This window comes from Rhinoderma darwinii, unplaced genomic scaffold (assembly GCF_050947455.1).
Source record: "Rhinoderma darwinii isolate aRhiDar2 unplaced genomic scaffold, aRhiDar2.hap1 Scaffold_130, whole genome shotgun sequence".
NCBI classification, from domain to species: domain Eukaryota; kingdom Metazoa; phylum Chordata; class Amphibia; order Anura; family Rhinodermatidae; genus Rhinoderma; species Rhinoderma darwinii.
In genome coordinates, this window is record NW_027461962.1 from 864,624 (window position 1) to 936,712 (window position 72,089).

Sequence of the window (72,089 nt, forward strand, 5' to 3'; positions counted from 1 at the left end):
GTCGGCCAACATCTGCCCATTCATTTGAATGGGTTTGCCGACGTACTGTGCAGACGACCTGTTATTTACGCGTCGTCGTTTGACAGCTGTCAAACGACGACGCGTAAAAATACAGCCTCGTCAAAAGAAATGCAGGACACTTCTTTGGACGTTTTTGGAGCTGTTTTCTCATAGACTCCAATGAAAACAGCTCCAAAAATGGACGTAAAAAACGCCGCGAAAAATGCGAGTTGGTCAAAAAACGTCTGAAAAGCAGGGTCTGTTTTCCCTTGAAAACAGCTCTGGATTTTCAGACGTTTTTGGTCACTACGTGTGCACATACCCTTAGTGTCTATAACATGTATCAGGAACATATTATCACACCTTTGATTCTTTACAGATGACTGATCCCAGTGAGAAGAAGGAACGTGACATATAATCCTGTCAGCAGCAAGAAAGGAATCACAAGACAGGTAATTAATATTTATATTAATTACTGATAACACTCAGGCTAGATATGAGTTCTAGACCCGCAGAGGTGTGATAGTATCTTCCTGATACATCAGAATATATGTGTTTTTAACCGCTTCCCGACCGCCCACTGTATATTCACGTTGGCATTTGCTGGGCTCTGTGCAGTGCCGACGTGAATTCACGGTGGGTGTTAAAAGCGCGATCCGGGTGTCTCAGAGTAGCGCTGACACCCGGATCGCGCTGTTAACCCCTGCCTCTGGTCCTGGAGTCATGACCGGGACCTAATTGGTTCAGGTCCCAGTCATGTGATCGCAGGGAAAGCTTGTTGTAGCAACGAACTGGAAAGTTTGTTACTACAACAAACTGGAAAGTTTGTTGCTACAACAAACTTTCCCGGGGACCGATTGCGGGTGCTTCAGTCGGTTATAAGGCAGAACCGGAGGCCATACAACGGCCCCCGGGTCTGCCATGCACAGCAGCCTATGAGAACCAGCCGGAGGCCGGTCCTCCTAAGCTTCCTGTCAGTGTGACTCTCAGCGTCACACTGACAGTTTATAATACGTTACACTACCTAGGTGTAATGTATTAAAGCAGCGATCAGTGCTGCCAGTCTTCAAGTAAAAAGTAAAAGTAATAAAAAAAATTATAAAAGTGTAAAAACAAGTTATAAAAGTTACAAAAACAAAAAATGCTTTTTTTCCCTATAATAATTATTATAGGGAAAAAATTAAAATGTTAAAAAAGTACACATATTTGCTATCACCGCGTTCATAACGACCAAAACTATAAAACGATAATATTATTTTTCCCGAACGGTGAACAGCGCAAAAAAAATAATTAAAAAACTATGTCAGAATCGCAATTTTTTTTGGTCATCAACCCTCCAAAAATATAGAATAAAAAGTGATCAAAAAGTCGCATGTACCCTAAAATAGTACCAATAAAAACGACAACCCGTCCCGCAAAAAACAAGCCCTTACACAGCTTTTTTGACTGAAAAATAAAAAAGTTATGCCTCTCAGAATATGGTGACACAAAAAATAAATAATTTAATCGAAGAGTAATTTTATTGCGCAAATGCCACAAAACATAAAAAAACTATATACATCTAGTATCGCCGTAATCGTATCGACCCGCAGAATAAAGTAAAATTTCATTTATAGCGCACGGTGAAAAGTGTAAAAAAAAAAGACAAAAAATATTGTCAGAATTGTTTTTTTGTCACTTTGCTTGCCAAAAAAAATCTAATTTAAAGTGATAAAAAAATCACATGTACCCTAAAATGGTACCAATGAAAACTACAGATTGTCCCGCAACAAATAAGTCCTCGCACGGCTCCGGTGAAGAAAAAATAAAAAAAAGTTCTGGCTCTCAGAATATAGCGACAGAAATTATGCAGTGTCCAAAAGCTGATAAGATCAGGCGCCATTTATCAATGCGACATTGGCCACATATCTGCGGATTATTATTTATTTACCGAATTATTATACCCTCTTATTATGTCCTGATGTACTCTGCCCAATTCACACATACCCCCACTTCATAAACTGAAATAAAAGCAAAACCCCAAACAGAACAGTTACCAAGCAAACTCTGCGCTCCAAAAACCAAATGGCGCTCCCTCCCTTCTAAGCCCCACAGCGTGCCCAAACACCAGCTTACGTCCACATATATGATATTTTATATCTGGGAGAACCTGCTCAACATTGTATGAGGTACTTGTCTTCAGTGGCACAAACTGGGCACAACATATTGTGCGTTAAAATGGCATATCAGTGGAAAATTTAAATTTTCACTTTGCACCATCCGCTGTGCATTAACGCCTTCGCGCACCACGACTTAATAGCATGTCGTGGTGCGGGGGGTTATATATGGAGCGGGCTCATGCGCTGCGCCCGCGCCATATTCTGCAGGTGTCCGCTGTGTATTACAGCTGACACCCGGGACTAATGGACAGGAACAGCGATCGCGCTGTTACAGGAGATTGTAAAAATGATATTATACTGCAATACATTAGTACTGCAGTGTATTGTACCAGCGACCTAATGATCGCTCGTTCCAGTCCCCTAAAGGGACTTTTGGGAGGTTTCCACTGTTTTGGTACCTCAGAGGCTTTGCAAATGCGACATGACACCCGAAAACCATTCCAGCTAAATTTGAGCTCCAAAAGCCAAATATTGTTCCTTCCCTTCTGAGTCTTGCCGTGGGTCCAAACAGCAGTTTATTACCACATATGGCATATTGCTGTAATCAGGACAAATTGCTTTACAAATTTTGGGGTGATTTTTCTCCTTTATTCATTGTAAAAATTAAAAATTTCTATGTTTTTTCAGAAAAAAGTAGATTTTCATTTTCACGGCCTAATTCCACTAAATTCAGCAAAAAAACTGTGGGGTCAAAATGCTAACTATACCCCTAGAAACATTCCTTGAGGGGTGTAGTCTACAAAATGGGGTCACTTTTGGGGGGTTTACACCGTTTTGCTCCCTCAAACGCGACATGGCACTGAAAACCAATCCAGCAAAATCTGCGCTTCAAAATCCAAATGGCGCTCCCTCCCTTCTGAGCTCTGCCGTGGGTCCAAACAGCAGTTTAGTACCACATATGGGGTATTGCTGTAATCGGGAGAAGTAGCTTTACAAGTTTTGGAGTGCTTTTTATTCTTTATTGCTTGCAAATATCTTTTTTTTAAATATTTTTTCAGAAAAAAAGCAGATTTTCACTTTCACAGGCAAACTCCAATAAATATAGCAGAAGACATGTGTCAAGATGCTAACTATACCCCTAGATAAATTCCTTGAGGGGTGCAGTTTCCACTGTTCCACTGTTTTGGCACTACAAGACCTCTTCAAACCCGACATGGTGCCTAAAATATATTCTAATAAAAGGAGGCCACAAAATCCACTAGGTGCTCCTTTGCTTCTGAGGCCTGTATTTCAGTCCATTTTCACACTAGGGCCACATGTGGGATATTTCTAAAAACTGCAGAATCTGGGCAATAAATATTGTGTTGTGTTTCTCTGGTAAAACCTTCTGTGTTACAGAAAAAAATGTATTACAAATAATTTGCAGCAAAAAAAAAAATAATTTGTCAATTTCCCCTCTACATTGCTTTAATTCCTGTGAAAAGCCTAAAGGGTTAAGAAACTTTCTGAATGCTGTTTTGAATACTTTGAGGGGTGCAGTTTTTAATATGGGTTATGGGGTCTATCTAGTACATAAAAACACAAACAGAAAAAATGGGACATAGATATCATCAAAAACCACAAAAAAGGCCATACTTACTAGGTAGGTAGGTGGGTGGGTGAAAACCCGTTCCCATCAGGACGCAGACGGGTCAAAGAATGCTGCAGAAGGTGTGTGCATTAAATAGTGATAGCCCCTCCCACTGGTCTTGAGGGGAGTGGCGAACTAAGTGCTCAAAGGTGTGCGATAAATGAGTGTCAGTGTAGTGCTAGGGTGTGAATGGATGGTAAAAAATAAATATGTATGTATGAAAGTGTCATAACTGTGTAATATTGTAATAAAAAAATATAAATAAATAAATAAATGTGATGAATAGGGGTCAGTGCTGTGAATAGTACATGGGGTGTCAGTACTATGTGTAATACGTGGAGGGATAATGTGCTGGTCGTCAGGCATGGCGTATCTTGCCGAATAACAGCCTATTTGTAACGCCGCTAGTGTTAGCTAAAGCGGGCTGCTCTGCATTCCAAACCAAACGCCAGCACATCATGCCCTCCCAGCATATAAGACCCGGCTGCGTCCTGAAAAAAAGTGTAGTGTACATAGTAAGAAATATCCATGAAACATGGGGTATTAGTTGTTATTTTGGCCAAAATACGCAAAGCTCGCAACCCAACGTCAAGGGTCCCCAGTGCCTTGCGAGTCCCTAACCAGAACTTTTCGTTCCTAATTTAAAAACACAAACAGAAAAAATGGGACATAGATATCATCAAAAACCACAAAAAAGGCCATACTTACTAGGTAGGTAGGTGGGTGGGTGAAAACCCGTTCCCATCAGGACGCAGACGGGTCAAAGAATGCTGCAGAAGGTGTGTGCATTAAATAGTGATAGCCCCTCCCACTGGTCTTGAGGGGAGTGGCGAACTAAGTGCTCAAAGGTGTGCAATAAATGAGTGTCAGTGTAGTGCTAGGGTGTGAATGGATGGTAAAAAATAAATATGTATGTATGAAAGTGTCATAACTGTGTAATATTGTAATAAAAAAATATAAATAAATAAATAAATGTGATGAATAGGGGTCAGTGCTGTGAATAGTACATGGGGTGTCAGTACTATGTGTAATACGTGGAGGGATAATGTGCTGGTCGTCAGGCATGGCGTATCTTGCCGAATAACAGCCTATTTGTAACGCCGCTAGTGTTAGCTAAAGCGGGCTGCTCTGCATTCCAAACCAAACGCCAGCACATCATGCCCTCCCAGCATATTATCCCTCCACGTATTACACATAGTACTGACACCCCATGTACTATTCACAGCACTGACCCCTATTCATCACATTTATTTATTTATTTATATTTTTTTATTACAATATTACACAGTTATGACACTTTCATACATACATATTTATTTTTTACCATCCATTCACACCCTAGCACTACACTGACACTCATTTATTGCACACCTTTGAGCACTTAGTTCGCCACTCCCCTCAAGACTAGTGGGAGGGGCTATCACTATTTAATGCACACACCTTCTGCAGCATTCTTTGACCCGTCTGCGTCCTGATGGGAACGGGTTTTCACCCACCCACCTACCTACCTAGTAAGTATTTCCTTATCTAGTACATAAGGCCCTCAAAGCCGTTTTAGAACGGAACTGGACCCTGTAAAAATCGCCTTTTGAAATTTTGTTGAAAATGTGAGAAATTGCTGGTAAAGTACTAAGCCTTGTAACGTCCTATAAAAATAAAATAATGTTCAAAAAACTATGCAAATATAAAGTAGACATATGGAATATGTGAAATAGTAACTATTTTGTGTGGTATTACTATCTGTTTTACAAGCAGATACATTTAAAATTAGAAAAATCATAATTTTTGCAAATTTTCTCTACATTTTGATGTTTTTCACAAATAAGCAATGAATTTATTGACCAAATTTTTCCTCTAATATAAAGTACGATATATCACGAGAAAACAATCTCAGAATCGCTTGGATAGGCAAAAGCATTCCGGAGTTATTACCACATAAAGTAACACATGTCAGATTTGAAAAATTGGGGCTGGTCCTGAAGGCCAAAATGAGCTCGGTCTTGAAAGGGTTAACATGTATATCTTCTATAGACAATATCTAGTATAACACAACCATATCTCAGGTACAGAGGTGAGGAACATCTCTGTTCCAAAAGCTGATAAGATCAGGCGCCATTTATCAGTGCGACATTGGCCACATATCTGCGGATTATTATTTATTTACCGAATTATTATACCCTCTTATTATGTCCTGATGTACTCTGCCCTATTCACACATACCCCCACTTCATGAACTGAAATAAAAGCAAAACCCCAAACAGAACAGTTACCAAGCAAACTCTGCGCTCCAAAAGCCAAATGGCGCTCCCTCCCTTCTAAGCCCCACAGCGTGCCCAAACACCAGCTTACGTCCACATATATGATATTTTATATCTGGGAGAACCTGCTCAACATTGTATGAGGTACTTGTCTTCAGTGGCACAAACTGGGCACAACATATTGTGTGTTAAAATGGCATATCAGTGGAAAATTTTAATTTTCACTTTGCACCATCCGCTGCGCATTAACGCCTTCGCGCACCACGACTTAATAGCATGTCGTGGTGCGGGGGGTTATATATGGAGCGGGCTCATGCGCTGTGCCCGCGCCATATTCTGCAGGTGTCCGCTGTGTATTACAGCTGACACCCGGGACTAATGGACAGGAACAGCGATCGCGCTGTTACAGGAGATTGTAAAAATTATATTATACTGCAATACATTAGTACTGCAGTGTATTGTACCAGCGACCTAATGATCGCTCGTTCCAGTCCCCTAAAGGGACTTTTGGGAGGTTTCCACTGTTTTGGTACCTCAGAGGCTTTGCAAATGCGACATGACACCCGAAAACCATTCCAGCTAAATTTGAGCTCCAAAAGCCAAATATTGTTCCTTCCCTTCTGAGTCTTGCCGTGGGTCCAAACAGCAGTTTATTACCACATATGGCATATTGCTGTAATCAGGACAAATTGCTTTACAAATTTTGGGGTGATTTTTCTCCTTTATTCATTGTAAAAATTAAAAATTTCTATGTTTTTTCAGAAAAAAGTAGATTTTCATTTTCACGGCCTAATTCCACTAAATTCAGCAAAAAAACTGTGGGGTCAAAATGCTAACTATACCCCTAGAAACATTCCTTGAGGTGTGTAGTCTACAAAATGGGGTCACTTTTGGGGGGTTTACACCGTTTTGCTCCCTCAAACGCGACATGGCACTGAAAACCAATCCAGCAAAATCTGCGCTTCAAAATCCAAATGGCGCTCCCTCCCTTCTGAGCTCTGCCGTGGGTCCAAACAGCAGTTTAGTACCACATATGGGGTATTGCTGTAATCGGGAGAAGTAGCTTTACAAGTTTTGGAGTGCTTTTTATTCTTTATTCCTTGCAAATATCTTTTTTTTAAATATTTTTTCTGAAAAAAAGCAGATTTTCACTTTCACAGGCAAACTCCAATAAATATAGCAGAAGACATGTGTCAAGATGCTAACTATACCCCTAGATAAATTCCTTGAGGGGTGCAGTTTCCAAAACCGTGTCACTTTTGGGGGATTTCCACTGTTTTGGTACTACAAGACCTCTTCAAACCCGACATGGTGCCTAAAATATATTCTAAAAAAAGGAGGCCCCAAAATCCACTAGGTGCTCCTTTGCTTCTGAGGCCGGTATTTCAGTCCCTTTTCACACTAGGGCCACATGTGGGATATTTCTAAAAACTGCAGAATCTGGGCAATAAATATTGTGTTGCGTTTCTCTGGTAAAACCTTCTGTGTTACAGAAAAAAATGTATTACAAATAATTTGCAGCAAAAAAAAAACAATTTGTCAATTTCCCCTCTACATTGCTTTAATTCCTGTGAAATGCCTAAAGGGTTAAGAAACTTTCTGAATGCTGTTTTGAATACTTTGAGGGGTGTAGTTTTTAATATGGGTTATGGGGTCTATCTAGTACATAAGGCCCTCAAAGCCGTTTTAGAACGGAACTGGTCCCTGTAAAAATCGCCTTTTGAAATTTTGTTGAAAATGTGAGAAATTGCTGGTAAAGTACTAAGCCTTGTAACGTCCTAGAAAAATAAAATAATGTTCAAAAAACTATGCAAGTATAAAGTAGACATATGGAATATGTGAAATAGTAACTATTTTGTGTGGTATTACTATCTGTTTTACAAGCAGATACATTTAAAATGAGAAAAATCATAATTTTTGCAAATTTTCTCAAAATTTTGATGTTTTTCACAAATAAGCAATGAATTTATTGACCAAATTTTCCACTAATATAAAGTACAATATATTACAAGAAAACAATCTCAGAATCACTTGGATAGGCAAAAGCATTCCGGAGTTATTACCACATAAAGTAACACATGTCAGATTTGAAAAAATGGGGCTGGTCCTGAAGGCCAAAATGAGCTCGGTCTTGAAAGGGTTAACATGTATATCTTCTATAGACAATATCTAGTATAACACAACCATATCTCAGGTACAGAGGGGAGGAACATCTCTGTTCTTTACCCGCTGTTTTGTAGTCAGGACTCCTCTTTTATTTTTAATATCATTTTTAATAGCTATTCAGTCTTCGATTAACCCTTTCAGGACCAGGCTAAGTTTAATTTTTATGCTTTTGTTTTTTTACTTCCCGCCTTCCAAAAGTCATAACTCTTTTATTTTTTCGTTGACACAGCCATATGAGGGCTTAATTTTTAAAGGACAAATTTTACCATATCTCAGGTACAGAGGTGAGGAACATGTCTATTATTTTACCCTCTGTTCTCTAAAGTCAGAAATCCACCTTTTATTTCCAATAGAATATAATTGTTATGGTCCTTTTGACCATAAAATTTGGCATGAGGGGAGTCTAGTGAGGGCGAGTAACGTATTTGACCTTGCATTGTTACTGGCAGTATGATGACAAGAAACCCAGGTTTGATGCAGGTTTCTTTTAGTAGGCCGGTAATGTTTGCAAAACGACCAAAAGGAAATACAAAAAACTGTTCTTAGCAGAGAGGCACAGTCACTTAAAATATTACACAAAATGGCGGCAATTTCAGGCAATGCAGGAAATGGGGTTTTACCAGCTTGGTTTCCTTGGGACAGAGCTCGGACTCTTCCCTGATACAGGGGTAACCCATCGTCTCAGCAACTAAATAACAGGGAGGCTTCACGCAACTTCCACTTGTTACATCCAATGCTGCCTCTTTCACAGCAATCATCTATGTGGAGGTTCTTATCTTATCCCTGGTTCTATGAAGCAGTGTCGAGCCCAAAACGAAAAGCCTCAGTAGAAGCTCCAATACTAAAAGAATGAGAGCTGTAATCCAGATGTGAAAGGCCCAACCCTTGTACGCATTTCTTAAAGACAGCCTGAGGACGCACAGCAATGAAACGCAGAAAACACCCCACTGGGCACGATTCCCCCTCATGAATTTTAGTCAAACAAATCTCAAAACCTTTTCCCTTCCTGTCAGTTTTTGAATGATACAACATTATTCTCAACACACTATCCTGAAAAAAACACATCGGCTACTTGATTACCGCCCTGCACCTGTTTTGAGGGACTAACCAATTCGCCAACCCTAAAAGCCCCATAGAAAGCCCAAGAGAAAGCCAATTGAAACAACAACCTCTCATAATCTGAATGGGATATCCTGTGCAACTGAGAAAATGTCCCTCCAACATTGCAAAAGACACCAGCCCACGCTTATCCTGCCCGACATGCCCTTTTTGAAAATTCTGCAGAGCCCGCCGTATCAAAAAATGCTTAGTAACATCCGTACAACCAATTAACTTAAAGAAAAAGAAAAGTGCCGCTACCGACTTAACAACAGAGGAAGCTGAACATCCACTCTCCATAAGAGATAACAAAAAACAGAACATCCCCTCTAAGGCACTAAAATGACTCCTTTGACTACACCACGAATCCTCCAGCTGGAACCATCTCACCCAGATCTTGGTATAAGCATCCCACCATATCAGACGAGCCACACCACCCTCCAATGGTGCTCGGGGCAAGAAACTGGATCCCTCTCTGCCTCTGGAGCTAGCCAACGGAAACGATCCCACTGCAATCGAGATAAAGCATTTGTAATGTCATTGGAAACTCCAGGAACATGATGAGCCCTAAATAGAATGTTCCATCTCAAACACAGCAGGACCAACTGGCGTAGCACTGTGATCACCGGGGGGGAATTGGCGGACAAACTATTAATAGCGCACACGACCGCCATGTTATCATAGTGAAAAACCACTGACCGATTGGACTAAAGCTGTCCCCAAATTTCCACCGCAACAAGAATGGGAAACAACTCCAGAAAACAAAGATTACCCGTCAAACCACACTCCCTCCACTCTACTGGCCAAGTACCAACACACCATTTTCCCTGAAAATACGTCCCGAAACCGATATAACTGGAAGCATCAGTAGACAATTGCATCTCCACATTCGAAACTCCCTCTGCAATCCATAATGACCTGCCGTTATATTCTACCAAAAAGGAATCCCAAACCCTCAAATCCGCCTTATGCACCTTACCAAGGCGAATAAAATGGTGGGGACATCTAACTCCAGCAGTTGCTTGTGCTAAGCGCCTACAAAAAACACGGCCCATGGGCATAATTCTACAGGCAAAATTGAGTTTCCCCAATAATGATTGCAGGAGCCGCAGGGTGATTTTTATTCTCACCAGAGCCTCCTGCACCGTTGCCCGCAGATCAATAAGTTTTGCCTCTGGCAACCTACATTCCATTGCCTGGGAATCAATTTCAATTCCCTAAAAACAGATCGTTGTGGTTGGTCCTTCTGTTTTTTCAAACGCCAACGGAACCCCAAAGTGAACAAAAACATCTATCACTGCCCATAACAATATTGCACACGACGGCCGAGCCGCAGGGCCCACACAAAATAAGTCATCCAAATAATGAATAACTGCTTTAGAGCCGGCTCGTTCACGGACCACCCACTCCAAAAACGTGCTGAAGGCTTCGAAATAGTCACAAGAAATAGAGCACCCCATAGGAAGGCACCTATGAATATAAAAAAGGCCATCAAACGAGGACCCCAGCAAGTGCATGGATTCTGGGTGCACCGGCAAAAGGAGAAATGCAGACTCCACATCCACCTTAGCCATAAGCGCCCCTTGCCCCGCTGTCCTAACCAAACTAACCGCCTCATCAAATGACGTATAGGAAAGCCGCGTCAAAGACTCATCAATATCATCATCTACCGAAGAACCCTTCGGATAGGATAAATGATGTATAAGCCGAAATTTGCCCGCCTCCTTCTTGGGGACAACCCCCAGCGGGGAGACACGCAATCTGGAAATAGGAACATCAGAAAAGGGGCCTAACATTCTACCCAACAAAACTTCCTTCCACAACTTGTCTTGTACCACTTCTGGATGATCCCGCACCGAACACAGATTATTAGCCATCAAAACACCCATCCCCGGGGAGAACAGAATCCTAAATCCATCCCCAAAACTGTTCACAGGTAACCCTTTATAACGACTCAGAAAAAATAATTGTGTTAACAATTTAAGATTACATTGATAATAACCATTAATTTAAACTATATAAACAATATACCCATAAGCTCCATAATTCCATGCACCCAAGGGGCCTTACAATAGAATACACTTGTTATGCTACTTTTGACCATAAAATGGGGTTTTGCCATACAGCACAGGAAAGGGGGGGCATGTTATTTTGTTTCATTTTTGAGGAGTTAACCCGACGGAAACCTCCGACGGAATCCCTCAACGGAAGGGCAGCGGTAATGTGAACAGGTCCTTAGTGTCGTCTTTTTCTTTATTTTCTATTTGTACATTATACCTGAGATAAATAATTATGGCCCTAGTGTGTTATACATATAAGTGTCTAGAACATGTATCAGGAACATATTATCACACCTTTGATTCTTTACAGATGACGGATCCCAGTGAGAAGAAGGAACGTGACATATAATCCTGTCAGCAGCAAGAAAGGAATCACAAGACAGGTAATTAATATTTATATTAATTACTGATAACACTCAGGCTAGATATGAGTTCTAGACCGGCAGAGGTGTGATAGTATCTTCCTGATACATCAGAATATATGTGTTTTTAACATGTATATCTTCTATAGACAATATCTAGTATAACACAACCATATCTCAGGTACAGAGGTGAGGAACATGTCTATTATTTTACCCTCTGTTCTCTAAAGACAGAAATCCACCTTTTATTTCCAATAGAATATAATTGTTATGGTCCTTTTGGCCATAAAATTTGGCATGAGGGGAGGCTAGTGAGGGCGAGTAATGTATTTGACCTTGCATTGTTACTGGCAGTATGATGACAAGAAACCCAGGTTTGATGCAGGTTTCTTTTAGTAGGCCGGTAATGTTTGCAAAACGACCAAAAGGAAGTACAAAAACTGTTCTTAGCAGAGAGGCACAGTCACTTAAAATATTACACAAAATGGCGGCAATTTCAGGCAATGCAGGAAATGGGGTTTTACCAGCTTGGTTTCCTTGGGACAGAGCTCGGACTCTTCCCTGATACAGGGGTAACCCATCGTCTCAGCAACTAAATAACAGGGAGGCTTCACGCAACTTCCACTTGTTACATCCAATGCTGCCTCTTTCACAGCAATCATCTGTGGGGAGGTTCCTGCACTCCACCGCCACAGCAATGGGCCCTCTCTGGCTTCAGGGCCTACTCAGCACTGCTGGCACAATAGTTGCTGATTTATGGGTCGCAGCCCTTGCACCTGAACCCATTAGGTGGGAACAGTCGCCTTTTATCAAATTTAAAAACAGCCCCTTTGTGAGTTATTCAATGTTCCGACACTGATTACTTGCCCATACTACACTGTTTTTGCACACTAAAGTAAATAATAAAGACAGTGCCCGAGCCGGTATTCCCGGTGCCTGCAATAAACAGGGTCAGCCACCATTGTCTGAACAGTGTTACATAGCAGTGAGCTTTGCTGACGTGAGCATCTGCACAGCTCAGAACATGTAAGCACAGGTCCTGTGACCAGGGGCGTAACTAGGAAAGACTGGGCCCCATAGCAAACTTTTGACTAGGGCCCCCCCTCTGCTGGGTATCACGCAACCCCCCCCCCCTTTGTAGATAGTGCCTCCCTATAGATTCCACCACACAGCGCCCCCCTATAGATAGCACCATACACAGCCCCCTGCAGATAACGCCATACAGCCCCCCTGTAGATAACGCCATACAGACCCCCTCTGTAGATAACGCCATACAGCCCCCCTGTAGATAACGCCATACAGTCCCCCCTATAGAGAATGCCATACAGCCCCCCCTTTAGAAAATGCCATACAGAACCCCTCTGTAGATAACGCAATGTACCCCCCCCTCCAAAAAAAACGGCCTATAGTTTGTCCTACAAAAGACATGCATCCCCTATCCACAGGATAGGGGATACATGTATGATCGCTGGCAGCGATAAGGAGAATGGGGGACCGGAAGTCCCCCGAAGTTCTCCATGACTAACCTCGGACTTCCGGCGTCTGCGCAGTTCAATAAAAATGAAAGGAGCGCTAGTCACGCATGCGCACAAGCGCGACCGGCGCTCCATTCATTTCTACGGAGCTGCCGACACAGACCCCGGAAGTCCGAGGTTTGTCATGGAGAACTTAGGGGGGACTTTCGGTCCCCCGTTCTCCTCATCGCTGCCAGCGATCACACATGTATCCCCTATCCTGTGATTAGGGGATACATGTCTTATGTAGGAACAACCCCTTCAGTGGCGTCGTGCTGTAGCAGCCATAGCGGCTGCTAGCGGAGCCTGCTGCCATGGGAGGGGGCCGTGCCGGCGGGTGGCACGGGCCCCCTCATGCTGCAGGCCCTGTAGAAGTCGCTACGGCTGCTATAGCGGTAGTTACGCCACTGCGTATAGGTTTGTACGGCGTAAAACTACAGCTCCCAGCATGGCCTGAACAATGATAAGGATATGCTGGGAGATGCGGTTTCACAAAAAAAATCCTATCACCATCATCTCGCTGCAGATCATACAGTGACTACATTTCTGATTAGAGGCAGAATAAACATTTACATTAAGTGACTCACCGGTGACGTCTCAGATTCTAGTTCTTTTCTTCTCCCTCCGGTTCAGACATCTATGATGGATTTCTACCGGCCATGACCCATTTCTGCAGTTTTCCGTTCAGATGTCTTCAGCTTCTCACTTTTAAAACATTTCTGCACCTGTAAACAAAGTTAAAATTCTCAACACATCTAAATATAACTGTCACAAACACACAACGTGGCCCCTGTAGATAGTGACCTACATAGAAGCCCCTATAGATAGTGCCCACATATGGACTCCAGAGCTGCAAGGCAATAGTGCTAACCACTGAGCCACGGTGCTGCCCTACATATAGCTTCCCCTATAGTTCTTGCTCCACGTATAGCCCACCTCTGTACATAGTGTCTCACATATAGCTCCCCCTGTATATAGTGTCCCACATATAGCCCACCCCTGTAGACTGTGCACTACATATAGCCACCCTGTTGCTAGTGCCCCACAGGTAACCCACCCCTGTATATAGTGGCCCACATATAGACCCCCCTGTATATAGTGGCCCACATATAGACCCCCCCCCTGTATATAGTGGCCCACATATAGAGCCCCCTGTATATAATGGCTCACATATAGAGCCCCCTGTATATAGTGGCCAACATATAGACCCCCCCTGTATATAGTGGCCCACATATAGAGCCCCCTGTATATAATGGCCCACATATAGAGCCCCCTGTATATAGTGGCCCACACCCCCACATATAGACCCCCCCCTGTAGCTACTGCCCCACATATAGACCCCCCTGTAGCTACTGCCCCACATATAGAACCCTATATATAATAGCCCACATAAAGATGACCCCCCCCCCCACTATAGATAATGCCATTCACATTTTTATGAGGGGGAAAAAACAAAAACTTGACATACTCACATTCTCCGGTTCCCACGCTGTTCACTGGCGATGCAGACATGCTCTCTTCTGAGCATGTCTGCAGGAGCTGAACGAGCGTCCTCCAATGACGCTGATTGGCGGGGCAGAATGACTTGCCCCGCCAATCAGCACCTTCTAAGCATGGAAGCGGCGCGATGATGTCATCGCGCCGCTAGCCAATCAGTGTCATTGTAAGGCACTGGATGGTCAGGCACGGAACATGCCCGGCCATTCAGTGCTAATACATGTATTTGGCTGCCGCTAGCACTGGGGCCCCCTCCGGTGCTAGCGACACCTACAGGCATGAGAGGGCCTGTGTAAGTCTCGGCGTCGCGGGCCCCACAGTAGCGACGCTACCGCTGTAGTAGCCATAACGGCTGCTAGCGGCGCCACCGGGCCCCCTCAAGCCCCGGGCCCCGTAGCAGCCGCTACTGCTGCTACCGCGGTAGTTACGCCACTGCCTGTGACTAAAACAACACATAAAAATGCTTCCTGGCCACTAGGTGGCAGCATCGCAATGGAAGTATATATGCATATAGTGACCGCTCATCTCCTCTAGTCCTGGACCTATAAAGGAAATACAGTGTTAAAATGCATAACACAAAAGCATTGAAAGAGACAGAAAAATCTATCTCTACATTACTCCATAGGGCTCCTCTCGTGAATAGGGGAGACTCCCTTCAATACCTTTCATTGCCCCCTTGCCTTATTTGGTGTCATTCCCGGCACCAGGAAAAATAAGCAACTAAAATAACTGAACAAAAACATAGATTCCTTTCACACAAATTGGGCCTTCTTCCGACAGTCTCTGAAGGCCCTCTTAGACTCAGTTCAGGCCCTCTTCAAAGTTACTTGGGCCTCAGGCTCAAAGCTTAGTAGTTACAGTCTCTCACAGGTGAGGCACATACTTAACAATTGCAGTCTCATACTCAAGGTCCCAGGACTCCCTTCTTTGTCTCAGTCTCATGCACAGCCTCTTGTCTTTCTCTTGCTGGGAGACTCCTCTCTACCCGCCTCTTGAACGCTTCCTTGTGGCGCATTACAGCTACTGAAATGCAGCCTTTCCTGGCTCCACAGCCTCTTGCTGGAGCTAGTCATCTTTCTTGAGGGAAAGGTGCACTTGGCAAGAGCGTACTCATGACGGTACAAGGGCGACAAGGGGCCACACAAACACTCTCCTATCTAATAAATATACAACGACAATTAAAATTGGAAGGTGCTTGTCACAGCTTTATTGAATGTTTTCTTTTACAGAACCTGAGAATATATAAAAACAAGTATAAACATAATTAACATATTAAGATTATGTGGCTAAGTCCTTGACAACCTCCAAAACATAAATAAAGCAATACCCTTAAACCACTAGCCGTGACCATGTAAGCTACAGTGGCGTCACCACGGGTATGCTAAAGCACCACGCTTCCCAGGGTCCGCCCCTTAGAGAAGCCCAAATCCATAGCTTTAAAATAAAACCAATATATTGTGTCAAAGACAGCAATATATAAAAACATAAATAGCGTTGCCAAGGACCCGCCACAGCATGAAAACTTGACTCCTTAAATTTTCATGCGCCGCCACACTTGAAAACCCAACTCCAGGCCTTCTTGGAGGCCAAAATTTAAAACATCCAGGCCCACATCTGTTAAGTGAACCCCATGTACGCGCCCCGATCCTCCAACAGTGGGTGACGAACTACCAACCCACCATTGAGGCGAACAAACTTGGCCACTGTCTTATTAATCTTATCCCTGGTTCTATTCAGCGCCGACAATGACTGCGCATTGCGCCATTTTACCCGCTGTACAATTTCGGACCATATAATCAAAAGCCCAGGATGGGCGTCTAAAAAACATAAGAAGTCCCTCTTAATGTTCCTAATGAGGTTCCGCATGGGATAACTCCCGATGTCATTACCCCCAGCATGAATTATCAAAATATCAGGTAGACCCCAGGACCTAACCGCATCCTGAAACAAAGGCCTTACCTGATCCCAGGTCAGGCCACGAACTCCGAACCAGTGTACCTCCACCTCATCCTTATCTAAATCCAAATACCTACCATTCGGACGCACACGGGCACGCCTTTCAGCCCAGTAAATATAGGAATGGCCAAGAAGCCAAACCACACATTTTGCAGAACCTGAAAGCAACAGAAAATTAGTGAAACAGAACAAGAATGACATCCCCACCCAAAATAAACCCAAGATAAAGAAATCAACATTCCAGCAAATGCAGCCTAACATAGGAACGAAAACGGCTGGACTCCCAGCGGCCAATCCTCTTAACTGAAGCAGTGTCGAGCCCAAAACAAGAAACCTCAGTAGCGGCTCCAATCCTAAAAGAATGTGAGCTGTAATCCAGATGTGAAAGGCCCAAACCTTGTACGCATTTCTTAAAGACAGCAATAAATTGATATCTGGACAATGCTGACCCATCCGCATGCACCAGCAAAGAGGAAGAACCCTGAGGACACATAGCCATGAAACGCAGAAAACACCCCACTGGGCACGATTCCCCCTCATGAATTTTAGTCAAACAAATCTCAAAACCTTTTCCCTTCCTGTCAGTTTTGGAATGATACAACATTATTCTCAACACACCATCCCGAAAAACCACATCGGTTAAATGAATACCGCCCTGCCCCCTTTTTGAGGGACTGGCCAATTCGCCAACCCGAAAAGCCCCATAGAAAGCCCAAGAAAAAGCCAATTGAAACAACAACCTGTTAAGGATCTGCCAAGCACAGCTTCTGTATCCACGCCCATAGGTAATCAGTCTGCACCTGCTTCTATATCTGTGAGACTGGCCACAGCCTGGCCAGACGGAGCTAGCTCCCACCCTCTGTCTATTTATACCTGCCTTTCCTGTTCCTCCTTGCTTGTGATTCTTCTCATTTTGTTTCCTGGCCCTGCTGCAGCTTCTTGCACCATTTGACCCTGCTTCATATTGACCCTGGCTTACTGACTACTCTCCTGCTCTGCGTTTGGTACCTCGTACACTCCTGGTTTGACTCGGCTTGTTCACTACTCTCCTGCTCTGCGTTTGGTACCTCGTACACTCCTGGTTTGACTCGGCTCGTTCACCACTCTTGTTGCTCACGGTTTTGCCGTGGGCAACTGCCCCTTTTCCCTTGCTTCTGTGTACCCTTGTCTGTTTGTCTGTCGTGCTCTTATTGAGCGTAGGGACCGTCAGTCGCCCAGTTGTACCCCGTCGCCTAGGGCGGGTCGTTGCAAGTAGGCAGGGACTGAGTGGCGGGTAGATTAGGGCTCACTTGTCTGTTTCCTTACCCCCATCATTACACAACCTCTCATAATCTGAATGGGATATCCTGCGCAACTGAGAAAAAAGTCCCTCCAACATTGCAAAAGACACGCTTATCCTTCCCGTCATGTCCTTTCTGAAAACCCTGCAGAGCACGCCGTGTCAAATAAATGCTTAGTAACATCCATACAACCAATTAACTTAAAGGAAAGTGCCGCTACTGACTTAACAACAGAGGAAACTGAAGACCCACTCTCCATAAGAGATAACAAAAACAAAACATCCCCCTAAGGCACTAAACGGACTCCCTTGACTACACCACGAATCCTCCAGCCGGAACCATCTCACCCTGATCTTGTTATAAGCATCCGACGTAGCAGGGGCCAGCGAACATTTCGCCCACCATATCAGACGAGCGACACCACCCTCCAAAGGTGTTCGGGGCAAGAAGCCGGATCCCTCTCCGCCTCTGGAGCTAGCCGACGGAAATGATCCCACTGCAACCGAGATAAAGCATCCGCAATGTCATTGGAAACACCGGGAACATGATGAGCCCTAAATAGAATGTTCCATCTCAAACACAGCAGGACCAACTGGCGTAGCACTGTGATCACCGGGGGGGAATTGGCGGACAAACTATTAATAGCGCACACGACTGCCATGTTATCACAGTGAAAAACCACTGACCGATAGGACAAAAGGTGTCCCCAAATTTCCACCGCAACTAGAATGGGAAACAACTCCAGAAAACAAAGGTTACCTGTCAAACCACACTCCCTCCACCCTAGTGGCCAAGTACGAACACACCATTTCCCCTGAAAGTACGCTCTGAAACCGATAGAACCAGAAGCATCAGTACACAATTGTATCTCCACATTCGAAAGTCCCGCTGCAATCCATAATCATCTGCCGTTATATTCTACCAAAAAGGAAACCCAAACCCTCAAATCCGCCTTATGCTCCTTGCCAAGGCAAATAAAATGGTGGGGACTTCTAACACCAGCAGTTGCTTGCGCCAAGCGCCTACAAAAAAAAACCGGCCCATAGGCATAATTCTACAGGCAAAATTGAGTTTCCCCATTAAAGATTGCAGGAGCCGCAGGGTGATTTTTGTTTTCACCAGAGCCTCCTGCACCGTTGCCCACAGATCAACAAGTTTTGCCTCCGGCAACCTACATTCCATTGCCTGGGAATCAATTTAATTTCCCAAAAAAAAGAGCGTCGTGGTTGGTCCCTCCGTTTTTTCAAACGCCAACGAAACCCCAAAGTCATCAAAAACATCAATCACAGCCTGTAAATATTGCACACGACGGCCGAGCCGCAGGGCCGACACAAAAGAAGTCATCCAAATAATGAATCACTGCTTTAGAGCCGGCTCGTTCATGGACCACCCACTCCAAAAATGTGCTGAAGGCTTCGAAATAGGCACAAGAAATAGAGCACCCCATAGGAAGGCACCTATCAATATAAAAAAGGCCATCAAACGAGCACCCCAGCAAGTGCATGGATTCTGGGTGCACTGGCAAAAGGCGAAACGCAGACTCCACATCAACCTTAGCCATCAGCGCCCCCTGCCCCGCCGTCCTAACCAAACGAACCACCTCATCAAATGACGTATAGGAAACCCGCGTCAAAGACTCATCAATATCATCATTCACCGAAGAGCCCTTCGGATAAGATAAATGATGTATAAGCCGAAATTTTCCCGCCTCCTTCTTGGGGACAACCCCCAGCGTGGAGACACGCAAATTGGAATAGGAACATTAGAAAAGGGGCCTAACATTCTACCCAACAAAACTTCCTTCCACAACTTGTCTTGTACCACTTCTGGATGATCCCGCACCGAACGCAGATTATTAGCCATCAAAACCCCCACCCCCGGGGAGAACAGAATCCTAAATCCATCCCCAAAACCGTTCAATAACAGCTGCGCCTTCTCCCTGTTGGGGTACATCTTTAGCCAAGGCGTCATAGCGTCGAGGTTCACTGGACTAACCCCCTTTAGCAGGACGATCCCCTGGCTTCGTCGTGCCTCCTCGTGCCCGCTTAAAACACTTGAAGACAGGGTGGTTACCACCCCTACACCCGGCACATTCGTGTCTATAGACACAATTAGTTCCCGATTTACAGGTGCTCTCGTTGTAGAGCCAGCAGACCCCTTTTTTTTAAAACTCCCAAATGAACCCGCTCATCTAGACCCGCCGAGTTAGGACTGAAAGGGTTATGCAAACCCGCGACTTCAACACGCCCCTTCCTGACCAGCCCCCTTTGGTGTAGTCATAAGGCGCATCCAAAGGCTTATGTCCTTATGATCCCACCACAGGGATGACTGAACCGCCATACGCTGACGAAACTGCTCGTCATATTTAAGCCAAGCAGTTCCCCCATACGTTCTATAAGCCTCCCAAATAGAATCTGGTAGCCTAATAATACGCTGAGCAGCAACGCCATTGTGTGGTCAATGCAGGGAAATGCACACTATGTCTATTATATATTTTAGAAAGTTTGTTTGAAGCCCGATTGTGATACGCTAAACAGCAGCGCCATCGTGTGGTCAATGCTGAGAAATCTCACTAAATAGAATGTAATGCAGGCAGCCTAGTGATACGCTGAGCAGCAGCACCATCGTGTGGTCAATGCAGGGAAATGCACACTATATCTATTTATTATATATTTTAGAAAGTTTGTTTGAAGCCCGATAGTGATACGTTAAGCAGCAGCGCCATCGTGTGGTCAATGCTGAGAAATCTCACTAAATTGAATGTAATGCAGGCAGCCTAGTGATACGCTGAGCAGCAGCACCATCGTGTGGTCAATGCAGGGAAATGCACACTATATCTATTTATTATATATTTTAGAAAGTTTGTTTGAAGCCCGATAGTGATACGCTAAGCAGCATCGCCATCGTGTGGTCAATGCTGAGAAATCTCACTAAATTGAATTTTCTACAGGTAGCCTAGTAATACGCTAAGCAGCAGCGCCATTTTGTGGTCAATGCAGGGAAATGCACACTATATCTATTATATATTTTAGAAAGTTTGTTTGAAGCCCGATTGTGATACGCTAAGCAGCAGCGCCATCGTGTGGTCAATGCTGAGAAATCTCACTAAATTGAATGTAATGCAGGCAGCCTAGTGATACGCTGAGCAGCAGCGCCATCGTGTGGTCAATGTTGGGAAATGCGCTCTATATATTATATATTTGATAAAGTTTGCTTGAAGCCCGATTGGGATATGCTAAGCAGCATCGCCATCGTGTGGTCAATGTTGAGAAATCTCACTAAATTGAATGTAAGGCAGGCAGCCTAGTGATACGCTGAGCAGCAGCGCCATCGAGTGGTCAATGCAGGAAATGCACATTATATCAATATATTATATATTTTAGAAAGTTTGTGTGAAGCCCGATTGTGATATGTTAAGCAGCAGCGCCATCGTGTGGTCAATGTTGGGAAATGCACACTACATCTATATTATATATTTTAGAAAGTTTGTTTGAAGCCCGATTGTGAAACGCTAAGCAGCAGTGCCATCGTGTGGTCAATGCTGAGAAATCTCACTAAATTGAATGTAAGGCAGGCAGCCTAGTGATACGCTGGGCAGCAGCACCATCGTGTGGTCAATGCAGGGAAATGCACACTATATCTATTTAATATATATTTTAGAAAGTTTGTTTGAAGCCCGATTGTGATACGCTAAGCAGCAGCGCCATCGTGTGGTCAATGCTGAGAAATCTCACTAAATTGAATGTAAGGCAGGCAGCCTAGTGATACGCTGGGCAGCAGCACCATCGTGTGGTCAATGCTGGGAAATGTACACTATATCTATATATTATATATTTTAGAAAGTTTGTTTGAAGCCCGATTGGGATATGCTAAGCAGCAGCGCCATCATGTGGTCAAGGCTGAGATGTCTCACTAAATTGAATGTAATGCAGGCAGCTTAGTGATACGCTGAGCAGCATCGCCATTGTGTGGTCAATGCTGGAAAATGCACACTATATCTATTATATATTTTAGAAAGTTTGTTTGAAGCCCGATTGTGATACGCTAAGCAGCAGCGCCATCGTGTGGTCAATGCTGAGAAATCTCACTAAATTTAATGTAAGGCAGGCAGCCTAGTGATACGCTGAGCAGCAGCTCCATCGTGTGGTCAATGCTGGGAAATGCACATTATATCTATTTATTACATATTTTAGAAAGTTTGTTTGACGACCGATTGTTACATAGTTACATAGTTACATAGTTTGTACGGTTGAAAAAAGACACTTGTCCATCAAGTTCAACCAACGGATGGGAAAGGGGAATTGGAATGGGAAAGGGGAAGTAAAAAATTTCTATACATAGGAGCTAATATTTTTTTGTTCTAGGAAATTATCGAAGCCTTTTTTAAAGCCATCTACTGTCCCTGCTGTGACCAGCTCCTGCGGTAGGCTATTCAATAGATTCACAGTTCTCACAGTAAAGAAGGCTTGTCGCCTCTGCAGGTTGAACCTTTCTTTTTCCAGACGGAGGGAGTGCCCCCTTGTTTTTTGAGGGGGTTTTACATGGAATAGGATTTCACCATATTTTTTGTATGTGCCATTCATATATTTATATAAGTTAATCATGTCCCCCCTTAGTCGTCTTTTCTCAAGGCTAAATAGGTTTATAGTTCTTTTTTTTTTTTTTAATTCTTTATTTTCATGGCTAACAGCCAAATTTTTTACAGTAAAAAAGAATACAGATACGCATACATAAGGGAGGGTGAAATACATGTACAAGGTTAGGAATGCATTGAATTGAGTGACATAACCAAAATTTAACCACGTGTAGCAACCTCGTCATTTCTAGAAAATACTGCTATATACTCCCCCCCTGTGCACACAAGAGATGATACAAGACAAAATGAGGGAGGAAAAGATGAAGAATGGGCAAGGGGGTGGAGGGGTAGCTGCTCCCCCCGGCAGGGCCGCCATCAGGAATTTCAGGGCCCCCTACAGCTAAATTTTCAGGGCCCCCCTACCGTGGCACCGCCTGTTAACGGTACTCCGTCCAGTACTATATCATGGTACCCAGGGCCGCCATCAGGGCGGGTATTAGGGGTACTGATGTGAGAGGCCCGGCCAAACCTAATTGAAAGGGGGGCCCGGCAAACTGCCGCGACTTGCCTTTGGTAGAAAAAAAACAGGCCCCTGCAATGGGGCCCGTTTTTTTCACCAAAAGAATGTCATGAGCTGCGGGCCCCCCTTTCAATTTGGTTTGGCCGTGCCTCTCACATCAGTACCCCTAATACACCCCCTGATGGCGGCCCTGGGTAGCATGGGGGCCGTCAAACACCGCCGCCCGTGCGACCGATCACGAGCACCCGCAAACTCCCGCGCATGCGCACCGGCGACCGCCTGGAACCGCGCACCGAATTTTGAGGCAGATTTTGACCTGCCCACACTATCTTGCTGCGTTTTTTGCCTGTGGCGATTGAGGACAGCAGACAGAAAACGCAGCGAAAAATGCATTTTCTGCCTCCCATTGATTTCGATGGCAGGTCAGAGGCGGAACCGCGGCAAGAAAGGACGTGCTGCTTTTTCTTTTTTCCGCGACTGGCTCCCATTGATTTCAGATTAAATCAATGGGAGGCGGTTTTGGAAGTTTTTTGGTGCTGATTCTGACGCAGTGTCCGAGTCAATATCAAGGCCCAAAAACTCTGTGAACTGGGCCTTATTGTTAGGGCTTATTCAGACGAACGTGTAATACATCCGTGCAACGTGCGTGATTTTCACGCGCCTCGCACGGACCTATGTTACTCTATGGGGTCATGCGGACTGTCAGTGATTTTCACGCGCCTCACACGGACCTATGTTACTCTATGGGGCCGTTCAGACTGTCAGTGATTTTCACGCGCCTCGCACGGACCTATGTTACTCTATGGGGTCGTGCAGACTGTCAGTGATTTTCACGCAGCGTGTGTCCGTGAGTCCGCTGCGTAAAACTCACGACATGTCCGATATTTGTGCATTGTTCGCGCATCACGCACCCATTGAAGTCAATGGGTGCGTGAAAATCACGCCCAGCACTTCCGCAGCAGTATAAACTATGAATGAAAACAGAAAAGCACCACGTGCTACAAACATACAAACAGAGTGTCATAATGATGGCGGCTGCGCGAAAATCACGCAGCCGCGCATCATACGCTGCTGACACACGGAGCGGTTATGGATCTTTTGCAAGCGCAAAACGCCACGTTTTTGCGCGCACAAAAAGCACATGCTCGTGTGAATCCGGCCTTAGGGTAGGAACACACTAGGCATGAACGCTGCGGATTTTATGCAACACATTTTATTGTGGATAATCCGCAGCGTATTACAGTCGCAGCAGAGGGGGTCAGATGTGAACAAATCTCATCCACACGCTGCAAAAATAATGGACCTGCAGTGTGGCTTTTGGCTTTTTAAGCCGCAGCATGTCAATGTATTCTGTGGAATCGCCGCTGCTCTGTTGCGGAAATGCTGCGGTTCTGCCGCAAAAATCACAAATGAGAAAAAAAAAAAGGTACTTTTTAAAATTTATAAAAAAGTTTAGACTTGCCCCGGCCGTAGTCCTGGTGACGCGATCCTCTATTCTTAGCGCAGCTCGGCCTCCTGTCATGACGTTTCATCCCATGTGACTGCTGCAGGTCACATGGTCTACAGCGTCATCCCAGGAGGCGGGGCTACGTTCAGAAGAGAGAGACGCGTCACCTAAACTACGGCCGGGGCAAGTCTAAACTTTTTTTCCCTGCAGGATTCCCGCAGCGGACACGCCTCACCAAACCTGCTCCACTATTTGGTGCGGTTTTGCTGGCGGAATTCCCTGCGGCTCCCGGGATAAGCTGTGTCGTTTTACTCAGCATATCCGCCTAGTGTGTCCCTTATGATGTCGCTCCTGGAGCTGCTGCCGGTCTCTAAATAGGCAGTTGGTCCAGTAGAATTTGGAATTATTTTTTTTTGTGAACCAGCTTAAAAAAATACAAAACTTTTTTGTTAGGGCCTGTTCACATCACTGTTCGCTTCCGTTCCGGGTTCCGTCTGAGGTTTCTGTCGGGTGAACCCCGCAACTGAAAGTGAAAGTGACCGCACAGCTTCCGTTTCAGTCACCATTGATCTCAATGGTGACGGAAACATCGCTAATGGTTTCCGTTCGTCACCATTCCGGCTGGTTTTCGGACGGAATCAATAGCGTAGTCGACTGCGCTAATGGTGATGGAAACGGAAGCTGTTCTGTCACTTTCACTTTCCGTTGCGGGGTTCACCCGACAGAAACCTCAGACGGAACCCCGGAGCGGAAGCGAACGGTGATGTGAACAGGCCCTAACACAAAAGTTTTGTATTTTTTTAAGCTGGTTCACAAAAAAAAATAATTCCAAATTCTACTGAACCAACTGCCTATTTAGAGAGCGGCAGCAGCTCCAGGAGCGACATCATAAGGGACACACTAGGCGGATATGCGGAGTAAAACTCCACAGCTTATCCGCCCCGGTAGCCGCAGGGAATTCTGCCAGCAAAACCGCACCAAATAGTGGCGCAGGTTTGGTGAGGCGTGTCCGCTGTGGGAATCCTGTAGGGAAAAAAAAGTTTAGACTTGCCCCGGCCGTAGTTTAGGTGACGCATCTCTCTCTTCTGAACGTAGCCCCGCCTCCTGGGATGACGCTGTAGACCATGTGACCGCTGCAGCAGTCACATGGGATGAAACGTCATGACAGGAGGCGGGGCTGCGCTAAGAATAGAGGATCGCGTCACCAGGACTACGGCCGGGGCAAGTCTAAACTTTATCAATTTAAAAAAGTACCTTTTTTTTTTCTCATGTGTGATTTTTGCGGCAGAACCGCAGCATTTCCGCAACAGAGCAGCGGCGATTCCACAGAATACATTGAATCGCTGCGGCTTAAAAAGCCAAAACCCACACTGCAGGTCCATTTTTTTTGCAGCGTGTGGATGAGATTTGTTCACATCTGACCCCCTCTGCTGCGACTGTAATACGCTGCGGATTATCCGCAATAAAATGTGCTGCATAAAATCTGCAGTGTTCATGCCTAGTGTGTTCCTACCCTAAGGCCGGATTCACACGAGCATGTGCTTTTTGCACGCGCAAAAAACGTGGCGTTTTGCGCATGCAAAAGGTCCATAACCGCTCCGTGTGGCAGCAGTGTATGATGCGCGGCTGCGTGATTTTCGCGCAGCCGCCATCATTATGACACTCTGTTTGTATGTTTGTAGTATGTGGTGCTTTTCTGTTTTCATTCATAGTTTATACGGCTGCGGAAGTGCTGGGCGTGATTTTCACGCACCCATTGACTTCAATGGGTGCGTGATGCGCGAACAATGCACAAATATAGGACATGTCGTGAGTTTTACGCAGCGGACACACGGACACACGCTGCGTGAAAATCACTGACAGTCTGAACGGCCCCATAGAGTAACATAGGTCCGTGCGAGGCGCGTGAAAATCACGCACGTTGCACGAATGTATTACACGTTCGTCTGAATAAGCCCTAACAATAAGGCCAAGTTCAGAGTTTTTGGGCCTTGATATTGACTCGGACACTGCGTCAGAATCAGCACCAAACAACTTCCAAAACCGCCTCCCATTGATTTAATCTGAAATCAATGGGAGCCAGTCGCGGAAAAAAGAAAAAGCAGCACGTCCTTTCTTGCCGCGGTTCCGCCTCTGACCTCCCATCGAAATCAATGGGAGGCAGAAAATGCATTTTTCGCTGCGTTTTTTGTCTGCTGTCCTCAATCGCCGCGAGCAAAAAACGCAGCAAAAAAACGCGGCAAGATAGTGTGGGCAGGTCAAAATCTGCCTCAAAATTCTTTAAGGAATTTTGAGGCAGATTTTTTTTTGCCTGCAAAATACTGTGTGAACAGGGCCATACATAAACAGCACTTTGAGATAATTTACTCACCGTGTCAGAAGAGCTGCTGCTCCCACTCAAGTCCTCTTCCGGCGATGTCTTCCAGGCGAGGTCTTCGGTCCAGACGTCCAGTCCTTCACCTCCAGCCAGGCTCCAGGTAAGTTTTGTCCATGTGTGTCCGCGGCTGCGCGCGCTTCGTTCGCGGGTGCGCGCGCGGCCGATCGCGGGTGCGCGCGCGGGCGGTCTCCAGTGCGGGCGTTCGTGGTTGCACGCTCGCGAGTGCGCACGCGCGGGAGTTTCCTTGTGCGCGCGATCGGGTGCGCGCGCGCGGGCGGACTGTTTGACGGCCCCCCATGACGAGGGGAGGGGGCCCGCAGCAGCAGCAGCAGGTCACGACATTCTTTTGGTGAAAAAAACGGGCCCCATTACAGGGGCCCGTTTTTTCCTACCAAAAGAATGTTGCGGCAGTTGCCGGGCCCCCCTTTCAGTTAGGTTTGGCCGGGCCCCTCACACCACTACCCCTAATACCCCCCTGATGGCGGCCCTGCCCCCCGGGACATCTCCGCTCCTCCAGACTGCGTCCAATATGGACTATTCACCAATGCCCGTCTGTCCCAGAATGTCTTTGTAGGAGTCGGAGTCCTGAAATATAATCCAAGGAGCCCAAGTGTGGCAGAATCTGGCATGATTATCATGAATGCTCGAGGTCAGGTCCTCCATGTGCATTATATCGTTGACCTTGGAGACCCAGAGGGACAGAGTGGGAGGAGAGGAATTCTTCCATCACAAGGGAATGCAGTGCTGCGCCGCCATCACTAGATAGTGAAGCAGGGAGAGTTTGTAGGTGTTTGCTGGGGTGTCACAGTGATGGAGGAGGAAGAAAGCCACATCCATAGTAAAGCTGGTATCAGTTACCTCGCAAATCACCTTTTTAACCCCATCCCAGAATTCTGAATGTGTGGAGGAGGGTACCATTGTCCAATCCACATCTCCAGCAGAGAGGTGATACGTTCGGAAAAATCAGATGCAGGCGAACCGGGGTCCTATACCAATGCGAGAGTAGTTTAAAACTAGCCTCTTGGTAGCTCGAGCTAATTGAGGTTTTATGGGCAAGAGAGAGAATACGAGAGCATTGGTTTGTGGTTAGGGTAATTCCCAGATCCGACTCCCATTTAGAAATGTAACCAGGCGCTGGGAGGTAAGGCGGGTTCAGGAGGAGGTGATAGATCGTGGACAATGAATGGCGAACCGGCTCAGAGCCAACGCACAAGTCTTCCAGTGGAGACCTAGGAGCTAGGAATAGCTCAGAGGGTGGTAAAGAGGAGTAGAAATGGCGGAGTTTAAATATGCGCCAGTAACCCAAATGAAGGAGTTCAGGCATCTGTGTCAACTCCTCAAGGGAGAGCCACTCCGAATTCTTCAGAAAGTGCTCTGCCCTAAATACACCCAGCGCCGCCCAGGACTTGAACACCAAGTCACTCAGTCCCGAGGGAAAAGATGGGTTCCCCAGGATCGGAGACATGGGGGAGCAGAGAGGCAGGAGGTGTGAACGGACCGCTGCAAGGGCACAACATCTGAGCGTGGGACCGATCGTGGGGTGATGATGTAGGGATGTGAGAAGTCCGCGTTTCAGCCATGGAGATACTTCGAGAGGGACCGTCGAAAAGTTTTGTTCAATACCTACCCATGCCTTAAAAGGGGCGTGTCTACACCAATCCACTACGCGCACTAAGTGAGTTGCGTTGTAATACGCGCGAATGTCAGGAAGAGCCAGTCCTCCCGACACAGAAGCAAACGACTAAGGCGTGGATGCTTGCCATTAGAGACAAAAGATATTTGTATGGAGTTGATCGCTTTAAAGAATGATGGTGGCATTGCTATAGGAAGGGCCTGGAATAAGTAGAGTAGTCGAGGTAGGATATTCATTTTAAAAATAGTACATCGGCCCATCCACGTAAATGTGCCTCCCGACCACCTAGCACAGTCCGCCTTAATCTCAGTAAGAAACCTCGGAAAGTTAAAGTTAAATATTCCCTTTAAATCTGCCGGGATATACACTCCCAGGTACTTGAGCGCCACCGAGTTCCATTTAAAACTAAAGGATTGTTCTAGCGTAGATAGAATGGGGACGGGGAGGGAGACATTCATGGCCTCTGATTTGGCAAAGTTTATTTTAAAATTGGAAAGGCTGGAGAAGCGACGAAACTCCTGCATCAGATTCGGGAGAGAAGTGATTGGGTTGGTCAGGAAAAACAAAAGGTCGTCTGCATATGCTGCCACCTTATTGACATGGGAGCCCTCCCCTAGGCCCTGAATGTCCTGATTGGTACGAACATGCCTTAGAAACGGTTCCAAGGTCAGGATAAAAATCAGGGGAGAGAGTGGGCAGCCCTGGTGTGTCCCATTATGGATGGCAAATTCTTCAGAGAGAATGCCATTCACTCGGACCCTCGCCGAGGGGCAAGAATACAAAGACATGATCTAACTCATCATCTGAGGGCCCAGGCCAAGTCGGAGAAGTGTTTCCTTCATGTATGTCCAATTGACTCTGTCAAAAGCTTTTTCAATGTCAGTTGACAAGAGCATCAGTGGAACCCGGGACAACTTAGCCTTATGTATAAGGTTGATCGCTTTCGTGGTGTTGTCTCGGGCCTCTCTGCCCACCATGAACCCCGCCTGGTCAAGATGAATGACCCCACTGAGCAACGGAGCCAAACACATTGCCAAAATCTTCGCGAAGAGTTTAATGTCTGTGTTGAGAAGCGAAATCGGCCTGTAGCTAGCACACTGAGAAGGGTCTTTCTCTGGTTTGGGAATCACAGCAATGTGGGCCCTAAGTGTGTCTGGTGGAACGCGAGCTGAGAAGGAGAAGGAGTTCAAGGATGCTAGAAAATGTTGGCTAAGGGTAACGGTGTATTTTTTATAGTAGGGGAGTGTGAACCCGTCAGGTCCCGGGGCCTTACCATTAGCGAAGCTCCTAAGTGCATCCGCTAGTTCTGGTGGAGAGATTGGAGCCTCCAATGAGCCTAGTACCTCCTCTGACAAAGAAGGCATACCTGAGTCTGCAATGTAGTTTTTGATACGTGTTTGGAAGTTGTTCGCCGTCGTGGCCGGATTGGTGGAATCTGTGTTATATAGGGAGGCATAAAAGTCGCAGAACTGTGGGGCTATGTCTAATGGCAAGTTAGCCCGAGTAGTGGGGGATGTTGCAATAAAGGGTACGTAGGTACGCGCTTGTTGAAGTCTCAGTGCTCTGGCCAGAGACCTGCTACATTTGTTCCCATATTCGTAGAAGTGGCGCTTGCATTTCGAGAGGGTAGCTTTGGCCTTAGACAATAATAGGATACGGAGCTCTTCTCGTTTCTGGAGTAACGCGACTTTACATGCTAATTCATGGGAACGCTTGTGAGTAGACTCTAAAACCCTAATTTCCGATAGAAGCCAAGCAGTGGTCTCTGCACGCTCCCTTTTTAATCGAGCCCCGTGTTTAATAAAGGTGCCACGTACAACACACTTGTGCGCCTCCCACAGTACCCGTGGGTTTGTGTCTGCAGGGGTATTGGCCGTGAAGTATTCTTCAAGTGTACGCTGCACGTCTGAAGAAACCAAGGAGTCATTAAGAAGCAACGGATTGAACTTCCACTGGGATTGGTATAATATCGGGGCCTGCAATGTTAAGGATAGAGTGACAAGGGCATGATCTGAGAAAGAGATTGAGTCAATATCGACGGCCTGTAAAATTGGGAGTGAGCAATGTTTGACAAATATTAGATCGAGTCTGGAGTAAGTGTCATGGACGGATGAGTAAAAAGAAAAATCTTTATCACCCGGATGTAATAGGCGCCATGTGTCCACAAAATTATGCTCGTGGAACGCTCGTTTAATACGGCGCAGTTGGGAATGCGGGATTGACGATGTCCCCTTTGAGACATCCATGGTGGGCTCCAATGCGACATTGAAGTCACCTCCCAGGACAATGGTGCCCTCCCCAAACTCCTCTAGCTCATCCAAAAAGCCAAGCAGAGCTGAACTTTGACCCACATTGGGTAGGTAGAAGGAAGCAAAGGTGTAGATCTGCGAATTAATGCTGCCCTTGAGTAGTAGCATTCGCCCCATCCCATCACTGCGAGAGTCCAGAAATTCCCATGGAAGAGTACGAGACAGGAGGATACTCGTCCCCCTAGATTTCGGATCAGGAGAGAAACTATGATAGGCGTGTGGAAACCAAAGATTAGACATCTTAAAAGGTTTTTGTTCACTGAGGTGCGTTTCCTGTAGGAAAGCTACATGTAAGTGTCTACCTTTCAACATGTTGAGCAAAATGGATCGCTTCCCGGGACTATGCAACCTCTTGACATTCAACGAGCCTATCCGAAGGTCAGTCTGGGAGTGGCGGGCCATGTCCCCGATAGGTGATGAAAAAAATTAATAAAAAGAGGGGGGGGGAGACAAAGAGGGGTAGGGGGAAAGACCAGAGAGAAAAAGGAAAATTGACAGAGAAAGAGAAAAGGACCCAAAGGCCGACACCCACGCGGCAAGAAAACCTGTGGAGAAAAGGTTAGTAACAAAACGGGAACAAGGAAAACCAAAGAGAAGTGGGGGGGGGGACCCCATGCAGCGAGCAGCACAAAACGTTAAACAAAAACTCGTCCGATGTCCACCAAGAGGCGGGCAAGGGAGGACATAACATTGTATGTTACCTGGCCCTACAAAAAACACGGCCATATAAGCCTGCTGAACCCTTCACCTGAAAAACTGTGACAAAAGAACACTGTAAACACAGAGCGACATTATCTGTAACCTAAGATATGAAGCATTAAACTCCTCCTATTTGGAGGACCCGGAAGACTAGTACGTCCTGTTATAAAAGGGTGAGGGGGGAGGTTGAGGAGGGGGGGAGGAAAGAGGAGAAAGGGGGGATAGGAGAGGGTATGAGGAGGAGGGGAAGGGGAAAGAGGGTGGAGAGAGGAAAGAGATAAGTGAGAGATTCATCAGAAAGAGCACTAATGCGACACTCAACAAGATACAGATAAAACAAATCGGATCACAAATTAGGTCTCAGGTAGTGAATGAAACCTTATGAGTAGTAATACTACTGCCTGTGACAACATCATGTGGCCTTGTGTAACAATACTAACAGGATATCGTACCACGAGCAACTTCCTGACAATTCACGAGGGGGAGAGAGGGGAGGGAGGGGGCGCATGGGTCCGATACCAAAGACATCACTAAAATGCAAGGAAGGGATAAGGGGGGGGGGGGGGTGAGGACCAGGAACAAAAGAAGGGTAAACTGTATGTCGGGTCATATCTACAGTTCTGTGGCCATCTGTGGAATCTTCGGTGACAGCTCACTGTCCACGGAAGTCTCGGAAAGTCACGGAGGAAGTACCGGGACTGCTCACAAAGTTCTGTTGGAAAAGGCACTCCTCGAAGGAGCTGTCAGGACACCCTGTAACAAAAAAGAGATGCTAGGCGCTGTACAGAGCCCAGCGCTATAAACTGTAGATCAGGTATTGCCATGGAGATCTGAGGGTTCTTCAGAAGGTAATCTACGTCAGGCCTCAGGAGGTAGTAGCAGCGAAAGATCCAGCTGAGACCTTAATGACTCTCGGAGCGAAGGCCTGTTGAGATGTTGGCTAGGGCACGGAGCGCGCCGGCGTTGCGATGGTTCCGGCCGGTCCAGTGCCAGCCAATCCGGGACCGGAAACGATTCGATCTGCAGGAAATTGAATAAGGCCTCCAAATCTGAGAAATGGCGCAAGAGGAAGGTGGCTGATTCTTTCCTGACGACCACGTGGAACGGGTGACCCCATCTATAAGTGGCTCCCGCAGCTTTGAACTTCTCTAGTAGTCGGTGCAGGAGACGCCGCATGTAGAGCGTGCGTGGGGAGACATCTGGCTATATCGTGACCCTGCATTCATCCACCGTAACCGGACCATGTGACCACGCGCCTTGAATGATTTAATCCTTGTCCGAGTAGTAATGTAGTCTACACAGAACATCACGAGGGTTGGATGGGTCGTTCGGACCGGGTCGAGAAACCCTATGGACACGATCCAGTAAAAATGTCGCTTCCAACGGCCTATTAGTGACCGTACTAAAGATGGCAGTTATCCTGGCCGGAAGGTCATCTCTGGGACCCAGGTCTGGGAGGCCTTTCAGTCGGATATTGTTCCTACGACACCTGTACTCTTGATCGTCCAATTGTAACGCCAGGGACTGTATATGTGTTCTGCTGGAAATGGCTGCCTGCTCCAGAGCTAGCACTCTGCTGTCAATATTGGAGACCGTTTGGTTCGTGTTGGCAATCCTAGTGTCCACCCTATCCACTTCTTGTTGTAAGGCAGCGATGTCTTGTTGGTGGGATTGTTCAATTCTAGTCACCAGGGAATCTAAGTCCTGTCTGGTAGGGAGAGCTTGGATCAGTTCCCTGAGCAGGTGCAAATCTGCATGTAATGCGGGCTGGAAGGGTACTGAATCTGGGCTTCTGGGCAGGGACACGGTGGCTGGCTGAAGTACAGGTCCAAATAGGACAGGGGACACGTGCGGTACCTCATTCTTGCTGGCCCCAGGCTGTAGTGCGGTCGTCTGTCCCTGTGCTTGAGCTCCTGCTGCTGCGTGCTGAAGGCCTGTAGTTCTGCACGTGGCATGACCTGCCTAGGTAGAGTCGTGTGTTAACCTTAAACCATACTATCCCCCATCCCCATTTAGTAACGACACATGACACCGAGGTTGGATGTGAAATGGCCACAGCAGCCGTTTATTAATTTCACAGTTTTATAAAAACAATTTAAATCCGAAACATTCGGATAACTAGTTAGGAATCCACCAGAGAATTCCTCCTAATAATTCACATGACCCAACATGGGTCATAACATTAACCCGAGCAGAGGAAGTCCTTGAAGCCCCCTCAGATAGTCCTTTTTAAAGAACACACCGAATTAGCCATCTGCAAACCACCAATTACCTCCAGCCGTAAACCAGCTCGGAAGCACCGTTCACCTCTGCAGATGGCTCCAACCACTAGAAGTCCACTTCAAGGGGATAACACCCGATGAAGCCCTCCAGTGATATACCGACCACTAGAAGTCCACTTCAAGGGGATAACACCCGATGAAGCCCTCAAGTGATATACCGACCACTAGAAGTCCACTTCAAAGGGATAACACCCGATGAAGCCTTCAAGTGATATACCTTCTACCAGAAGACCACTTCAAAGGGATACCACCCGATGAAGTCTTCAACCATGTACCTTTTTTGGGGGACGCATACCCCCGATGCGACCCCCCCACCATTTTGTACTGACTGGCCTCAAGGACTCCCCCCGCCAGCTGCCATGACAACAGAACCTACTCCGGAAAAAAGAAAAACATGTTAAATAAGCACACAAAATAAAAACACAACGCTCATAGCCAGACGTACATAAGACCTAAAGAGTAACAAAACAAGGGTGGGAGGGTGGGAGCTTTGCTTACTGTGTGTTACTCCTCCCGCTGCTTCCGGCTCAATGCCGAGAAACAGCGGGAAGCACAGTAACGGCCCCCCCCGCCCCCCTTAACTCCTCCCCGTCCCTCCTTCAGCTCCTTCAACTTTCCCTGACCTCGTAACATTAACCCTTTCCCTACCAGGACGGTCATGTCGGCTTCCCTTAAGCCTGCAGCTGCGTCCAGCCTCTTCTTGACCTGCCTAGGTAGAGTCGTGTGTTAACCTTAAACCATACTATCCCCCATCCCCATTTAGTAACGACACATGACACCGAGGTTGGATGTGAAATGGCCACAGCAGCCGTTTATTAATTTCACAGTTTTATAAAAACAATTTAAATCCGAAACATTCGGATAACTAGTTAGGAATCCACCAGAGAATTCCTCCTAATAATTCACATGACCCAACATGGGTCATAACATTAACCCGAGCAGAGGAAGTCCTTGAAGCCCCCTCAGATAGTCCTTTTTAAAGAACACACCGAATTAGCCATCTGCAAACCACCAATTACCTCCAGCCGTAAACCAGCTCGGAAGCACCGTTCACCTCTGCAGATGGCTCCAACCACTAGAAGTCCACTTCAAGGGGATAACACCCGATGAAGCCCTCCAGTGATATACCGACCACTAGAAGTCCACTTCAAGGGGATAACACCCGATGAAGCCCTCAAGTGATATACCGACCACTAGAAGTCCACTTCAAAGGGATAACACCCGATGAAGCCTTCAAGTGATATACCTTCTACCAGAAGACCACTTCAAAGGGATACCACCCGATGAAGTCTTCAACCATGTACCTTTTTTGGGGGACGCATACCCCCGATGCGACCCCCCCACCATTTTGTACTGACTGGCCTCAAGGACTCCCCCCGCCACAGCGAAACAGGCCTTGACCACCTTAAGCCTGTGAGTTCCTCCACACCACCACCGCCCTTTCTATTCCTTCTGCTATCGCCAAGCTCCAAAGATCAATGCCAACCTCGGTCAGATGCACCCCGTCACTCCTCCAGAAATTCCCCACTCCTGACTCCAAATCCCTATGCCTCACGCAAATGCCCCCGTTTTTTGCCACAAAACGGGACACCGCCCGATTAACTTTAATGCGAGCCTTATTGACTCTCTCCACAGATCTAGCTAACCGCCAATGCTTTCTTGGGACTATGTCCGACCACACTATCACCAACTTGGGATAAGATACCCACAAACACAACATATCATGTTTGGTATCCCGCACCAACTCACGAAAGGGGCGGACTCCTAAGTCATTCCCACCCACGTGCAACACTAAGACCTCCGGAACCCTATCAAGCCGAGCATATGTCTGGAATTCCGCCAACACCCTGCTCCACGACATACCTCTAAAACCCAGCCAATGCACAACCGCATCCTGTCGCGGAATGCGCAACTGGCGACCATTCGGGCGGACGTCCGCCCTCAAAGCCCCCCAGTGCACGTAAGAATGACCCATCAACCACACCAAACACGGAGGCGAATCTGAAACTGAAAAAACAATTAGGCACCACCATATAACATTTGTAAAGCGTTAACAGCAAAATTCATAACATATGGGGGCGGACATAGGACTTAAACCTGTTGGACTCCCAACGACCAATACGCCTCACCCCCTCATCATCCAACCCCCAGCGCCCCGCTTCTGTTGCTGCGCCAATCCTGAAGGAATGAGATGAATATGAGCCTGCCGCGACACCAACCGCCGTCAAACATTTTTTAAATACAGCTCCAAACTGAAACCTGGACAAAAAACGACCCGTCCACATGACGTAACAAAGGCAAATCTGGAGACCCCCTGTTTGGCGTAAAACCCCGCATGCACTCTACTGGGCACATAACCGACCCCGGGGCGCAACCCCTTCAAAGCCTGCGATACCAGAAATTCCTTCGATACATCCTGAAAGCCCCGCAACTTAAACCCAAACGCCACCGCAGACATGAACCGGTTCACCTTCGCCACTGAAAACCCCGCCTCCCAGGCGTCCCCTAACCAGTACAAAAGTGCCACCAACCTGTCTCTATCCGTATTGACGTCACCCAACTCTCTTACCCACTCCTCCCACTGCCTCCAACAAGCAGCATAAGCACTCCACGTCGTGCGCGCCAAAGACCTTTGTACCAATTGTTCTACAGGACCGAGACCAGATCCCAAAGATGCTGCGGACAAGCCAAACCGAGACGTTCCGCTCCCGGTGCCAATTGCCGAAACCGGTCCCACTGCGAGCGAGAAAGAGCATCAGCGATACAATTCCGTACACCCGGGACATGCACCGCCACCACCCACGCGTTCAACGACAAACATACCAACACTAAATGTCGCAACAATTGAACTACCGGAGGAAAGGACGCCGTGATGTTATTAATGGCAAGCACCACCCCCATGTTGTCGCAGTAAAAAACGGACCTTCTTATCCCTGAGCCTGTCCCCCAAATGGTAGCCGCCACCCCGATGGGAAACAGCTCGAGCAGGGCCAGATTCCGCGTGAGTCCACTGGACACCCAGCTAGCCGGCCATTGACCTGCGCACCACGGACCTCCCCCGTAAGCTCCAAAACCACCCGCCCCAGCCGCATCCGTGAAAATATTCAAAACACTCGTATCCTGCGCTGGCCCAAGAAGTCATTCCAAACCTGAAGATCAGCACGGTACTCCTCCTTGAGCCGCACAAAATGATGCGGCGCACGCACTCCCACCGTTGCCGCCGCCAACCTCCTACCAAACACCCTCCCCATCGGCATAATCCGGCAGGCGAAATTCAACTTCCCCAGCAGCGACTGAAGCTCCCTCAGCGTCACTTTCTTCATTCTACAAGCCCGTTGAACCTCCAGCCTCAAAGCACCCAACTTATCCGCCGGGAGACGACACTCCATTGCCACCGAGTCTATTTCGATTCCCAAAAAACAAATCGTCGCTACCGGGCCCTACGTTTTTTTTTTTTTTTTTTTTTTTTTTTTTTTTTTTTTTTTTTTTTCGGCGCCAAAGGAATCCCAAAATCCCTCGCCACCTTCTGTAGAGCGTGAAGCAAATTACCGCAAACCGGCGAACCCCCCGGGCCAACGCATAACAAATCATCTAAGTAATGGATCAACGAGTCGACCCCGGATACTCCCCTCTTTACCCACTCCACGAAGCTACTAAACGCCTCGAAGTATGCACAAGAAAGGGAACACCCCATCGGAAGGCACTGATCCACGTAAAAGGCCCCATTCCAAAAACAACCCAACAGCCGTTGCTTTCTGTATGGACCGGCAACAACCTGAACGCCGCCTCGATGTCAGTTTTTGCTAGCAGCGCCCCAGGACCCGCAGCCCGCACTAACCCCACCGCCTTATCGAATGAGGTATAAACTACGGAGCACAACTCGTGATCAATCCCGTCATTTACCGACGAACCTTTGGGATACGATAAATGTTGAATCAAACGAAACTTTCCGGGCTCGCGTTTAGGGACAATACCCAAAGGGGACACAACCAAATCTTTCACCGGCGACTCCACAAATGGCCCCGACATGCGCCCCAACGAAACTTCTTTTAACAACTTTTCCGACACGACTTCCACATGCAAGTAAGCCGATTTTAAATTTCTCCCCGTAACCGGAACCTCATAAGGAGGCGGAGGAATAACAAAACCAACACTAAACCCTTCATAAAGCAACCTAGCTGCCGCCCTATCCGGATACTCATTTAGATAAAGGGCCGTCCTTTCCACCCTCACCGGCGACACCCCCTTGACCAGCCCCGTGCTGGTTCCTGGACCTCTTTTTTCGCAGACATTTTGCCGCCCCGTGTGATGCACCATTACACTCGGAGCACACGTGCTTGAACTTGCACGTGGCCCCAAACTTGCACTGGCCTTCATTGAATTGCCAGCAAAACCCCGCCTTTCCCCCGCCGCTTGGTCCACTCTGACTAGACTGGCCTCCCTGGCCACCGCTCCCGGGAACGGGCTGCCTAACCGGAGCCGTAACCCGTAACCAGAGAGCAATATCCTTCTGGTCCCACCGAATCGCCGGCCGAACCGCCTTCCGCTGACGGAATTGCTCATCATATCGCAGCCACGCCTGACCCCCATACGCCCTATGAGCCTCCCCAATAGCATCAAAATAACAAAATAACGCCGAACAATTTTCCGGCGCCTTTTCCCCTATCACACTAGCCAATATGGCGAACGCCTGCGACCAATTAACGAACGTCTGCGGGATAAGCCTATACCGCCGCCGTTCCTCCTCGTCCTTTTTACTCTCATCCCGCTTGCTCTTATCCAAATTGAATTTAGCCAGCGGCAAGAGAGAAAAAATTTCAACGTATTCATCTTTCCAGATCCGATCACGCACCTCCTGCTTTAAATGCGCCCCCAACGGACCCTCAAAACAAACATACACCTCCCCCCGAGCACGATCGTCCATGCGCACTCGATCGCCGTCCTTCTGTGCCTCAGTCTGCACCGACACCGCGACCGCCTCTCTAACCGCCACCACAGGACGCGCCTGCAACGATCCCACGTCCCTGGGGCCTTCCCAAACTACCGCAGGGGACACTTCCGTTACTACCGGCGCCGCGGCCCTATCAAGGCGCCCCACCAGCTCCCGTAAGCAACCCACTAAATCTGCCAAACCCGCTCCGTCGCGTCCGCCCGCGCCACTACCGGCCCCCGATGCTATGCTAGCAGCCCCCCCGCCGACACCCGACATAAAAATCGCTGGATAAGACAATAATGGAGTTATACACTCACCGGGCTGCACAGGCGCTGTGTTCCCGTCAGCCGGACCATCCTGACCTCGACGATAGACGTCCAGTTCACCTTCCTCCAGTTCTTCTCTCGCCGACGACTGTCCCTCCCAACGACATCTTCGGAAAGGGGATGAGGACGCGCTGACCGATGGGCCGGCAACCTGCCGCCCGACCGCCGGGACCCAGACTTCCGACCGGACCTGTTGCCTCGACGTCGCTGCAGATCTAGTCGTCCGTCTAGACGATCCTGACGAAGCCTGCCCCCTGGCCGGAACATCACCATGCGGGGCGGCCGTACCTTGCTCTCGACATCTTCCATCTGATGGGGGAGGGGTGACAGGGAGCCCAGCCTGCGACTCCCTGCTTACCGCCGGACCCCGTCGCGGCCTGGGATTCCTGCCAGGACGCAGGGCCTGGGAAGGGGCGGTCCTCCCAGCTGCCTGGCCTGCAGCGTCCGGGATCGGGCTCCCTCTGCGACGCCGTGTCCGCGGGACTACCTCCGGACTAAGGCGCTCTGGAGGTCGGGACCGCCGAGAGGGACGGGTCGACACAGCCCGCATCGCCGTCACCCCTGGCACCGCTCTCTGCCTGCCCAGCGCAGGAGCGGTTGTTGCCGACTCCCCCCCCGCCGCCATAGCCATGCTCGTAAGGGGGCCGGGGGAGGGGAGCCTGTCCCTTACAACAGACCCCGAACGCCGTGCCCGGCGTGGCGAAACGGCGTCCGGGATCCGCGTTAATGCAGCCACGGTCTCCTCCAGCCATCCGGGACCGTGGTGCACAGCAGCGGCACGCAGCCGCTCTAAAATCAGGGCCTCTGCCATTACTAAAGAGCCAGGCAACGGGGAGCTTTGCTTACTGTGTGTTACTCCTCCCGCTGCTTCCGGCTCAATGCCGAGAAACAGCGGGAAGCACAGTAACGGCCCCCCCCGCCCCCCTTAACTCCTCCCCGTCCCTCCTTCAGCTCCTTCAACTTTCCCTGACCTCGTAACATTAACCCTTTCCCTACCAGGACGGTCATGTCGGCTTCCCTTAAGCCTGCAGCTGCGTCCAGCCTCTTCTGGATGCAGTGCCGGGTGCGCCATGACACCTGGGAGTTCCTGAGAAGCGGGCGCCGCTGATAAGAAGCGCTCCATGCTAGCACTCCGTGTCTGCAAGCTAGGTAAGGAGCGGGAGGGTGTAGTGCCTTGTCCCCTACGTTTTGCTGGCATCTCCTACCGGTTTCAGACGGGCTCAGGCTGCTATTAAGCACTCTGCTGCACGGAGCTCCCCCGAGATGTGTGCTTACTCCGCCATAGCTAAGCCCCGCCCCCCCAGGTTTAGTTCTTTTAATCTTTCCTCATAACTTAAATTCTCCATGCCCCTTATTAGCTTCGTTGCTCTTCTTTGTATTTTTTCCAACTCCAGGGCATCCTTTCTATGAACTGGAGCCCAGAACTGAACTGCATATTCTAGATGAGGCCTCACTAATGCTTTGTAAAGTGGTAATATTACATCCCTGCCCCGCGAGTCCATGCCTCTTTTGATACACGACAATATTTTGCTGGCCTTTGAAGCAGCTGATTGACACTGCATGCTGTTATTTAGTTTATGATTTACAATTACACCCAGATCCTTCTCATCAAGTGACTCCCCCAGTGTAGCTACCCCTAGGACATATGATGCATACAGGTTGTACGTACCCAGGTGCATAACTTTACATTTATCGACATTAAACTTCATCTGCCAAGTGGACGCCCAAACACTTAGTTTGTTTAAATCCGCTTGCAATTCATGAACATCTTCCATAGACTGAACTATATTACATAGCTTGGTGTCATCTGCAAAAATAGAAATAGTGCTATTAATCCCATCCTCTATATCATTAATAAATAAGTTGAATAATAGTGGTCCCAGAACTGAACCCTGGGGTACACCACTTATAACCGGGGATCATTCAGAGTAGGAATCATTGACCACAACTCTCTGGATACGGTCCTTGAGCCAATTACAAACTATACTTTCTAAACCTATAGTCCTTAATTTACCCATTAGACGTCTATGGGGACAATGTCAAATGCCTTTGCAAAGTCCAAAAACACTATATCCACAGCGGCCCCTCTGTCTAGGCTTCTGTTTACCTCTTCATAAAAACAAATCAGGTTGGTTTGACAGCTTCTGTCCTTTGTAAAACCGTGCTGGCTGTCACTTATAATACTATTTTTTGTCACATAATCCTGTATATAGTCCCTCAATAGCCCCTCAAACATTTTCCCCACAATTGATGTTAAGCTTGCTGGTCTATAATTACCCGGCGAAGACCTAGAGCCCATTTTGAAAATAGGCATCACATTTGCCCTGCGCCAGTCCCTTGGCACTATACCAGTCATGAGAGACTCTCTAAATATTATGAAGAGGGGGACAGAAATAACTGAACTAAGCTCCTTAAGAACTCTAGGGTGTAACCCATCTGGTCCCGGGGCCTTGTGTACATTTATTTTATTTAATTTAGCTTGCACCATATCTACATTCATCCAATTCAGTATATCAACTGATATATTAACAGCACTGGCAGCGGCTACATCAGCTGCTCCTTCTTCTGTTGTATATACAGAGCGGAAGAACCCATTTAGTAACTCTGCCTTCTCTTGATCCCCTGTGACCAACTCCCCATTACCACTATCTAAGGGGATTGTGATACGCTAAGCAGCAGCGCCATCGTGTGGTCAATGTTGAGAAATCTCACTAAATTGGATGTAATGCAAGCAGCCTAGTGATACGCTGAGCAGCAGCGCCATCGTGTGGTCAATGCTGGGAAATGCACACTATATCTATATATTATATATTTTAGAAAGTTTGTTTGAAGCCCGATTGTGATACGCTAAGCAGCAGCGCCATCGTGTGGTCAATGCTGAGAAATCTCACTAAATTTAATGTAAGGCAGGCAGCCTAGTGATACACTGAGCAGCAGCGCCATCGTGTGGTCAATGCTGGAAAATGCACAATATATCTATTATATAGTTTAGAAAGTTTGTTTGAAGCCCGATTGTGATACGCTAAGCAGCAGCACCATCGTGTGTTCAATGCTGAGAAATCTCACTAAATTGAATATAAGGCAGGCAGCCTAGTGATACGCTGAGCAGCAGCGCCATCGTGTGGTCAATGCAGGAGAAATGTACATGTATGCGATTCCGCTGCAAAAAACGCAACTTATTAATAATTTTAATCTTATACTCACCTAGAATTCTGTTTCTTTTTCCGGGCCAGCCTCCTGGGACAACGTTTTATCCCATGTGACTGCTGCAGTCAATCGCAGGCTGCAGCGGTCACATGGGATGAAACATCAACCCAGAGCTGCAGGATGTAGGAGGGAAGCGTCGCCATGGTAAGTATCCATTTTTTTTTCTGCTCAGTTTTCCGCAGCGGCCATTCCTGGCCGAAAAACTGCGGCACAGGGCAGTGCTTTTACACAGCGTATCTGCCTTGCATGAACATACCCGTACAGTATATACATATAGTAGCTGCTGTCTTACAACGAAACAGCTGCAAACCACGTCAACATGTTGCATTCCCACGAGTCAGCACAGTTTTCAAATGATTGTTAATGTCCATGGAGTTTTTTGCAGACATTAACAATCATTTAAAAACTGCACCTTTTGATAAAACTGCATGTGCTGCATGTTTTACCGGACAATGGTTTTTACGATCTGATTGTTTGCATTAACCCCTTCCCTCTTTAGCCACTTTTGACCTTCCTGACAGAGCCTCATTTTTCAAATCTGACATGTGTCACTTTATGTGGTAATAACTCCGGAATGCTTTCACCTATCCAAGCGATTCTGAGATTGTTTTCTCGTGACACATTGGACTTTAAGTTACTGGCAAAATTTGCTTGATATGTTCAGTATTTAATTGTGAAAAACACCAACATTTAGCGAAAAATTGCAAAAATTAGCATTTTTCTCAATTTAAATGTATCTGCTTGTAAGACAGGCAGTTATAACACACAAAATTGTTGCTAACTAACATCCCCCATATGTCTACTTTAGATTGGCATTGTTTTTTGAACATCCTTTTATTTTTCTATGACATCACAAGGCTTAGAACTTTAGCAGCAATTTCTCAAATTTTCAAGAAAATTTCAAAAGGCCATTTTTACAGGGGCCAGTTCAGCAGTGAAGTGGCTTTGAGGGCCTTATATATTAGAAACCCCCAAAAATTCACCCCATTTTAAAAACTTCACCCCTCAAAGTATTCAAAACAGCATTTAGAAAATGTCTTAACCCTTTACACATGTCACAGGAATTAAAGCAAAGTAGAGGTGAAATGTACAAAATTCATATTTTTTGGCAGAAATACATTTTTAGTACAATTTTTTTTATAACACAGAAGGTTTTACCAGAGAAATGCAACTCAATATTTGTTGCCCAGTTTATGCAGTTTTAGGAAATATCCCACATGTGGCCCTAGCATGCTAATAGACTGAAGCATCGGCCTCAGAAGCAAAGGAACACCTAGTGGATTTTGGGGCCTTATTTTTGTTAGAATAAATTTTAGGCACCATGTCAGGTTTGAAGGGCTCTTGCGGTGCCAAAACAGTCAAAATCCCCCAAAAGTGACCCCATCTGGGAAACTACACACCTCAAGGAAATTATCTAGGGGTACAGTGAACATTTTGACCGCACAGTTTTTTTACAGAAATTATTGGAAGTAGGACGTGAAAATTAAAATCGACATTTTTTCAAATAAAATGTAGGTTTAGCGATTTTTTTTTCTCATTTCCACAAGGACTAAAGGAGAATAAGCACCATAAAATTTGTAAAGCAATTTCTCCCGAGTAAAACAATACCCCACATGTGGTAATAAACGGTTAGAGAAGGGCTGAGAAGGGAAAGAGCGCTATTTGGCTTTTGGAGCTCAAGTTTAGCAGGAATGGTTTGCGGAGGCCATGTCACATTTACAAATCCCCTGAGGGGACAAAACAGTGGAAACCCCCCACAAGTGACCCCATTTTGGAAACTACACCCATTGAGGAAATTATCTAGGGGTATAGTGAGCGTTTTGACCCAACATAATTTTTGCATAAATTATTGGAAGTAGGCCCTGAAAATGACAATCTAAATTTTTTCAAAGAAAATGAAGGTTTAGCTAATTTTTTCTCATTTCCACAAGGACTGAAGGAGAAAAAGCACCACAAAATTTGTAAAGCAATTTCTCCCGAGTAAAACAATGCCCCACATGTGGTAATTAACGGCTGTTTAAAGACACGGCTTGGCTTAGAAAGGAAAGAGCGCTATTTGGCTTTTGGAGATCACATTGAGCAGGAATAGTTTGCGGCGGCCATGTCACATTTGCAAAGCCCCTGAGGGGAAAAAACAATTAAAACGCCCAAAAAGTGACACCATTTAGGAAACTACACCTCTTGAGGAATTTATCTAGGGGCGTAGTGAGCATTTTGACCCCACAGATGTTTCATAGAATTTATTAGAATTGGGCAGTGAAAATAAAAACAATCCTTTTTCTTCAATAAGACGTAGCTTTAGCGCAAATTTTTTCATTTTCACAACAAATAAAGGAAAAAAAAGAACCCAACATTTGTAAAGCAATTTCTCCCGAGTACGGCAATACCCCATATGTGGTCATAAACTGCTGTTTGGGCACACGGCAGGGCTCAGAAGGGAAGGACCACCATTTGGAGTGCAGATGTTGCTGGATTGGTTTCTGGGCGCCTGTGGGCCCAAAACAGTGGAAACCCCCCAGAAGCGACCCAATTTTGGAAACTACACCCCTCAATGCATTTACCTAGGGGTGTAGTGAGCATGTTAACCCTGCAGGTGTTTTGTAGAAATTAGTGTGAACTCGATGTTGCAGAGTGAAAATGGGATTTTTTCCACAGATATGTGGACAATATGTGGTGCCCGGCTTGTGCCACCATAACAAGACAGCTCTCTAATTATTATGCTGGGTTTCCTGGTTTTAGAAACACCCTACATGTGGCCCTAATCTCTTGCCTGGACAGTCGACCAGGCTCAGGAGTGAAAGCGTACCATGTAAAATTGAGGCCTAATTTGGCGATTTACAAAGTATTGGTTCACAACTGCAGAGGCTCAGATGTGAAATAATAAAAATAAACCCCTGGGAAGTGACCCCATTATGGAAACTGCACCCCTCAATGCATTTATTAAGGGGTGTAGTGAGCATTTTCACCCCACAGGTCTTTTCCATAAATGAATGCGCTGTGGATGGTGCAAATTAAAAATTTATATTTTTCCCTAGATATGCCATTCAGTGGCAAATATGTCGTGCCCAGCTTATGCCACTGGAGACACACACCCCAAAAATTGCTAAAAGGGTTCTCCCGGGTATGACGGTGCCATATATGTGGAAGGAAACTGCTGTTTTGGGGACGCTGTAGGGTTCAGATGGGAGGAAACGCCATTTGGCTTTTGGAGCGTGGATTTTGCTTGGTAGTAGTTTTGTTTGGAGTCTTACTGGTGTTTCCGTTTATAATGTAGGGCATATGTAAGCCGGGCGGAGTATATAAGGGGCATAGTCAGGTGGTATAATAATGGGGTAAAAAAAAACAATAAAATGATCCATAGATGTGTGTTACGCTGTGACACAATCCTTTCTGCACAGGCCAGTGTCGCACTGATATATGGCGTCCTTTATTATCCCCCTTTTGATCCACACTCCGCGCCTTTGTAGTTTGGGGAATTTTGCTAGGAAGTGTTGTCCTGGTATAATACGGGCACCGTCGCTTCCAGCGGATATGTTTGGGCCCTCCCTTTCCTGGTTCCCTAATTTTAGGTCCTTGATAAATCGCCTCTTCAAACAGAAGAAATGTTCCCCTCGGGCACAACTGCATATTTTTTTATTTCCTGACTTATTGGAGCCATAACTAATTTTATTTTTCATAGACGTAGCGGTATGAGGGCTGGTTTGTTGCGGGACGAGCTGTAGTTATTATTGGTACCATTTTGGGGTACATGCAACTTTTTGATCACCTTTTATCCTATTTTTTGGAAGGCCAGGTAAACAAAAAAACGCAATTCTGGCACAGCTTTTGTCTTTTTTTTTATACAGCGTTCACCATGCGTTATAAATTACATGTTAACTTTATTCTGCGGGTCAGTACGATTCCGGCGATACCTATTTTATAGGACTTTTTTATGTTTTACAACTTTTTGCACAATAACATTACTTTTGTAAAAAGAATGTATTTTTTCTGTCGCCAAGTTGTGAGAACCATAACTTTTTAATTTTTTTGTCGACGGAGGTGTATGAGGGCTTGTTTTTTGCGAGACGAGCTATAGTTTTTATAGGTACCATTTTTGGATACGTGCGACTTTTTGATCACTTTTTATTCTAACATTTGTAGGGCAAAGTGACAAAAAAACAGAAACTCTGGTAACGTTTTTTAAATTTTTTTTTTTACGCTGTTCACCGCGTGCAATAAATAATATAATATTTTGATACCTCAGGTCGTTACGGTCGCGGCAATATCAAATACATATGGTTTATTATTATTTTTCAATAATAAAGGACTTGATAAGAGTAAAAGGGGGATTGTGTTTTATTTGATTACTTGAAACTTTTATTGTTTTCAAACTTTTATTATTTGCACTTTTTTTTACACTTTTTTATACTTTTTTTACACTTTTTCTCAAGTCCCACTAGGGGACTTGAAGGTCCAACGGTCAGATTTTTTTTTTTCTAATACATTGCACTACCTATGTAGTGCAATGTATTAGATCTGTCAGTCATTCACTGACAGCAAGCCGATTAGGCTTCGCCTCCCGGCGGGGCCTAAATCGGCTTCCGTAATGGCAGAGCAGGAGACCATTGTGTCTCCTGTTGCCATAACAGCAGTCGCCAGTCCTGATTGCCTGTCAGGGCTGGCGATCTGCTAGTAACCGCTACGATGAAGCAATCGCTTTCGATTGCTGCATCGAAGGGGTTAATGGCAGGGATCGGAGCTAGCTCCGGTTCCTGCCATTACAGGTGGATGTCAGATGTACAGTACAGCTGACTTCCACCGCTGATGACGCCGGATCAGCTCCTGACCCGGCGCCATCTTGCCGGCAGCTACGGAAGCCGATCAGGCTCCGCCGCCGGGCGGATCTTGACCGGCTTCGGTGCTAGGCAGACCGGGAGGCCAGTATTAGGCCTCCGGTTGCCATTGCAGCCACCGTAACCCCGGCAATTTCATTACTGGGGTTCCGATGAGCTGCAAACACCTTAAGTGCAGCGATTTGAGCGCTGCACTTAAGGGGTTAATGGCGGGGATCAAAGCTAATTTCGGTCCCCGCCGTTACAGCCGGATGTCAGCTGTTAGATACAGCTGAGATCCGGTGATGATGGCACCAGCTCATCTTCTGAGCCGGTCCCAAACATTCGGCGTATATGTACGGCAAGATGCGGGAAGTCAATGCTTTCCATGACGTACATTTACGGCAAATGTCGGGAAGGGGTTAAAGGTTATGAACACCTTTTGAAACTTTTTTTTTTTTTAAATGTCAGTCAGTGTGTTTTGTGCAACTTTATAATTAGTTTTTATTAAAAAATCTTTTTACTTTTTGAGATACAGCTGCTCTGTTACCTGTATACAGAGAAGCTGTATCCTACGCTGAATCCTGAACTTGTCAGGTCTGTGGGACTGATGGGTTCAGTGTCAGCGGGTCCTGTGTGTCCTGTATGTCTGACATGCTGGATCCACCTGTAATACATCACATCTAAGTTAGATGTGATAGATTATAGGTGGATACAGTCGACTACTCTATTGATACCGCCAATAAAACGAAAACCTTGTGAAACGGAGACAAACAGAAACCATTAGCAACGGAAGCGTTACCATTGAAATGGTAACAGAATGCTATGGTTTCCGTTTGATTTCCGTTCGTAGGTTCCCCTGACGGAAAGGTCTGACGGAACCCATGAACGGAACCACGATGCAGGTGAGAACGAAGCCTAATTATTACTGTATGATCTTTACAGATGGTGGAGGGTACTATTTTTTGGGGTATAAGCAACTCCCAGAATATGATTACCATAATTCTGGTCATACTGGAAGCTGCTAACCTGACTTTGCAAATGATCTCTGTACTGAAATGTATTTGTACTGAGCTTTGTTCTGGTCCTGTATTCATGTACTGAGCTTGGTTCTGGTTCTGTATATATCTAATGAGATTTGTTCTGGAATTGTACATATGTAATGAGCTTGGTTCTGGTGTTGTGTATAGAACTATATTGCTTGTAAAATGTACAAATGTTTTTATGCTCGGGTTACATAAAAAAAATTTGGAAAATAAATGACACGTCATTGATTGGTAGAAAAAACAAACATGGCGAGGGTGGAAGGAGATGTCGGGAAAGAGGTTGGGGGGGCGCCAAACTGAATCTTTGCCCCGGGTACTGGAGAACCTAGCTACGACCTCTGCTATGTGTGTTGTATGTATGTGTGTGTGTGTGTGTGTGTGTGTGTGTGTGTGTGTGTATATGTTCCAGTATGTGTGTGTATATGTGTACATATGTCTCTATGTTAGTGTATATATATTTATGCCTCTGTGTGTGTTTATATATGTGTGGGTATAGTCAGGGCCGTCGTCAGCACCCTGCGAACCCGGGCAAGTTCCAGGGCCCATTACCCTTGGGGGGGCCCACTCGGCCGCCGGGTGCTGTCGCTGCTGTCATCACGGCATCACTGTCCATATATGGACAGTCCGTGAAATTCATGGACAGTCCGTGAAATGAGAGGACTTTTGGCAACTGTCCGGAATAAAAAGAATGCGTCCGTGATTTCTATATTTTTTTGTTGTGCAAGGAGCTGCACATATGCCAGTTGTGGCTGCGTGATGACCTCTCATGTAGAACATTGTTAGCAGCCTTCCCAGCCTCCGCGCACCACGTCTGGTCTGTAGTACTAGCAGGAGCCTCCTACCCGCCAGAGAGGACAACGGAGAGGAGGAAATCCGACAGCGGAGAGAGTGCGGCTTGGCTGGGACCTGACAGGTGACACAGGAGAATCTATGCAGAGCATTACGCTGGGCTGCCGTTACTTCAGCTTGTACTGCTGATATGTGAAGCCCCTGCCCGGTGTCTTGCTCTGTATCTAATTCACTGCCCAGCAGTAGAGATGAGCGAACTTATCAAAAGTTAGGTTCGGCTAGTTCGCCGAATTTCACAAAAAAGTTAGGTTCGGACCGAACTAGTTCTGACCGAACCTGTCACTTCCGTGCGCCGAGCATGCTACTGTCCGGGGTGCTGATAGAGTTAATGGGCTGCTCTAACTCTTTCAGCAACCTTCACAGTACATGCTCGGCGCGCGGAAAATACAATTTAAATGTAATAAAAAAATAAAAATTATACGTTCGTACTTACTTTCCTCCTGTCTGGCCTCCAGCGATGACGTTTCATCCCTTTCGCCGCTGCAGCCAATCACAGGCTGTAGTGGCGGTCACGCACGTCAGGATGACGCTTCATCCCACGTGACCGCCTCTGCAGCCAATCACAGGCTGCAGCGGCGACATGGATGAAACGTCATCGCTGGAGGCCGGACAGGAGGAAAGTAAGTATGAACGTATTATTATTATTTTTTGGCATGTATGTATGTTGGCATGTATGTATGTATGTATGTATGTATGTATGTATGTATGTATGTATGTATGTATGTTGTCATGTATGTATGTATGTATGTATGTATATCTGTGCATGCATGTTGGCATGTATGTATATATGTGCATGTTTGTATGTATATTTGCATGTATATATTTGCATGTATGTATGTATGTTTGCATGTGTGTATGTCTGCATGTATGTATTTTTGCATGTATGTTGTCATGTATGTATGTATGTTGTCATGTATGTATATATGTGCATGTGTGTATGTATATTTGTATGTATGTTTGCATGAATGTATGTATGTATGTTTGCATGTATGTATGTTTGCATGAATGTATGTTTGCATGTATGTATGTATGCATGTTTGTATGTATATTTGCATGTGTGTATATATATATATATATATATATATATATATGTATGTATGTATGTTGGCATGTATGTATATATGTGCATGTGTGTATGTATGTATATTTGCATGTATATATTTGCATGTATGTATGTTGTCATGTATGTATGTATATATGTGCATGTATGTTTGCATGTATGTTGGCATGTATGTATACATGTGCATGTTTGTATGTATATTTGCATGTATATATGTTTGCATGTGTGTATGTTTGCATGTATGTATGTTTGCATGTATGTATGTTGTCATGTATGTTTGTATGTATGTTGTCATGTATGTATGTATATATGTGCATGTATGTATGTTTGCATGTTTTTATTTTTGCATGTATGTTTGCATGTATGTTTATATATATGTGCATGTATGTATTTATGTTTGCATGTATATTTGTGCATGCTTGTATATATGTATGTATGTATCTTTGCATGTTTGTTTGTATGTATGTATGTTTTCATGTGTGTGTGTATGCCTGTATGTATGATAGTTTTCATGTATATATGTGTGTATGTTTGCATGTATGTATATTTGCATGTATATATGTGCATGCTTGTATGTATGTTTGTATATATGTCTGTATGGCCATGTATGATACTGTCTGCTGGCGCCCTGTATCTAAGTCAACTTCGTGGCAGGCTTCTATACATGGTATAACAGTCAGTATCACACATTAAACTGAATCTAAGCCTACGACATGTTTTATTTCATTTTTTTTTTACAGGTTTGGTGTTTGGACTACGTCGGTTTCGAGGACTACTTAGATGACGTTTTTTTTTCTACAATAAAATGGTTAATGAGGGTTGTGTTGGGGGTGCTTTATTTCAATAAAATATTTTATCTATATCTTTGTCTTTTTCTTTTCAAATTTTATTACTACCACTTTAGTAATGGCCGCTGTCTGAGTGACAACATCCATTACTAAGGCGAGGCTTAGTGTTAGCCGGTGCAGAGGCTAACACTAACCACCATTATTACCCCGGTACCCACCACCACCAGGGGTGCCGGGAAGAGCCAGGTACGATCCAGTACCCGACCAACTGTTGTGATGGTCGGGCTCTGGGGCGGCCGCAGGCTGGTATCATGAGGCTGGGAAGGGCCAAAAACAGTGGACCTTCCCACCCTTGTAATGCTAGGCTGCTGCTGCTGTGTTGTATCTGGCTGGTTATAAAAGTGGGGGGGACCCCACGTCATTTTTTTAAATTATTTATTTATTTAATTTTTTTTTTTTAAAAAGACATGGGGTTCCACCCAATTTATCATAACCAGCCACATACAACACAGTGTTATTAGCCTGGGAATGGACAAAACCAGTGGCCCTTCCCACCAATGTAATGACAGACTACTGCGGCCTTGTATATGGCTGGTTATTAAAAATGTGGGGGACCCGTCTATTGCTAAATTTGTTAAATTCAAAAAAAAAAACTACGTGGGGGTCCCCCCCATTTTTATAACCAGCCCGATACAACACAGCAGCAGCAGCCTAGCATTACAAGGGTGGGAAGGTCCACTGATTTTGGCCCTTCCCTGCCTCATAATACCAGCCTACGGCCGCCCCAGTACCCGACCATCACAACAGATGGTCGGGTACTGGATCGTACCAAGCTCTTCCCGGCACCCCTGGTGGTGGTGGGTACCAGGGTAATAATGGGTGGTTAGTGCTAGCCTCTGCACCGGCTAACACTAAGTACCACCTTAATAATGGACGCTGTCAATCAGCCAACTGCCATTATCTAGGCACTAATAAAGTTTAAAAAAAAACACAAAGACAATTCTTTTTTATTGAAATAAGAAATCCCCAACAAAACCCTCGTTAACCATTTAATTAAAATTTGAAAAAACGTAGATCTACGCAGTAGTCCAATGAATCGAAGATGTAGTCCAATCGGTACATCAAAATCTGCAACAACATAAAAAAACAGTTATCAATGTGAACAATACCAATACTTCTACTCACCTACACACAAACAAACAACCATACACAGACACACACATATATACACAAACACAACAAGATATACACACACACACAGACACACACACACACACACACACACACATAAACAGACAAACACACACACATATACACGAACTCACACATATACAAACAAAAACACACATATCCAAACACACACACACACAGTTATACACACACATACACGAACACATATACACAAACACATATACAAACAAAAACACACATACCCAAACACACATATACACAAACACACCCATATATACACACAAACACACCCATATACACACATATACACAAACACACACATATACAAAAACACACACAAACATCTATACACAAACATATACACAAATACACCCATATATACACAAACATATACACAAACACATATACACAAACACACCCATATATACACACACATATACACAAACACACATATAAAAACAAAAACAGACAAAGTCACATACCCAAACACACATATATACACAAACACACACATACACAAACACGGTTTCTTTTAAATGCTGCTGGGGAACCCGCTCGATCCACTATATAAGGCTGCGCTACAGTGCAGCATTTAAAAGAAACAGGATCCTGACCTGTCCATATGGTTTAAGGCAGCACAGAGTATTTCAGGAGATGAGCGTGCAGATTCAGTGCTGCTGTGAACTCTGCTCTTACCATTACGTAGCTCTCAGTCTGTTACCTCTCCTCCACTCCTGTCCTCCAGAACACCTTCACATGATTGGCAAGTCACCACGTAATGGTAAGAGCAGAGTTCACAGCAGCACAGAGTATTTCAGGAGATGAGCGTGCGGATCTTGTGCGGGGTGGTGACTTGCCAATCATGTGAAGGTGTTATTGAGGACAGGAGTGGAGGAGAGGTAACAGACTGAGCTACGTAATGGTAAGAGCAGAGTTCACAGCAGCACTGAATCTGCACGCTCCTCTCCTGAAATACTCCGTGCTGCTGTGAACTCTGTTCTTACCATTACGTAGCTCAGTCTGTTACATCTCCTCCACTCCTGTCCTCTATAACACGTTCACATGATTGGCAAGTCACCACCACGCACAAGATCCGCACGCTCATCTCCTGAAATACTCTGTGCTGCTGTGAACTCTGCTCTTACCATTACGTGGTGACTTGCCAATCATGTGAAGGTGTTCTTGAGGACAGGAGTGGAGGAGAGGTAACAGACTGAGAGCTACGTAATGGTAAGAGCAGAGTTCACAGCAGCACTGAATCTGCACACTCATCTCCTGAAATACTCTGTGCTGCCTTAAACTCTGTGGACAGGTCAGGATCCTGTTTCTTTTAAATGCTGCACTGTAGCGTAGCCTTATATAGTGGATCGAGCGGGTTCCCTAGCAGCATTTAAAAGAAACAGGATCCTGACCTGTCCACAGAGTTTAAGGCAGCACAGTGTATTTCAGGAGATGAGCCGTTCGTTTTTCCGAGTCGTGCTCCGATTATGCACACGACCGTAAAAACACCCTTAATTACGACCCGCAATAACGGGCTCATAGACTTCTGTTACCCACGGGTACCTTTCCGTTTTCTCACGGGAAGGTGCCCGTGGCGTTAAAAAAATAGAACATCTTCTATTTTTCTATTTTACGGGCCGTGCTGCTATAATTATAATGACAGCACGGTTCGCAAAAGCGGCCGGCTGCCCGTGGCCGGCCGGCCGTGCTCGTAGTTACAAGTCGTAATTACGAGCACGGCCCGTAAAATAAAAAAATAGAACATGTTCTATCTTTTTAACGGCACGGGCACCTTCCCGTGAGAAAACGGGAAGGTACCCGTGGCTAACAGAAGTCTATGGGCCCGCTATGTCGGGTCGTAATTACGACCCGTGATAACGGGTGTTTTTATGGTCGTGTGCATGAGGCCCCGTACTGACCGGTGGCTACATGTATGCACCCGTCATTACGGCAGCGTTGCTAGGCGACGTCAGTAAGGGTATGTGCACACACACTAATTACGTCCGTAATTGACGGACGTATTTCGGCCGCAAGTAACGGACCGAACACACTGCAGGGAGCCGGGCTCCTAGCATCATATTTATGTACGATGCTAGGAGTCCCTGCCTCTCCGTGGAACTACTGTCCCGTACTGAAAACATGATTACAGTACGGGACAGTTGTCCTGCAGAGAGGCAGGGACTCCTAGCATCGTACATAACTATGATGCTAGGAGCCCGGCTCCCTGCACTGTGTTCGGTCCGGTACTTGCGGCCGAAATACGTCCGTCAATTACGGACGTAATTAGTGTGTGTGCACATACCCTATAGTCACTGTCCAGGGTGCTGAAAGAGTTAACTGATCGGCAGTAACTGTTTCAGTACCCTGGACAGTGACTACCGATCACAGTACCTGTAAAAAAAAAGACGTTCATACTTACCGGGAACTCCCTGCTTCCTCCAGTCCGGTCTCCTGGCCGTTGCCTTGGTGAAGCGTCCCTCTCGACATCCGGCCCGACATTCCTTGATGACGATGCAGCCCATGTGAGCGCTGCAGCCAATCACAGACTGCCGCGGCCTCTGCAGCCAATCACAGGCTGCAGAGGCCTCTGCAGCCAATCACAGGCTGCCGCGTCAGAAAAGGTCGGACTGGAGGAAGAAGAGGGACTCGTCACTAAGACAACGACCGGGTACGTATGAAATGCTTTTTATTTTATTTTTAATCAGCAGCCTCTTTTCTCTATCAGTGATTGATAGAGATAAGTGGCTGCCGATTTGTATAATGTTTTTGACCGGGTTCGGTCAAAACGGGTTCGGAGAACCCGGTGAAGTTCGGATTCGCTGCGAACCGAACTTTTCCGGAAGTTCGGACCGAAACCGGGTTCGGTTGTCCCGGTTCGCTCATCTCTACCCAGCAGCTGTACATGACTTGGATAAGTAGAGTAGAGTGAACCGTACCTTCTTTAGCCTCCAGAATAACACACATGACACCGAGGTTGGATTTTAATGGCCACAGCAGCCGTTTATTATAAATTTTATGCAAATAAAATTTTATAACCCAAATATTATAAAACACCCAAGAATTCCCCAGAATTGGAATTCTTCCAAAAAACACATCACAAAAAACCCTTAACAGGGTCAACATAAATAACAACATGACCAGGGAAGCCCTTGAGGTTACCGCCAAATCGAAACCAACTAGCCATCTGCCACCACCACTTGTTTTTACCTCCAGCCGTAACCCGGCTCGAAAGCACCGCTCACTTGCAGATGGCTTTTTCCATAAAGCACTTCAAAGGGGTAACACCCTAAGAAGCCTTCCACATATTTTGGGGGACGCATACCCCTGATGCGACCTCCCCCACCAGTTTTACTGACCAACCTCAAGGACTCCCCACGCCAGCCACCGTGACAACATATTCCCCCCTATATCATTCACCATACACCCTCCTGATCACACATCTTCATGCAAAACCGAAAATAAAGGGCGGGTGGGTGGGAATCCTTCTGCTGTTGTTCTTCTCGCTGTCTCCCTCGCACTGAGGAAAACAGCGGGAAGCCGTTACTCTCACCCCCTCCTCCCTCCGAGCCCCTCCCCTAACTACGCTTATGCATGCCTCCCTTAACTACCGTTATACCTATTAACCCTTTACTTCCCCCTACCTCCTATCCTGTCATGGCGGCCTCCCCTTATGTCCTGCAGTCGGCAGTGCGGCCGCTCCTTGACTTGGATAAGTAGAGTAGAGTGAACCGTACCTTCTTTAGCCTCCAGAATAACACACATGACACCGAGGTTGGATTTTAATGGCCACAGCAGCCATTTATTATAAATTTTATGCAAATAAAATTTTATAACCCAAATATTATAAAACACCCAAGAATTCCCCAGAATTGGAATTCTTCCAAAAAACACATCACAAAAAACCCTTAACAGGGTCAACATAAATAACAACATGACCAGGGAAGCCCTTGAGGTTACCGCCAAATCGAAACCAACTAGCCATCTGCCACCACCACTTGTTTTTACCTCCAGCCGTAACCCGGCTCGAAAGCACCGCTCACTTGCAGATGGCTTTTTCCATAAAGCACTTCAAAGGGGTAACACCCTAAGAAGCCTTCCACATATTTTGGGGGACGCATACCCCTGATGCGACCTCCCCCACCAGTTTTACTGACCAACCTCAAGGACTCCCCACGCCACTGCGAAATGTGCCTTGACCACCTCAAGCCCATGAGCTCCTCCACACTAACACCCCTCTTTCGATTCCTTTTGCCAGGGCCAAACTCCATATATCCATCCCAACCTCATTCAGGTGCACCCCATCATGTCTCCAGTAACACCCCACACCGGCTTCCAGGTCCCTGTGCCTGACCACTACTCCACCATGCTTTGCCACAAAAGCTGACACCGCCCTATTAACTTTTATTCTGGCCTTATTCAACCTTTCAACCGATCGAGCCAAACGCCACGACTTTCTCGGCACAATGTCCGACCAGACTATCAATAATCTCGGGTGCAATGCCCATAAGCACAACAAGTCGTGCTTAATGTCCCCAATCAGATCACGAAAACGGCGCACCCCTAAATCATTTCCCCCCACATGCAACACTAAAATGTCGGGAACCCGGTCTAACTGGGTATATATTTGTACTTCCTGTACCACCCTAGCCCAGACCATTCCCCTAAAACCCAACCAGTGCAGGACAGCCTCTTCCCGCGGAATCCTCAGTTGGCGGCCATCAGGACGAACATCTGCCCTCAGAACGCCCCAGTAAACAAAAGAATGCCCCAAGATCCAGACCAGACAAGGGCGTAAACCTGAAAAAAGAGAAAAACACAAATCTTACAATCCCATCCGCACTCCATTTTCTGACTCACACCTCCACTTCAGTAATAATTGAGCCCTGTTAAAGCAGATGAGGACGCACGTAGGTACGAAAACGGTTAGACTCCCACCTCCCGATGCGCCTCACCCCCGCTTCATCCAACCCCCATCTCACCGCCTCCGTCGCCGCGCCAATTCGAAATGAATGTGAGGAATACTCAGTCTCCTGAACCCCGATTGTAATCAAACAGCGCTTGAACACCGCACTAAACTGGAATCTAGATAGAAATGACCCGTCCTCATGTCGTAACAACGGAACCCCCGTTAACCCTCTTTCCCCCCCAAACGCAGCCACACAATGTACCGGGCACATCACCGAACCCTCTAACGCGAACAACACTATCCGCCTACCCTTGCCCGTTATGTCAGTTTTTGACCTACGCAGCACAATCTCCACCCTGTCACCGAACAATTCCACATCATCCAAAGCTATACCGCCCGCCCGTGAAACACTTGGCGACACCAGTTTGCCAATTCTGAACGCCCCGAAAAAGGCTAACGAAAACGCCAGGCGGAACAATCGGACTTCGAAACCCGAACTACAAACCCCTTCCACCGCCGATCCCAGCAGGCGAAGAATCTGAAAAGAAACCGGCCGCCGCCGATCCACCGACACTCTCCCCCTGCGAACCCCTTTCAAAGCTTGTACCGCTAAAAACTCTTTAGTCACATCCACCAATCCATGCAGTTTCAAACCAAACGCCACTGCGGACACAAACTTGTTCACTTTGGATACAGACACACCTGACTCATAAGCGTCCCCCAACCAGTACAACAAAGCCACCAGTCTGTCCCGGTCAGACCGGACGTCACCTAGGGATCTCAGCCAAAGCTCCCATTGAGCCCAGCCAGCCCTGTATGATGCCCACGTAGAGATGCTTCTGCCGCAGCGAAACCAACTCCCAGAGATGATCCGGACAAACCATGCCGATCCGATCCGCTCCTGGCGCCAGCTGACGAAAACGGTCCCACTGCGAGTGAGAAAGGGCATCAGCAACACAATTTTCAATCCCTGGAACATGCACCGCCACCACACAAGCATTTAAGGACAAACATACTAGCACCAAGTGTCGTAACAGTTGCACCACTGGAGGCGATGACGCCGAGATATTATTGATAGCAAATACCACCCCTAAGTTATCACAGTGAAAACGAATCTTCTTGTTCCTGAGCCTGTCCCCCCAAATGGTCACCGCGACCACAATAGGGAACAGCTTGAGTAAGGCCAAGTTTTTCGTCAAACCGTTGTCAACCCAGGTATCTGGCCACCCTCCGGCGCACCACTGGCCACCACAATAAGCTCCAAATCCGCCCCCTCCAGCCGCATCCGTAAACAAATCTAAATCCACTGAATCCATAGCCCCGTCCATCCAAAGTGACCGCCCGTTATATTGGCCCAAAAACTGATGCCACACGCCCAAATCCGCCCGGTGCTCACCACTCAATCTCACAAAATGATGCGGTGCCAACACCCCGGCTGTCGCCGCCGCCAGACGCCTACTAAACACTCTGCCCATGGGCATGATCTGACACGCGAAGTTTAACTTCCCCAATACTGATTGCAAACTACGCAACGTAACCTTTTTAAGCCGAGCCAATGCCTGAACTTCCGACCGAAGCCCTGTCAATTTGTCTTCAGGTAGTCTACATTCCATCAAGACCGAATAAATTTCTATACCTAGAAAACGAATAACAGTAACCGGACCCTCCGTCTTGTCCGGAGCCAACGGGACTCCAAAGTCCCTCATGACCCCCTGTAAGGCATACAAAATATTTGCGCACACTGTTGAACCACCCGGGCCAACACACAAAAAATCATCCAGGTAATGAATGACAGACTTCACACCTGCGACCTCCCGTATTACCCATTCCAAAAACGAACTAAATGCCTCAAAATATGCGCACGACAAAGAACAACCCATCGGCAAACAACGATCCACAAAAAATTCCCCTTCCCAAAAACAACCCAACAACCGTTGGCTCATTGGGTGAACCGGCAGTAACCGAAACGCCGCTTCAATATCCGTTTTTGCCATCAAGGCACCTTCCCCCGCTTCCCTAACCAACACCACTGCCTTATCAAAAGACGCGTACACCACTGAACACAACTCTGGATCAATTCCATCGTTCACCGATGCACCCCGGGGAAAAGACAAATGGTGTATCAAACGAAACTTGTTAGGCTCACGCTTAGGCACAACCCCCAAAGGAGACACCACCAAGTCATCCACCGGGGGTTCTACAAAAGGACCCGCCATGCGGCCCAAACTAACCTCTTTCCGCAATTTCTCGGTAACCACCCCTGCGTGTTGATACGCGGACCTAAGATTCCTATGAGTGACCGGAATATCATACGGGGGAGCAGGAATCACAAAACCACAACTAAAACCGTCCTCAAGCAACTTTGCCCCAGCCCTATCCGGATAATTACTTAGAAAGGGGGCCATCCTTGCTAAACTCACCGGTGTCACTCCCTTGACCAGCTGCCCCCCCCCCGAAACCCCTCCCCTTTTTCCTTTTCGTAAGCATTTTGACGCACCATGAGACGTCCCGCTGCAATGGGAACACACGTGTTTGAACTTGCACGTGGCCCCAAATTTACATTGGCCGTCGTTAAATTGCCAACAGAAACCAAGTTTTGAACCGGAACTCTGACCAGACTGTCCGACCTGCCCTGCAGATCCCCCGCTCCCTGGAAAGGACTGTCCCAGCTTAACCGGAGCAGTCACCCGCAACCACAACGCGATATCTTTCTGATCCCATCTAATGCTGGGTCGCACCGCCTTCCGCTGCCGAAACTGCTCATCGTAACGCAACCATGCCATACCGCCATAAACCCGATGCGCCTCCCCAATAGCGTCCATGTAACAGAAAAGGGCAGAGCAATGTTCTGGAGCTTTTTCCCCCACCACACTAGCCAATATTGCAAACGCCTGAAGCCAATTCACAAACGTTTGTGGAATAAGACGATAACGCCGCCGTTCCTCCTCCTCCTTTTTACTCTCGTCCCTTTTTCCTTTATCCAAATTAAATTTCGCCAAAGGAAGGAGAGAAAATATTTCCACATATTCGTCCTTCCAAATGCGCTCGCGAACCTCCTGTTTTAAATGCGCCCCCAACGGACCCTCGAAACACACATAGACTTCACCCCGCGCTCTATCATCCAAACGTACTCTATCGCCTTCTTGCGCCACCTCCGTCTGTACCGACACCGCTACGGCCCCCCCGGAGCCACCAGCTTGCAACCCCACCAGTGGCTGCCCTGCCCCCAGCGCTGCCGTCCCCCAAACCGCCACCGGAGCCACTCCCGCCGATACCGACGCCTGTGACTTATCTAACTTATTCACCAGCTCGTGCAAACAACCTACCAAATCCGCGAAACCACTAACATTCCCCCCAGAAGTCCCGCCATCGGCCGCGCTGCTCGACACGACCCTTGCACCCCCCGACAAACCAGCATTATGAACAGAGATATAAGATGAACACCCACCTGGCTGCTCAGGCGCTGTGATCCCGCCAGCCGGACTAACTTGACCGCGCTGATGCTCTCTGACTTCTCCCTCTTCCAAATCCCTCGTCAACTGCGACCGCTGCCCACACACACAGTGAGGGCACGGAGATCCTCTTCCCGATTGTCTCGCAGGGCCGGCCTCCATTGGAGCCCTGATGCTGAGAGGGCCAACCGCCTGTTGCCCGATCCGCGGAACCCAGACCTCTGACCGCACTCCACCTCCCCCAGGACTCTCCATCCTCCCTGCAGACAACCTCGCAGCAGCCAGCCCCCTGATTGGCTCTTCATCATGCGGGGCTGCCGACGTGCCCATCTCCTGTATCACCCCCGACGGAGGGGGGGTATTTGGAAAACTGGGAGCAGCCCCCCCCCTCACCGCCAAGCACCGCCGCGGCTGGGGATTACTGCCAGGCCGGGACCTCCTAGGGGATGCCGCTCTCCCTGGAGACCGGGCTGCAGCGACCCTGGAGGGGCTTCCCCGGCGGCGCCGTGCCCGCGGGATTTCCTCCGGGCTAAGTCTCGCCGGCGGGCGGGTACGCCTAGACCTGCGAGTAATCACCCCCTCTGTAGAAACCGGATCACTTCCCCCACTAACCGGAGTCGTGAACAGCAGCGGGCTGCCCACATCTAAGTCCAGCACTGCAGCAGCTGACAACGAGGGAGACGAGTGCAGGGGATCCGCCCCTCCCCCCTCTCTGGACACCGCGCGATGCGAGCGCCGGGGCCCTGCTGCCTGGGGCGCCGCCAGCCCCACCAGCCTTGTCACCTGTGTCTCGAACCAGCCGTCCTCATGTGACTCCGCTGCCACACGGAGCCGCTCCACCAGACCCTCGAAAGACGCCATCACCCGGTAAGTAAATTACAATGGAAAAGCGCACTCCTTCTGCTGTTGTTCTTCTCGCTGTCTCCCTCGCACTGAGGAAAACAGCGGGAAGCCGTTACTCTCACCCCCTCCTCCCTCCGAGCCCCTGCCCTAACTATGCTTATGCATCCCTCCCTTAACTACCGTTATACCTATTAACCCTTTACTTCCCCCTACCTCCTATCCTGTCATGGCGGCCTCCCCTTATGTCCTGCAGTCGGCAGTGCGGCCGCTCCTGGTCAGCAGCACCCGGCTCCTTCACTGTGTCTGCACCACTGACCTGCATAGCTGCTGCTGCTGCTAAAATGTCTACTAAACCCTGTACAGCCCAGTACTCCCTTGATAGCCCCTTCAGTTCCTAATCTCCCTCTGTACACCCCTCCCCCCAGCACTGGAGCACCACCCCATGCTGAAGAAGTCAGAGGAGACAGAAGTTGCCGAAGAAGCAGTCTACAGGAAGGAGATAAGTGTCAATGTGTCTAAAGACAAAGAGGTGACTGGAGTGTGACTCAATGTATGTATGTATGTATGTATGTATGTATGTATGTATGTAGTGTGTGTGTAATGGCTCTATATGTGTGTGTATATGTAGTTTGTGTGTGTATGTAATATTTGTGCGAGTGCGTGTGTATATTTGTGTGCATTTTGTATATATATGTAGTGTGTGTGTAGTGTATGTGTGCAGTATGTATGTGTGCAATGTGTGTATATGTAGTATGTGGGCAGTATGCATGTATGTATGTATGTATGCAGTATGCATGTGTGCAGTATGTATGTGTGCAGTGTGTATGTGTGCAGTGTGTATGTGTGCAGTGTGTATATGTGCATTGTGTGTATATGCAGTGTGTGGGCAGTATGTTTGTATGTGTGCAGTATGTATGTATGTATGTATGTATTTATTCAGTATGTATGTGTGCAGCATGTATGTATGTATGTATTTATTTATTCAGTATGTATGTGTGCAGTATGGATGTGTGCAGTATCTATGTGTGTATGTGTGCAGTATGTATGTGTGTATGTATGTATGTATGTATGTATATGTGCAGTATGTATATGTGTGCAGTATGTATATGTGCATTGTGTGTATCTGTAGTGCATGGGCAGTATTTATGTATGTGTGCAGTATATATATGTGCAGTGTGAGTATATGTAGTGTGTGGGCAGTATGCGTGTGTGCAATATGTATGTGTGCAGTATGTATGTATGTATGTATGTATGTATGTATGTATGTATGTATGTGTGCAGTATGTATGTATGTATGTATGTATGCAGTATGTATGTGTGCAGTATGTATGTGTACAGTATGTATGTGTGCAGTGTGTATGTTTGCAGTGTGTATATGTGCATTGTGTGTATATGCAGTGTGTGGGCAGTATGTTTGTATGTGTGCAGTATGTATGTATGTATTCAGTATGTATGTGTGCAGCATGTATGTATGTATGTATTCAGTGTGTCTGTGTGCAGTATGGATGTGTGCAGTATCTATGTGTGCAGTATGTATGTATGTATGTATGTATGTGCAGTATGTATGTGTAATATGGATATATGTATGTGTCCAGTATGTGTATGTGCAGTGTGTGCAGTATGTATGTGTGCAGTATGTGTATATGTAGCGTGTGGGCAGTATATATGTATGCATGTATGTCTGCAGTATGTATGTGTGTGCAGTATGTATGTATGTATGTATGTATGTATGTATGTGTGCAGTATGTATATGTGCAGTATGTATATAGGTATGTATGTGTGCAGTATGTATGTGTGTGTGTGCAGTATGTATATGTGCAATATGTATGTATGTATGTATGTATGTATGTATGCGTGCAGTATGTGTAGTGTGTGCAGTATGTATGTGTGCAGTATGTATGTGTTCAGTGTGTATATATGTAGCGTGTGGGTAGTATATATGTATGCAGTGTGGGCAGTATGTATGTGTGCAGTATGTATGTGTGCAGTATGTATGTGTGTGTGCAGTATGTATGTGTGTGCAGTATGTATATGTGCAATATGTAAGTATGTATGGATGTATGTGTGCAGAATGTATGTGTGCAGTATGTATGTATGTATGTATGTATGTATGTGTGGAGTATGTATGTGTGTGTTTGCAGTATGTATGTGTGTGCAGTATGTATGTATGTATGTATGTATGTATGTGTGCAGTATGTATGTGTGTGCAGTATGTACAGTGAAGGAAATAAGTATTTGATCCCTTGCTGATTTTGTAAGTTTGCCCACTGTCACAGACATGAACAGTCTAGAATTTTTAGGCTAGGATAATTTTACCAGTGAGAGATAGATTATATAAAAAAAAAAAACAGAAAATCACATTGTCAAAATTATATATATTTATTTGCATTGTGCACAGAGAAATAAGTATTTGATCCCTTTGGCAAACAAGACTTAATACTTGGTGGCAAAACCCTTGTTGGCAAGCACAGCAGTCAGACATTTTTAGTAGTTGATGATGATGGCCCACTCCTCTTTGCAGATCATCTGTAAATCATTAAGATTTTGAGGCTGTCGCTTGGCAACTCCGATCTTCAGCTCCCTCCATAAGTTTTCGATGGGATTAAGGTCTGGAGACTGGCTAGGCTACTCCTTGACCTTAATGTGCTTCTTTTTGAGCCACTCCTTTGTTGCCTTGGCTGTATGTTTTGGGTCATTGTCGTGCTGGAAGACCCAGCCACGGGCCATTTTTAATGTCCTGGTGGAGGGAAGGAGGTTGTCACTCAGGATTTGACGGTACATGGCTCCATCCATTCTCCCATTGATGCGGTGAAGTAGTCCTGTGCCCTTAGCAGAGAAACACCCCCAAAACATAATGTTTCCACCTCCATGCTTGACAGTGGGGATGGTGTTCTTTGGGTCATAGGCAGCATTTCTCTTCCTCCAAACACGGCGAGTTGAGTTAATGCAAAAGAGCTCAATTTTAGTCTCATCTGACCACAGCACCTTCTCTCAATCACTCTCAGAATCATCCAGATGTTCATTTGCAAACTTCAGACGGGCCTGTACATGTGCCTTCTTGAGCAGGGGGACCTTGCGGGCACTGCAGGATTTTAATCCATTACGGCGTAATGTGTTACCAATGGTTTTCTTGGTGACTGTGGTCCTAGCTGCCTTGAGATCATTAACAAGTTCCCCCCGTGTAGTTTTCGGCTGAGCTCTCACCTTCCTCAGGATCAAGGATGCCCCACGAGGTGATATTTTGCATGGAGCCCCAGATCGATGTCGATTGACAGTCATTTTGTATGTCTTCCATTTTCTTACTATTGCACCAACAGTTGTCTCCTTCTCACCCAGCGTCTTACTTATGGTTTTGTAGCCCATTCCAGCCTTGTGCAGGTCTATGATCTTGTCCCTGACATCCTTAGAAAGCTCTTTGGCCTTGCCCATGTTGTAGAGGTTAGAGTCAGACTGATTAATTGAGTCTGTGGACAGGAGTCTTTTATACAGGTGACCATTTAAGACAGCTGTCTTTAATGCAGGCACCAAGTTGATTTGGAGCGTGTAACTGGTCTGGAGGAGGCTGAACTCTTAATGGTTGGTAGGGGATCAAATACTTATTTCTCTGTGCACAATGCAAATAAATATATATAATTTTGACTATGTGATTTTCTGTTTTCTTTTTTATATAATCTATCTCTCACTGGTAAAATTAACCTAGCCTAAAAATTCTAGACTGTTCATGTTTTTGACAGTGGGCAAACTTACAAAATCAGCAAGGGATCAAATACTTATTTCCTTCACTGTATATGTGCATTGTGTGTATCTGTAGTGTGTGGGCAGTATTTATGTATGTGTGCAGTATATATATGTGCAGTGTGTGTGCAGTATGTATGTGTGCAGTATGTATGTGTGCAGTGTGTGTATATATAGCGTGTGGGCAGTATATATGTATGCAGTGTGGGCAGTATGTATGTATGTATGTATGTATGTATGTGTGCAGTGTGTGAATATGTAACATGTGTGCATTATGTATAGGTATGTATGCAGTGTGTAGATGGTGTGTGCAGTATGTTTGTTTGTATGTATGTATGTATGTATTAGAAACAGGGAGAGAACCTCCAGCTCACCGGTCTGCGTCTCCAGCAGCGTCACTCGGATCCCCGCGACGGCCCGCGGTAAGGAACAGCAATGTAGGAGAAAAAATGATCCAGCGCTGATAGTAATTTAAAAGGGAAATGAGAGTCCCATGTTTATTGAAGAAAGATCTTAAAATCGGAGGGGAGACGCAGTCCCAAGGTGCAAGTAGTCAGGGTAGATACCCAAGCCTACGCGTTTCGAACGCGATCTGCGTTCTTAATCATGGCAAGTATGTAAGTATGTGTGCATTGTGTAGATGTAGTGTGTGCAGTATGTACACTACCATTCAAAAGTTTGGGGTCACCCAGACAATTTTGTGTTTTCCATGAAAACGCACACTTATATTTATCAAATGAGTTGCAAAATGACTAGAAAATATAGTCAAGACATTGACAAGGTTAGAAATAATGATTTTTATTTGAAGTAATAATTTTCTCCTTCAAACTTTGCTTTGTGGGAAAGGACACAGAGACATAAGAGACTTTCTACGCCAGTTTTCACACTTTTTAAGAAATGGTGCGTGGTAAAGGCAAAGGGGCTGTGAGCCAACAAATTTATTATGATTAACCCCAGAAAACTGGCGTCAATTATAGTGAAAGTCTACGCCAGCTCCTCGCTAACATAGATTTCACTCCATGGGGCATAGCAAGGTAGAGGCCCGTGCTGGACCTCATACTTTGCCCCCCCCCCCTTCATCTGACCAAACCCTGGCCTCCAATTGGACAGTTAAATTAAAAAAATATATATACACTACCGTTCAAAAGTTTAGGGTCACTTAGAAATTTCCTTATTTGCACAGTTTTTTTCAATGAAGATAACATTAAATTAATCAGAAATACACTCTATACATTGTTAATGTGGTAAATGACTATTCTAGCAGCAAACATCTGGTTTTTAATGCAATATCTACATAGGTGTATAGAGGCCCATTCCCAGCAACCATCACTCCAGTGTTCTAATGGTACATTGTGTTTGCTAACTGTGTTAGAAGGCTAATGGATGATTAGAAAACACTTGAAAACCCTTGTGCAATTATGTTAGCACCGCTGTAAACAGTTTTGCTGTTTAGAGGAGCTATAAAACTGACCTTCCTTTGAGCTAGTTGAGAATCTGGAGCATTACATTTGTGGGTTCGATTAAACTCTCCAAATGGCTAGAAAAAGAGAGCTTTCATGTGAAACTCGACAGTCTATTCTTGTTCTTAGAAATGAAGGCTATTCCATGCGAGAAATTGCCAAGAAACTGAAGATTTCCTACAACGGTGTGTATTACTCCCTTCAGAGGACAGCACAAACAGGCTCTAACCAGAGTAGAAAGACAAGTGGGAGGCCCCGCTGCACAACTGAGCAACAAGACAAGTACATTAGAGTCTCTACTTTGAGAAATAGATGCCTCACAGGTCCTCAACTGGCAGCTTCATTAAATAGTACCCGCAAAACGCCAGTGTCGACGTCTACAGTGAAGAGGCGACTCCGGAATGCTGGTCTTCAGGGCAGAGTGGCAAAGAAAAAGCCATATCTGAGACTGGCTAATAAAAGGAAAAGATTAATATGGGCAAAAGCACACAGACATTGGACAGAGGAAGATTGGAAAAAAGTGTTATGGACAGACGAATCGAAGTTTGAGGTGTTTGGATCACACAGAAGAACATTTGTGAGACGCAGAACAACTGAAAAGATGCTGGAAGAGTGCCTGACGCCATCTGTCAAGCATGGTGGAGGTTATGTGATGGTCTGGGTTTGCTTTGGTGCTGGTAAAGTGGGAGATTTGTACAAGGTAAAAGGGATTTTGAATAAGGAAGGCTATCACTCCATTTTGCAACGCCATGCCATACCCTGTGGACAGCGCTTGATTGGAGCCAATTTCATCCTACAACAGGACAATGACCCAAAACCTCCAAATTATGCAAGAACTATTTAGGGAAGATGCAGGCAGCTGGTATTCTATCTGTAATGGAGTGGCCAGCGCCGTCATCAGATCTCAACCCCATAGAGCTGTTGTGAGAGCAGCTTGACAGTATGGTACGCAAGAAGTGCCCATCAAGCCAATCCAACTTGTGGGAGGGACTTCTGGAAGCATGGGGTGAAATTTCTCCCGATTACCTCAGCAAATTAACAGCTAGAATGCCAAAGGTCTGCAATGCTGTAATTGCTGCAAATGGAGCATTCTTTGACGAAAGCAAAGTTTGAAGGAGATAATTATTATTTCAAATAAAAAACATTTATTTCTAACCTTGTCAATGTCTTGACTATATTTTCTAGTCATTTTGCAACTCATTTGATAAATATAAGTGTGAGTTTTCATGGAAAACACAAAATTGTCTGGGTGACCCCAAACTTTTGAACGGTAGTGTAAGTGAATACAGTGCAGTGAAATTCAGTGACTCACAGGTGACATCTTCTCAGAATGGAGTCGTTCATGTTCTCTTTTCTTCTTCATCCGACCCAGAACACCATGTTGACTTCCAGTCTTCTTCATCTCCAATGCCCAAGCGCGAACCACAAGATATGTCATGAAAGTGTTGATGTAACCTGTATACCACGTTCACGTGACCCAATGTGCCACGTCACAGCTTATTCAAATCATGGAAGCGTTCAGTCTACATGACTACCGCCCGTCACGGTGCGCATACCTTAGATCAAAATTTCGACATATAACTAACTCTAAACCTCATAAGCTAATTTTCTTTAGCTATTATACTAGGATGTACAATTCTATATTAAAATATTATCATATTAGTCATGTGTCCTAGTATACCCACATCCAGCGATGGGTGGGATGGGTGAAACATAAAATAGTTTTCCATGAGTTTTGGACTGCGATGTGCTGCTGATCTCCCCTTTTGGGGGTAATATACAGGGAATATGGGGGTTATATAAGGGACTCCCATCATCCCTGTATATACCAGCCATCATCCCCATATATAACCACCATTATCCGTGTATGAACCAGCCTACCATTATCTCAGTATAAAATCTCCATCACCCCTGTATATACCATTAGGGCGGGCACTGTCAGCTTGCTGTGGCGTGCGGGCATTGTGGCTAAAGAAGAAGTAAATGTGGTGGGCATTGAGGACACCGTGGACCAATAGGATGCCTGAAATGCCGGTATATGGGAGAAGTCCAGCAGAATCTGAAAATATGCCTCCTGATTGCTTAGGCTGGGTTCACACGACTTATTTTCAGACGTAAACGAGGCGTATTATGCCTCGTTTTACATCTGAAAATAAGGCTACAATACGTCGGCAAACATCTGCCCATTCATTTGAATGGGTTTGCCGACGTACTGTGCAGACAACCTGTCATTTACGCGTCGTCGTTTGACAGCTGTCAAACGACGACGCGTAAAAATACAGCCTCGTCAAAAGAAGTGCAGGGCACTTCTTTCAGACGTAATTTGAGCCGTTTCTTCATTGAACTCAATGAAGCACAGCTCAAAATTTACGGCTGTCAGAGAAGCCCCGCAAAATGCGAGGAGGAGCATTTACGTCTGAAACAAGGCAGCTGTTTTCTCCTGAAAACAGTCTGTCTTTTCAGACGTAAAAGCCTGCTATTGTGTGCACATACCCTTAAAGGCTATGTACACCTTTGCACAGTTTTTTTTTTAATTGCCTTGTATGTATTTTGTAAAATAAATCACATTTCTAATTGGTCTACCATTTGTCTTCTGTACCTGCGGGGGACCGTGATTTTACCAGAGACAATAGTGCAGATGTGAACGAGGACTTATCCGTCAGTCATCACCCTAATGGCAAACTGAGCAGCTCCTCCTTTGCAGGCTCATGAACAAGCATTTACTGTGGAATCTGCGCATGTGCATGGTCCTAATTACTGCATACCTCCTAACCGTCCCGGATATAGGGGGGTAGTCCAGGATTCTGGGCGCTGTTACGCTGTCCCAAGCGGCCGGTGGTATGTCTTGGTGTCAACTGTATCTGCGTCCTCAGGATGCAGATACAGTTTAATCCAATGCTAATGAAAGGGATCGTCAGCTCCCTGCTTCTGTATTAGTACCACTCGCTGAGGAATTCCCGGGCACAGCGCTACTTTAAGTGCGGAGCCCCTTGTCTCACTATCCATATATGAACATTGACGTCGGGGACTACTCCTGGAACGGAATCCACTGCCTTTGCATTGCCGATGGTCTGGCCGGGGATTCCGCTCCTAGGCGGAACCCCTGATGTCACTTTCCATATATGTACAATTACATCAAGGGCTCCTCCTGGAGAGCAATCCTTGGCCACAGCGTGGCCGACGCTCTGGACAGAGATTCTGCTCCTATAGGGAATGCCTTACGTCACTGTCCATATATGGACAGTGACGGCAGGGGCTCCTCCTGGAGTGGAATCCCTGGGGGAGTGGCACCATCTACATGTTCACTGTGTGTGACACTATCTATATGGGCACTGGCACTTTATATGTGCGCACTGGTACTAGGGGTAGCTAAGGGGGCATTAAACTGTATGGGGGCAGCTATTTGTCATTATACTGTGTAGGGGGTCCTATGGGAACATAATAATGAGTGGGCTGAACCGGGTATGTGTGGGCAGAGATTACTTAGATTAGATACTTGAAAGTTGGTAGGTATGTTTACTGGTGTGTGCTGGGGCAGAGCGAGTGTGCCTACTCCAAATTTGCAGCATAAGGCAATGAGGTTGCTTTACCACATGCCAATGCTGCAATTTTGGGAATTGCTCCCTCTAGTGACCAGCACATGGAAATGTTATAAATTAGAATCTGATTTATAATATTTCCTGACTTGTGAAAAAATTAAAAAATTAAAACAATGTTTAATCACTTATATACTAACTGTTTAACTGAAAAAAAAAAAAATTCCTAGCGACACATTCCCTTTAATACTGGCGTTTCATACACCAGTCCTATTAAACAGTTTGCTGGAGTAAGATGCAACACATTTATTAACAGGCGAACGACTCTTAATAAATGTGTCACATCTTTTAGCTGCAACGCGGCCTGTCATCAGTACTTTCTATGTGCCGCGGCCTGCTGTACATTTAAAGTACATTTTTAAAATGTATTTTATTGTCTGATTGGGGGGGCATACAGTCTGATTGGGGGGAGGTATGGGTCTGGCACGGACCTTTGCCTTGTTACGCCCCCCAGAGATAAATCTGTGCGGCATTATACATATAGATTTCTGCTATAATTTACATCAGTTACTGGCGTAAATTATAGTAAAATTGTTGGCCATTTCTGCTAAGCCCCGCTCATTTTTTGCCCCCAAAAATTATGACATTTGCGTATTTTGTGAATTTTCTACGCTAATGAACTGTTGTAGAAAGGTTAATATATTCCCCCCAAAGGCTACAGACCGTAATACAATATCTTAATGTAAGGATGTGTACACTTAATTGTGCTGCAACGCTTGTTGTCTCCATTCTATGTCAGTGTGGGAAGTAGATGTCCGGCCTTATGATTTTGTGATATGTAATAGACCCAGAATCGCAATCACCATACCAAAGAATGCAAAATAAAGACACAAAACATTATAATTGGGTGTTAAATGGTCAAAACTTTTATTATATTATATGACCAAACTCAAAATGGCAAACCTCCGACTCACGAAGAGTCACCCTCCAGCACGCAGGAAAGGAAAAACCCCCTGTGGGGGAAACCTCTAGGGAAACCATGGCTGGAGGATTGCCCTTCCTCTAGGCTTAGAAGGTGGCAAAATATAATTTGTAACAGAATTTATACGTTTTCTCAGATTTTTAAGGAAAGACAATACAATGAACGAACGAACTAACGAACTACATAAAACACATACATCGGCTGATCTGGATGGCTAGGCGGGTGTCTCTCTTCCTGGGCACCCATTAAAATTAATGGGCGATCCACGGATGAGACGGGTCCTCCAGATGCCTCCTTGTAGCATCTGTCTCCGCTCTGGCTAATAGAGGGGGATCTCCTGCTGGAAACCCCACTCTATTACAGACAACCCGTATGAAGAGGATGTGATGAAGAAGTGGTCTGGGGTGAAGGGTTTCCCTGCTAGAACCTCCAAATTACATCAGGTCGGTATTGGTGGGGGAAGTCAAGCTCAAGGTCCTCAGTCCCATCCAATATGGCGCTGAATGTGGCAGTAAAACTTTCTAATATGGAATCTTCTTTATGTCATAAACATTTGTATTTATGACATCAGCACCTTCATCATCATTACTACAGGAATTTATTACCACTGCACAACTCATACATTGTGACGTCACCCACAGTGGTCTGAAGTGTTAACCCTTTAATGACTGGAAATGAACTTAGTACAGAGGCCATAAAGCTGAAATGTGAAATGTTCACAAATGTCAGAGGCGGTGGTGAACAGCAGTTGCAGGCCGGGGCAGAGTTCCAGGGCCAGAGTGTGATGGCAGGCAGCGTAGGCCGGGGCAGAGTTCCAGGGCGGTGGGGAGAGGACTAGGCCTCAATCTAAGGAGATCCATTTGGTGACCAAACAGCAGTGACAATAAAAAGGCCCAAATGTCAAAGAATGAAATTTCTGCTACTGAAAGTGAAACATTTAAAATCAAGTTAAAGTGGGGTATGTTCACAAATGTCAGAGGCGGTGGTGAACAGCAGTTGCAGGCCGGGGCAGAGTTCCAGGGCCAGAGTGTGACGGCAGGCAGCGTAGGCCGGGGCAGAGTTCCAGGGCGGTGGGGAGAGGACTAGGCCTCAATCTAAGGAGATCCATTTGGTGACCAAACAGCAGTGACAATAAAAAGGCCCAAATGTCAAAGAATGACATTTCTGATACTGAAAGTGAAACATTTAAAATCAAGTTAAA